General features: G+C 38.3%; 1 pseudogene; it reads right to left on the bottom strand.

Annotated features, from left to right (window-relative positions):
* Positions 1–70165: 70165 nt before the first annotated feature.
* The window catches only part of LOC130887211 (SH2B adapter protein 1-like), a 3039-nt pseudogene continuing 1115 nt past the window's right edge, over positions 70166–72089 (bottom strand).

Below are 72089 nucleotides of genomic sequence, written 5' to 3'. Positions count from 1 at the left end.
TCAGAGTTGAGGAAGGATATAAATGTATATAAAATAGAAAATGGCTATAAATTTGGGGAAGTATTTTGGTAAAGTATAATGTTGACAACCTCTCATAACCTATCACTTACAGTTTTAAAATAATTAAAATAAAACACTATATTCTAAAGCTTTACTTAGCACTAAATGGAGACATTCCATGGATAGGTAAAATACATATCTCAATGACTGGACGTTCTGTCTTTGATTTTAACTTTATGATAACTTCTACAATGAAACAAATGTGGAGATAGAATAAGACAGGAATTGGTGAGATTTGAAACAAGTCTAGGCTTCCATTTTATGCTGGTGATTCAGTACCTGGGGATTCTTCTTGACTTCAGGATGGACATTTAGGTTAGTTAAAGAATGGAAAATGTCATTTAAATGACTCACCTCATATGCTGTGTGCAGAGAGGCACACTCCAAATTGGTAATAACAGAATTCTATCAAAATACACAAATGCCTTTTCTTCTTTGCAGAGTTCTTTTGCAGAGTGCCTGTTGTCATGTGAGACTTTTGCTTATGATCTTTTCAGAACACAATATTCTGCTTTTCTTTTCTCCTCACAAGTTTAATATGAAAGTTATGTGAAGAACTATTTATACTTTCCCTTATTCTCATTGCAATGGTTATTAAATCACTACAAAAATTTCTTGGTTTTGCAATTTTAAAATGTCATGGAATTTTGGAAACTGGGCATGTGATAATAGAAGAAAAGTCCATTAAAGGGAAAAAATTATAGGTAGATAGAAATTTGGGAAGATAAACTGAAAGTACTTGGAGATAATTAACTTTTGGTAGTTTGGAATTATTAACATCAACTATAATACACTTCTGCTTCTCTCTAATGGCTAGAACATCACCAAGCATGTGTTGCTTTAAATAAAGAGAAAAATTGAAATAATTTCTAAGACTTAACTGTTGTCAAACCTGCTGCAATTTATCCTTATAAAAGAAAGCCTCAGACATTTATTGTCCTAAAATAAGTAAAGAAACCAATAGCCCTCTAATTGGTAGAAACTCTTGGGGTGGGCATATAAAGTTCATTAGTGTTCAGACATTTAATAAGCAAATGGCCGCTCGGGAACACCAAATGGCTTCAGTTCCTATTGAACACAGTTCTCTTTTCAAACCATTGATGTGAAATGATTCTATTGACACTAGCTTCTGAACAAAACCTTTAGTTGAAGGGAACTATGTCCAACATTTATCTCTATTGGTGGAATTTTTTCATCTTATTTATTCTTCTTTTATTTTGTATGTGAGAATGAGAAAACAAAGTCAGATCAAACACATCTATGGAACAAAGCGCCGGGACTCGTACGAGTGTGCTTAGAATGGGAAGATTTAGTCCCAGTGTGCTCTGAAAGGATCTGATGGATTTTCCCATACCCTATGCACAGGCAGAACAGTGGATGCTCTGCCACTAAAGCATGATGTCTAAGAAAGGCTTCCCTTACTTCACCTCCAATGTCCATGCTTTTCTGGGCATTCACCTTGAGCTTCCTTTTTTGTCATTTTCTTTCCCTATGAAAACAAAAGGTAAGTTTTGGAATCAATGTCCTTGAGTGTAACTTAGCTCTGAAGGCTGAACTGTAACTTTCCATTTATGAGAGTTTTTTTTTTTTTTTTTAAAAAGTCTACTTCTAAATTGCTTAGACTGACTAATTTTATTTCCAGTTATGTCAGATTGTCAGTTGAGTAAAGACAGTGAGAGATGGCCTTCTGGATGTTATATGGGTCCGTTCCCTTTGAAGTCAACGCTGACTACACATCTACCCTCCTTGGTCCTTTAATCAGTGTCCAGTCTGTCCGATGAGAATAGCCCCAGGATGGGAGCCCAGACCAAGCCATGGGCAGCACCCCTTTGTCCCTCTCACAAGGATGGGACATGATTCCACAGGATTAGCCAACAATTATATGCTCTGAACTGATCAATTCAGTCAATTTACTGTGCAAAGTAAATTGATCCTTCAGAACAAAGGGTTCTGTCAGCAGGGAGCTACCTGAGAAAGCAGCATGCCTGTGTAAACAGTTCTGTCCTTCTCCCAGTGTGGAGTGGCCCCGCGCCATATGGTGCCACTATGAACTTATTAGCTGACGGATTAACTGATCTCTGCATTTGGGATCCCCAGTTTCCAGCTGTGAGAATGATTGATGGGCTAACTACTGCTCCAGTCTTGGAAGTTATTTCCTCCATTTAACAGAGTCAAGAAGACAGAAAATTGCCCCCTTTGTAAATGCTAATCTCACCACTCCTTCGAACACCCAACATAGCAATTTATTCAAGGCAAAGTCTTAAAATTGGTATAGTGCACATCAAATGCATACTAATTAGCAATTTCTTTTGAAGGCTCCATCACTTATTAAGGGTCTCCTTTTCCATATGTTCATCATGCCCCACTTCACCCTTTAATTACAAAACAGCACTTTCAACTAATTGCGAGAAGGTATATTGTGCCTGGAATCTGTATTAAACACTATACCTTCTGATGCCTAATTTAGGGTCATATCGAAGGCAGACAGATAAGCAGGCAGAAATGCTTACAACTGTCATCTGCAATTTTAGGCATATTTGGGCATTGTCAAGATGAACGTTTCATCTACAATGGTGGCTAGGACACTCTTCAGTGGACATTGGGCAAGAAGAAGGCAGTGACTATTAGATTAACAACCGGGATTTTTTCTAGATTACAAAGAATCCATATTTATCCAACAGAAGAATGATAATATTACATTTGTAACTTTGTGATTTCTTCAGTCACAAATGTTAAAAGAAACCATACAATCTTATATGTCTGATTACCAGTCACTTAAGTATATATTAGAATTGTACTACAGAAGGCAAATTTTGCAAAATATACTTGAAGGATGTATAAAGCGAAGTATTTCCTATCTTGTATAACACTGGCTATTTTTCTTTATTAAAACCAGAGTCCTTAAACTATTTAAATAATTCTAATGGTTATCCCATTTTTTTGTCTGCCACATGCAGGCTGAATTTCAGCTTCATTGTAAGACTCACTGATAAAGAATGGTATGATACCTTTCTCAGGCTCTCTTTGCCCACAGAACTTTATAAAAAAAATTTACTAATATGTCTTCCTTCTCAATGCTGCAGGTACTGGTGTAACTTTAGGCTTCATGTATACTCAGGCTTCAAATCATGATAGAATCAAATAAACCTCTTGATTTATGGTAGACAAAGAGCAGGTGAAGTGTGACCCACTCTTCAAGAGAAGTTCATTTTTTATAAGCGCTATGAACTAGATGTCATCAGGCATTCCAGGAAACCAGTCAGACCCATCTATTCTTAGGTTAAGATCATTTTGAGTTAGTTTAAAAAAAAATAGTCCTAAATTTAAACTATAAGATGAGTGACATAAAAAGAATTTAAATGGCAAAATATTCTCATTTCTTATAGAAAGAAATTTTAAGGACTCATGAACAGATTTTGGCTGTTTGCTGCCTCCAGTCATATAACTTTGTCAAATTTAAATTCCATCTCTATATAATACTTACTACTAATAGTTCAGTTTCAAAAGAATCAAGTTCAGAGTCTTAACTTCAAATTATGTTTCTAACTGATGACCCAAGATTCAGTTGTTGACTTTTTGAGGCTGCAATTTGGGGCTGATTTGCTTTTGAATCTCAGCTTCCTCATTTGAGACTCATAACTGATCTGAGAGGTTTGGGTTAAATCTGCTACTATGTGAGTATGTGAGGAGCAGAGCCGAGGCCACCTCCTTTCACTTACAGATTATGTTGGCATAGTTGAGTTTACCAATAATATCAGTATGTAGTACTACTAGTACTACACTCTTCATTTACATTCTTTTTCCTGATAGAACAACAACAACAACAACAAAACTCTGCCCTTAATATTATTTGTAGAAATTTAAAGCATAATTTTAACATTCATATAAAAGGACAAGATAGCACAAATAGCAAAGCAATTATGAGCAGCAACAATGAAGTTGGAAACACACAGTACTGAAATTTAAAACATATTACAAAGCTACAATAATTGAAACAGCTTGTTACTTGTCATAAAATTTGACACAGGCCAATGGAATTAAATCAAGACTCAGAAATAAAACTATGAATTTATAGATAGTACAGATTTTTCAACAAAAGTACAATATATACTGGAGAAAGGATGATGTCTTCAGTGACGGGTCCTTAGAAAATTGAAATCCATGTGCAGACAATTGAAATTTGATCACTATGTTTTACTATGTTTAACAATAAACTAAAAAAGCAGAGAAATAACATCTATAGAAGACCATACTAAAATACTGGGAGAGAACATAGCAGTATCAGTATTCCAGGGTATTAGCAGTTTTATTGACCCCATAAAGTACAAGAAACCAAAGCCTAAATTGACAGAAGTGATGATATCAAACTAAAAACCTTCCTCACTGAAAGAGCAACAACACAGTAGGGGAAATAGCCCACAGGAATGGTGATGTGAGATTTCTCTCTGTATGCTCTTAATATGTTTTATTACCATTAGTTAATAAAGAAGCTGCTTTCAGCCAATGGCTTAACAGAGTAAAGCCAACAAAGAGAGTAAACAGAGTCAGAGAGATGCCATGTGGCTGCTTCAGGAGACAGATGCCAGATGAAACCTTACTGGTAGGCCACAACCACGTGGCAATACACAGATTAATAGAAATTGATGAATTTAAGATGTAAGAGCTAGCTAGAAATATGCTTAAGCTATTATCCAAACAGTATTGTAATTAATACAATTTCGGTGTGATTATTTCAGGCCTGGGCATCCAAAAAACAAAAAAGCAACCTCCATCTACAAACTGGCTCTCATAGTGGGCCACTACTTTCACAGAAAACCTGAGAAAGCATGGGAAGTAATTCTAGACACAAAAGAACAGAGTTTAATGCAGCTTCTTGGTAGCCATATTTTTATTTTTGGATAGGCTGTTTTTGCTGGTGGCAAACAGGGGTGCTGCAGCTCCTTTAAGAGAAGGCTTACTGACTCAGCATAAGAAATGGCAGCTTCTGAGTTATGCTGCCAGCACAAGCTATGGCTCGTTCAGGAGGCTGAGCACTTGAATGGAGTTTGTGAGCAGAGTGCTACAACTTGCTTAATGGCATTTAGACCCATCGTGTGCCTGGAAATTGACTGTGAGCATGGTTCTCAGAGCTGGCACTGAATAGACCTCCTCCATGTTTGAGGCAAAAGGAAAAAGGCAAAGCAACCTTAGTCCTAACCATGCCACTTAGCATTTTAAGAAGTTCTCCTGGAAAGAAGAACTATATTGTATATATTTCAGATGCACCATAGGGTGGATTCAGTCATAAAAGGCCACTAAATGAAACACAGTGTGTTTAAAAAATGAACATACACTTGAGAGAGAGAGAGAGAGAGAGAGAGAGAGAGAGAAGAAAAAGAATGTAGAAAAAATTAAACAAAGTCTTTAAAGCAATGGAGTACAGAGAGTCATAGATTAAAGAGTAAAGATAATAAAATAAATATTAAACTTGTAGAAAAAGTAATAGAGTGAAAAAACTAAGTCATGTAAAGATGTAATATACAAAGAGAGTCTGAATTCTGTATATTATTGTGTTTTCTTTGAATTTTTAAACTTCTGAAAGATATTTGATTCTGGTGTCTGCTAATCTAAACCAACATATATACTTTAAAGGTATCTTGACTTCAAAATTTGGGTCTAAGAATATGTTACTTCAGAAACGAGATTCTGCTTTTGTTTCCACAGAGAAAGAGAACCTATGGATTCCTTCCAGGCTAATGTGGTTTGATGGACCAAGATCACCTGAAAAGTCTCCATGTGCCCCCAAATACTTTACCCAACAAAAAGATGGAAACAGTTTGGAGAGAAATATGCCCAAATTCCAAAATATTGTTTATAAATATTTGTTTTCATTTAAATGGGGTTGGTTATAAATGGTTAAATCAATCTTTCTCTAAAAAGGGAGGGGGAAGAGATATGATATAAAGATGAATACTTTGCATTGGTATGGAGTTTGGTTTATTGATCCAAATTTTAGGTCAATTTTGTTATGTTTCCACTCCTGATTAGGGTATTGTGTTTGTACAGCTTACTTCAAAATGTAATGTATAATTAAGAAATTCAGGTTAATAGTCATCTATAATAGTCAAGCTTGTAGTCATTTTAAATTTTCTAGATGTACAGAAATATATTTCAGAAGGATAGTTATTCTTCAAACCTTTTAAAGACTAACATTATATGGCATTTAAAATGTTTAAGAACTTAGGACTTCCCATGAAAATGAGACTCATCTGTTCCTGGAAGTACCATTCTATTTCAAGAGGATGATGGGCATCAATGAGGTTCCTTATGGAGTTGGTTAGCCATTTGGGCAAGGAACTGCTTTTGCCTGGATTGCTGGATGTTATGCTGTATAAACTGGACATGCAGGACCCACAGAAAAATGACTGCTGAAATTGCCTAAAGAAGGTAACATAGTCCTTTAGTGTTTCTGTTTCACTGAAGAGTCTGCCAGACATTCTGCAGGACACAGAAGAGAATGACTGACAAATTCTCAATGTAGGATTAAATGTCTTTGAAATTTCCTGCTTCATGGAAAAGTCTCTCAGATACTATGGGCCTGTAGGTTAAAGATGGGTGCCCCAGTGTTACAGAGGAACTTTGAGTGACTGTCCAGGCAGTGAGATGTCTCTGTCTATTCTAGAGTTTTAGAAGCTGCTTACAATGTACTTCCTATTAAGTTACATAATATTATATCCTTCTGGGGTCTTTGACAGAGTTGAAGAATAGATAACTATAGTTTTCCTTATTTATTATAAAATATAAAATAGATATAAATATTGTAACTAAATTTTTTCTTGATAACTATTTTCTTATATGTAATTTTATTATGTTAAAGTAAAACCTTCTTTTTTTAATTATACAGAAAAGGGGAGGTGATGTGGGATTCCCCTCTGTATGCTGTTAATATGTTTTATTGCCATTGATTAATTGATTGATTAATTGATTGGCTGCTTTCAGCCAATGGCTTAACAGAGTACAGCCAGGCATTTATTGCCATTGATTAATTAATTGATTAATTGATTGGCTGCTTTCAGCCAATGGCTTAACAGAGTACAGCCAGGCAGAAAATCCAAACCAAGATGTACAGAGAGAGTAAGCAGAGTCAGAGAGATGCCATGTAGTTACCTCAGGAGACACATGCCAGACACCTGATGGAACATTACTAGTAGGCCACAATCACGTGGAAATACACAGGTTAATAGAAATGGGTTAATTTAAGGTGTAAGAAATACACTTTAAGCTAGAAGTATGCTTAAGCTATTGGCCAGACAGAATTGTAATTAAAACAGTTTCTGTATGATTATTTTGGGTCTGGGAAGCCAGGAACTGAATAAACAGCCTCTGTCTGCAGATTGGGGGAAATGTGCAAAGTTTACACCCAACAAAAGTCTATAACAGAGGAGATGGAGAATTCAAAAAATTCAAAAACAAAAATCTAACCCAAATTTAAAAATAGGCAAATGATCTAACAAGATACTTCATACATACACACACACTCACACACACATAGAACAAATGGTCAATAAAATTGTGGGAAAATGTTCAGTATCATTGAATATCCGCAGAAGGTAAACCAAAGCTACGAGGAGATACCACCCATCTCAGTGAAACAAATACCACTGAAAAACAGCAAAAATGGCTTTAAACACACAGAGGGCAACAAGTGCTGATGAGGACAGAGAGGAAAAGCAACTCCCATCCACCATGGCTGAGAACAGTAAGTCTCTACAGCAGTTACAGTGAACAAGTTCCTTTGAAAAATTAGATCTGATCACAAAGCTCAAGAATTTCACTTCCTTGTATATAGCCAAAGGATATAACATCATACCAACAAGTTGCCTGTACAACCATGCTTATTGCAGAATAATTCAGAATAACTAAGATATAGAAATATGCTGAGTGCTAAATAGCAGGTATCTTGACAAATAAAATGCATTGTACACACAATGAGATACCATACAGCCATAAAGAAGAAGTTCTGAAATTTCAGAAGTATAGATATAAGTAGAGAACATAATCTTAACTGAAATAAACCAAACACAAAACTCTCAAGAATCATACGTCCTGTCTTCTTTCTGGACATTAAAGCAAAGCTTGACCTAAATACTGAACGCTAATTAACAGATCAGGTAGGTGTGTGTATGTAGGTGAAAAATATATAAACATAGGCTGGATCTGATCAGTGCCCACTGCATCCATGCTTGGAAATAACAAATGAAGTTGTGTTAATCCCTACTAATCAGGTAAGATACAATATTTTTGGTATTTTTGAAAAAAACCTACTCTTTGATAATTTCACACATGTATAAAATGAATCTTGAGCATATATCCCTACCCTGTCTTACCCCCTGCCCTTCATGCATCTTTCCTTCCTCTGTATGAATCTCATTCCCACTTTCATGATATTTTGCTTTGTTTGCTGTCAAAAGTCATCCACGATGGAGTGGGGGGAGGATGACTCACCAGTAGCCACACCATTGAAGATAATGATTCAGCTTCCTAGGCAGCTATCCATAGCAAAATGTTCCCCCAGGGAGGGGTAGGGCCTTTCCCCAAACGTGGAGGATCTTAGACAGGTCCAGTCTTGCTCAGATCCAGTGTAGGTGAGCAATCACAGCAACTATGACTTCAAGAGTGTAACAGCCACATCTTGTCTCGAAGATAACAGGTCAGTGCCTTATCTCTATCATTTGACCCTTATAGTCTTACCTCATCATTTTCTGAAATGTTCTCCAGACCTTGGAGGAGTGTGTGGTTGTCCCATTTAAGGACATTTCCTCTCAGCATCACGGGCTGTCATGAGCTTCTGCATTTGATGCTGTTCACTTAAGAGGACTTTCTGCAGTCGAGGCTGAGAGCCAAGTGTAGGAGGTGGGTTTGATGACACACCCACTTAGTGAGACAGCTATGCTTAGACTCCATCAGCTCTCCAGCCACAGGCTCCAATCAGGTTTACAGTGGCACCAGGTATAAATGAACAACATTGTCAACAAAACAGAAGGGCAATAAAAATCCCATGTGATTGATATTCTCTCAGTCAGCATCAAATATACTAAATATTACTTCAGTGTGTGTGTGTGTGTAGAGGGTAAAATCAATGATTTTAAGATAACTTTCTAAAATGTGGGTACTTCTTCTTTTAATAAACAATGAGTTCCTATATTTATGTTTTGAAATGCAATGAACAATTTTTGCAAACCTGGTCTTAGAGGATGGCAAACATGTTTATGAGAACTTGCTATCAAAGAGAGTCAGTGATAGACATTTGGCAAGTGTCATGAAGTAAGGACCATGTCATCACTTCCCCTGGGCTTTCATGTATTTAATGTAAACAAGTTTCTGTGCAGTTGAGGTTGAACACATATGTAAACCTTCAAATATCTTAAACTTCATTAAATAATCACTTTATTTTAGTTTTGAGAATCTAACCTTAATAAGTGCCTGTATTATAGAGGGATTTACAATATTTTACAATTAGTTTGGCTATTTTCTCCTGGGACAGTTAAGAGGCAAGCCACACTCATACTTGGAAATTAAATTTAAAATCTTGCTTCTGATAATCCAGGCTAATTGAAGTTCTCTCTCAAAAACAGTGTAGAAGCCACATTCCTGTGATTTCCACACCCAGGTAGCCGAGGCAGGAGGGTCACAAGGAATTTGAAGCCAGCCTGGGCTACAGAGTGATTTACATTTTTCTGAAGAATGAAGTATTAATTTTTAAATATTAGATTTATTTTCTTACTCTACGTTCTCTTCCCTGACTAGCACAATTCTTCTAGACATGCTAAGAAGCCCCGCTTCTTGCTCTGCACCAGATGATTCCAGACTCATCACATGTTTGGCAATGATAAAACAGTGACACCATGTTTTTAAAATTGCTCTTTGGAAAGCCTCTCCTTCATCATGACATGCTGAAGATTTTGGAGACTTGAAGGCAAAAATCCTCTTCCATGTGTCTGTGTTGACTGAAAACAACAGATACTCGATGAATGTGGTGCAGAAATGGAGAATCACAGTCCTTTACAATCCTGCTTTGGACTATCAGGTAAGACCAGGGGCCTGCAGACATACAGCATGCACTAGCCTTGCACTGAGTCTGAGCTGGAGATGGACTAGAGGCCATCTGCCCTTCTCTCACTCCATCTGTACACCTCCATGAAGACGGACTTGCAGAGAGACAATCCGTGATCCTTCCCAAAATGTTTTACTTGATCCTCTGTCATTTTACTCATGAATACAGGTGTGTGCTGGTGACAGGAGATGTAGGGCCACCATTAGATAAGGAATTACTCCCACAAAACACCCAGTGGAATATTCGTTTTGAGAATCTTGATGAGTATACATCAATTTATTTAGTATCTTAGAATGCAACAAAAGCATTGAGGGTAGCTTGCTTTTTATCTTTTATGAGTTCTTAAAAGCTACACCTCACATTTCCTTAAGATTGCATTTGGGATAGGCACTTCTTCCTTTTATGTGAAATTATTCCTGAAGAGAAATGAACAAATGTCTACTGACTCCAAACAGAGCATCGCTGATGCATCAAAGTGAGATTACCACTGAACAAACAATGCTGGAGTTGCTTAGAAGAATACGGGTGGGAGGCTACTTGCAGCAGCCGAAGTGACAGTCATATCACCAAAGTGCAGCCCAGTATGCATGCAGTTGAACAGGTTGGTGGGTATCTCTTTCAGGCAGCTAGACTTCTTTCAGGTATGGTGGCTGCTCTAAACTTCTTCTAGGCAGCACAACTTGTCCAATAATGTCTCTCATCAGTTCTTACTGCTTATATATGTTTGGACAGGGAGGAGCCTGGTGAAACTGGTCAGTTTCAGGGATTTCCTAAGCCTTTGAGTTATTTCCTTCCGAAGCGTAAGGAGCTCCCATGCAGGCTGAGATGTTTCATCTCTCCCTAGAACACTCTGCACCTTCACAACTGTCCCTCCAATGTGGGAGGTTTTATCTCAGAGGAAACTGATATATCTTAGTTTTGCAGAGTTCTTTTCAGTATTTGGACTGTTTAATTTCTAAGCTCCATCAGGCCTTGTCCGTCGTTGTGACACTAATAACATTCCTGTGCCTAATGTAGCATGTGAAGTCGAAAAGTCAGAGAGTTTTCCGGAGTGAAAGCATAAAATTCACATACAGAAACAGAGAATCACTTTCAACGCGTAACATGATATGTCCTAGAAACACTCAGTAATATCTGGAGAAAGACAGATGGAAAGGCAAACAGTAGAAAAATCAAACATACACCTTGTATTGTCAGACTGCAGATAAGGATCTGTGTAGTAACAGCTGTGGCCCTTCCTGGCTGGAGAAAAAAAGAAAAATGCTTTCAAAGCAGTGAGCAGTATGTCTTAAAAGTAAGATAAACAGTCAGAGATTTTACCTCAATTTGTCAGTAACCATATTATCAATTTTATAATATTACAACACTTTAAATTTAGTGGAAACTCTTGAAATATATTCCCCAAATTTTTTTTGTTTTATGGCTTACAGAAATGATGGGCAGACTTTATGCACCCTCGCCTGCTCCTGGAGACATGGATGGCATCCTGAGTTCCAATGGCATATGCCACAGTTATTGTCACCTTTTCTTTTGAGAAAACAATGCTCTTTCTTTCCCCTTTCAAATATCTGCTCTGATACAATCCTAATTCAAACGAACAGAGACACTCCTCATTCCCTTGGATCAAAACCAGCATGAAACAGTTTTAGACTAACTCTCCCGCACATTTCCTTCAGAATAGGCACTCAGAAAAGAAGCATGCACTTTATATTTTATTCAGAACTGTCCTTACACGACTTACGACTTCTTTGACTTCTTCTTCTTCTTCTTCTTCTTCTTCTTCTTCTTCTTCTTCTTCTTCTTCTTCTTCTTCTTCTTCTTCTTCTTCTTCTTCTTCTTCTTCTTCTTCTCCTTCTCCTCCTCCTCCTCCTCCTCCTCCTCCTCCTCCTCCTCCTCCTCCTCCTCCTTCTTCATGGTCCATAAGCTAAGTTAATATTTGGATCAAATTTAGATTGCTGAGAGTTTACAGCTTTAAAATGACTGTTTAAAATGGAAACTTGCAGACCATCTACAAGGGATCTACAGCGAAACTAAAATCAGTCACCAGAACCAGGTGGATAGTGATGCTGTGAAATTAGAAAATACAACTAAGTTGTCTACACAATGAGTAGAGTTGAGGGGGTCATTCATGGGGAGCCTCATCACCATCACTTCAAAATTTAATTCTTTCCTTAATCATCCTCAGGTATTTTATATTCAGCTGTAACTGTGTGATCAAACCCACCTCTAATTTCTCCTAATCTCAAACACTGTGGAGAAGCACCTATTCTCAGCTGTCTTATCAATCTTCAACAACTGGACATTTCTACAGTGCTGAGAACTCTGTCAAATGCTTAGAACAAAGTGCTAATAACAGTTATTCCTCTCTGTGTCTGTCTGTCTCTCTTCTCTGTCTCAGTCTTCGACTCTTTGTCTCTGTCTGTCTGTCTCTTGGTTGTCTCTGTCTACCTCTCAGTCTCTCTGCCTCTGTCTATCTCTGTTGGTCTCTCTCTTTTGTCTCTGTCTCTCCCTGTTGGTCTTTCTATGATTTTCTCCCCCTGCCCTCTATCCAGATCAGAGAGATGACATAGACCTGAGATAGTCAGACTGCTGCCTGAAGGTCAGTTGGATCTACCAACATATGTTGCTGATTTTGTGACATGGAAGCCATCTGGAAAGAACAGACCAGGGAAATGTATGCTTTCTGTTTTCCTAAATGCAGTTCTAGCCAAATGTTTACAGGATTAGCTGAAGAAATTTGCAGTTTTTTGTTGGGTCTTGTTAAAACTTGGCAAACCTTTACTAATGAGCCTATCAACAACCCACCAGGAATTTTATGTCACTCTTGGAACACTTGATTTTTTTTAATGTTTATTGGACAATATTTAATTGGAAGCCCCAGGGCCTTTTCTGATCACTTGCCCACATTGCCATATGAAGGCATGACCCGCATCCTCAGCTTGAAATGAACAGTAGAGGAGAAGTAATACCTGTATATAAGCCTAGAAGAGGCAAGGCAAGCAGGCTCCACTGAGGCCTCAGGAGAAGCGGCTTCAGTGTGGTGCTGAAAAAGAAAGGATCTAAAACTAGGCCAATCAGCGCATTGCCCTTGTGCAGTATTTCCACAACTAAATCCCAAATATTGGCTCAGTGGACCAAAGCCAGTATACCTCATCTACATCAGGATTGTGGGGCGCAGCCATGACTATCAACTAACTACACAGCACATTTGGAAATATACTTCATGGAAAAAAAAAATAAAGTTGCCAGTTTCCTTTCTAGTACCCAGCATAAGAGTGCCAGGTTAGTCGTATGTGTTTTCAATGATCAAAACTCAAAGAATTTCCTGTATATCTGCTGGAACCTGCCAAGTCCCACATTTTTGCTCCAAAGTTCTCTGCACTCCAGCTCTGCCCTGGGCACCCAGTCCTGTGTGATGATTCAGCATCTGAAGCCACCACACACTATGCTTCATATTCCAGTTCCACTCTTTGCCAGCCTACCTTGAGAACTCACTGAGCCTCAGTTCACTTCTGTTTCTTTTCACTGTGGAATAAGAATTGAAACAAGGCTTATCCTATGTGATTACTGTGAAGAACAAATTGCCTGATATGTGAATGCATTAGCACAATGGCTCATGCCTGGTGAGAACCATATAGCGTAGATGCTTAAAAGCACACTGGATACACCCAGCTCACAATGTTTATTGCATTTCTTCCCCTTTCTGTTTGTTGGTTATAGTGTACATTATTTAGCTTACAGAGCACCTGGGCAAGTTATTTGTCCTTTATTTTCTGTGGAGTTGAGCCTGAAGTAAACACTCAGTGAATTCTGTGGGGTAGAACTTTACAAAGTCATATATGTTCTTCTCTTAATCTTCTTTGCAATAATACTTGCAATACCCTTTTAGAGAGAGTTTTAGAAAAGAACAAATCAGAAAAATATGAGTGATAAAAATTAAAAGTGTGACCACCCAACAAAAAGTAGATGTTGAGCCAGTTTCCAATTTCTTCTAGATGTTTAAAATGTATTTCCAAGAGGGAAAGTCATATAGAAACTGAGCTAGAGCTGGAGCCGCCATCCTCCATCACTATTTGAGTTTGGTTCACTTTAGTCCTTTTATTTAAAAGTCTGCCCTTCATTCTCCACTCCATTAAATTCCTATCCCATCTTCCCCATCATCATTCCCTCCCAACTTCATGTGTTACTGTCATTAAACCAGCTAGCTTAGTCCATCAGCATTTTCAGTATGTGTCGTGTGTGTGGTATAGGGCCATCTACGGGAGTGTAGGTAGCTTTTCAAGGGTCACATCCTTGAAGAACCCTCCCTTAGAAGCTATTATTTACCAATAGTTCCTCATCTGGTCATAGGGGTTTGTGTCCACCTACCTTCTCTGTGCTAGTATTTTGTCTAACTTTTGCACAGGTCTTGGGTATGTTATCCCAACTACTGTGGGATATTCAACTGGCAAAACTTTAGTAACTTTAAACTGAGACTGAGCTTTAGTTTCCTCACCAACCAGACCCGAATAATCACACAGAAACTATATTAATTACAAGACTGTTCGGCCAACAGTTTAGAAAGCTCTTATATCTTAAATTAACTCTATTATTCTGTGTATCACCATGAGACTATGCTTTACCAGTAAGGTTCTGGCATCTTTCTCCTTCGGAAGCTGCATGGTGTCTGCCTGACTCTGCCTTCTTTCTCCTGACATTCAGTTTAGTTATCCTGCCTAGTTATATTCTGCCCTGCCATAGGCAAAAGTAGCTTCTTTTATCAAAGATAATAAAACATATTTACAACCTAATGTTCAAAGAAGCTGTTCTACTGAGGTTTTGAGAGATGCACTAATCTATTGTATAATAATAAATCATTGGTTTAACACTATGTCCATTTGAAGGAATAATTATAGATTTGCCTTTAGGGCCTAGGACCTATCTAGCCAAAGTTTTTTGTTCCTGGTAATGGATGAACATGAGTTCTGTTTTGTGGAGTAACCAAGAGCAATTATAATAACCTGTAATATTTAGGGATCTATGAGACCTTATTGACAAATAACTCCAAGACAGGTAACCCATTTCTGGTACCAGCATTTTTTTAATTATAATCTGTGATGACTTGGAGGAGGACTGTCCCTTATAATAGACTAAGGCCATTGAAACTATTTTTATGTATGCATTATTGTGGTATTCTTTGTCTACACTCCTTTTTGTATTTACTAAACTAGATTAGTTTGAGAAAAGAATTGCTCACAGAAATCTGGCCTCCATATTTGCTAAACATAAGTAGACTTAGGAATTAGGTAGACAAGATTGTTTCCTAATTCTATGAGAAATTGTTACTAGAAAACTCTACATTTAAAACTCATAATTTTATTTTACTTTTATTACCTTTAATGTCTTGAAGTTTTTTATTTTACATTGTTTTTTTTATTGTTTTTATTGAGCTATATATTTTTCTCCACTCCCTTCTTTTCCTTCCCCTTTCTCCCTCTACCCTCTCATATGATCCCCACACTTCCATTTACTCAGAAGATCTTGTCTTTTTCTACTTCCCATGTAGATTAGATCCATGTATGTCTCTCTTAGGTCCTCTTTGTTGTCTAGTTTCTCTGGGATGGTGAACTATAAGCTGTTTTTTTTTTATTTTATGTCTACAAACCACTTATGAGTGAGTACATATGATATTTGTCTTTCTGGGTCTGGGTTACTTCACTCAATATGGTATTTTCTGGATTAATCCACTTGTTCACAATTCAAGATGTCATTATTATTTTCTCCTGCTATGTAGTACTCCATTGTGTAAATGACCCACATCTTCTTTATCCATTCTTTATTTGAGAAGCAGTCAGATTGTTTCCAGGTTCTGGCTATGACAAATAATGCTTCTATGAACATAGTTGAGCACCAGTCCTTGTGGTATGCTTGAGCATCCTTTGGGTATATACCCAAAAGTGGTATTGGTTGGTCTTAAGGAAGGTTGTTTCCTAATTTTCTGAGAAATTGTCATACTGATTTCCATGGCAGCTATACCAGTTTTCACTTCCACCAGCAATGGAGGAGTGTTCCCTTTACTCCACGTCTTCTCCAGGATAAGCTGTCATCAGTGGTTTTGCTCTTAGTCATTCTGACAGGTATAAGACTGAATCTCAGTTGTTTTGGTTTGCATCTCTCTAATGGCTAAGAATGTTGTGGATTTCCTTAAGTGTCTTTCAGCCATTTGAGTTTCATCTGTTGAAAGTTCTCTGTTTAGGTCTATACCCCATTTTTATTGGATTATTTGTTCTTTTGATGACCAATTTCTTGAGTTCTTTACGTATTTTGGAGATCAGCCCTCTGTCCAATGATGGGTTGATAAAGATTTTTTCCCATTCTGTTGCGTGCCATTTTGTCTTGTTCACCATGTCTTTGGCTTTAAAGAAGCTTTTAAGTTTCAGTTTTATTGATTGTTTCTCTCAGTGCCTACTAACACAGACACTGGAAAATCATAATTTTAAACATATGGTAGGAGCCGGGCGGTGGTGGTGCACTCCTTTAATCCCAGCACTCGGGAGGCAGAGGCAGGCAGATCTCTGTGAGTTCGAGGCCAGCCTGGTCTACAAGAGCTAGTTCCAGGACAGGCACCAAAGCTACAGAGACACCCTTTCTGGAAAAAAAAAACATGTGGATATGCTATTTAAAAAAGCAGAAATCTTATTAGTTTTTATACCAGACTAGTTTGTATATGTTCTTACTCCATAGATTTTATGCCAATTATGCCAAATTTGTAATAAATCTGTCAACATTTCATTTGTTATACAGTGGTTATACTTAGCTAACTTAACAAAAAAATCAGAGCATTTTTATCAAAGAGCACTGAATTACAGCAGCTACCATTTCAATGTTAATAAAATTATCTAATAAAACAAGCTTTCAGTAACTATACCAGTATATTTTAAGCCAAGTTTAGATCATAGCTGGCTGCTTGACTTCTACATTGTATAAAGTTTGAAGTAAATCAGATTCCTTACAGGGGTACACACAGTGGTCTCTGCAGTTGGGTTTTTGTTAAGTTTTCTCAACATGTGAAAATTTCTGTTCCTTCAATTTTTCTACCTTTGTGTTGTTTAGATACTCCTCTCTTCCATTGGTCCTTTTCTGAACCTTAGTTCATAGTTATTCTATTTTTTATATAATGCTTCTATTAGTTTCAAATTACATCTCTAATAGATGACTCTGGATTATTCATTTCCTTCAAAATTCTAATAAGCTCCTCCAAAAGCCTGTCTTTGTAAGGGTTTCATTGACATGATGAGACATCATGGCCATGGCAACTCTCATAAAGGAAACATTTAATTTGGGATGGCTTATAGTTTCAGAGCTTTAGTCCATTATCTTCATAGTCATGCAGTCAGCCCTGGTGCTGGAGAAGAAGTTGAGAATTATAAATCTTGATCCACAGGCAATAGGAAATAAACTGTCACGGGGCATTTCTTGAGCATAGGAGACCTCAAAGCCCACCCCCACAGTGACATACTTCCTCCAACAAGGCCATTCCTACTATAAAAAGTCACACCTCCTAATAGTGCCATTCTCTATTAGGAACATTTTTTCCCAGTCATCACAGCCTGCTAGACCCCTCTTCTTGGAGGACATCACTATATCCAGAGTTTAATGTATTTTGGAATGAATTCATCATGCCCGAGATCGTCTCTCTAATTTCTTTACTGTTTTTCCTCTTACTCATTAGGAAATCAGCATCTCTATTAACTACTCTACTCTGATTCTATATCCACCCAACCACACATTATTGATCATCATATTTTTACACTCTCCTTATATCTCTTCTGTTATATAAACACCAGAGAAAAGTGCGTAGGATTATACATGATAATGGTTGAACTGATAAGTGAATATTTCCTGCCTTAGTTTCTTTGCTCTTTTATCATATTTCAGAGTAATTACTTCTGTAAAAATTATGTATTCCTCATGTCACTTCCGTTGAAGCCCTTCACTGCTTATTACTCACTCACCTGCAACAATGTTTCCCAGTCCTGACTTCACAAACATTAATAATATTGATACAGATCAATAATATGCTAGAAACTATCACCATTAGAACAGCTTTGCTCATCAGCTGTCATGAACAATATCTGAGAAAACAATAATAGTCCTAAATATCAGATAGTTATCTGTAGGGCCCAATCCATGAGTTTTTTTTCCCATTCAGAATAGTAATTCTCATGAACCGTAGATTATGTGGTAAGAGCTATATTCTGTACTTTGGACATGGAGGTTTTTTTGTAATGTGTTCTAAATTTTCTAAGCATATTATTACGTGTATTCTTTACACAAAAGTTCTTCTCTTGTATTCCCCATTCACAAATATGTCTAACACGGTGCCCTTTCTTTGCTTTTACTTATAGAATCGGTTAACTATAATACAGTGCAACTTTACTTCCTTTTAATGGGAGAACAGAATGAACATAAAAATGGACCTTAATGCACTCAGCTAATCACAAGCCATTTACAGTGCTTGTGAACTTTCTAGAGCATCTGTGTCTGCTTACCAATAATGACTCTGAATTCTGATAAATTATGAGAAGTTGTAACAATGGAACAGATATAATCAGAGATGAGGTGCTCTGGCCTCTCTAGGGAGAGGATTTCTTTTTTGAAGAAAGGAGAGTGACCATATATTTCTATCAAACACCAGATCACTGATCTTTAAAGCATGTGTTTTGTGAAATGTGAAACTTGCCTCTCCTGAAGCTGTGCTTCTCTTTGTTATGTTGTATGAGGACATTCAGACTTCAAATGCCTAAAGTGGAGGGAAAGTCAGAGTCTTCAAAAACAACCAGAGGTTGTTTTTATATTGACTTTTTATTTTTCTTTTCCCACATGCTCTTTCTAGCTGTCTTGGCTGCTTCTCATATCCAGTATGGAAAGTACAAATCCTAAAACTTAAGAGATGTCATTTAGCAGCAAATAAGGTTTTATCGTAGAGTTAAGTCCTTCCTGAAAAAGACCTCTTACTCAGAGGACACAAAGGGCACCCACTTAAGAATGATTGCCTGTACTCATGGCTAGATTACTCACAGATGTGTGTTTAAGTAAGAGGCAGCGTTTAGGTCACTTGATTGTATCACATCTAGTTCAACAGACCTGTTCCACCTGTGCTTAACTCCTGAGTGTTCTGGAAAATCCAGAAGCTTTTTGGAGAGACTAAGATGACTTACTTTGTTTTATGCCAAACTGGAGCTATGCCCATACTAGCCTTGATTTTTTTTCTAATTTAACTTTTATTGATTCTTTGTGGATTTCACATCATTCATCTCTATCACACTCATCTCCCTGTCCCATTGCTCTACCCTTGAAATCACTCCAAGACAAAACAAAATAAAATTTTAAAGAAAAATACACAAAATCTTGTGGTGGAAGATGTTGTCATAGTGAGTCACATAGTTTACTTTTTAGTGTGTACATCTTTTTTTTTCTCCACTCTCCTCCCTTTCTCCTTTCTCCCTTCTACCCTCTCCCATGGTTGGCATGCTCATAATTTATTCAGGATACCTTGTCTTTTTCTCCTTCCTACGTAGATTCATGTATGTCTCTGTTAGGGTCCTCTTTATTGTCTAAGTTCTCTGGTTGTTTTTTTCTTTGCTTTATGTCTAAAAGCCATATGATATTTGTCTTTCTGGATCTGGTTTATCTCTCTCAGTATGTTTTTTTCTATAAATTTGCCTGCAAATTTCAAGATGTCATTATTTTTTTCTGCTGTGTAGTACTCCATTGTGTAAATGTACCATATTTTCCATATTCATTCTTCAATTGAGAGGATCTAGGTTGTTTCCAGGATCTGGCTATTATGAATACTGCTGCTATGAACATAGTTGAGCACATGTCCTCATAGTATAATTGAGCATCCTTTGGGCATATACCCAAAAAGTGGTATTGCTGGGTCTTAAGGTAGGTTGTTTCCTAATTTTCTGACAAATCACCATACTAATTTCCTAAGTGGCTGTACAAGTTTGGACTCTCACCAGCAATGGAGGAGTGTTCCCCTTACTCCAGATTCTCTACAGCATAAGCTGTTATCAGGTGTCATCAAGTGTTTTTGATATTACAGGTGTAATATGGAATCTCAGAGTTGTTTTGGTTTGCATTTCTCTGATGGCTAAAGATGTCAAACATTTCCTTAAGTGTCTTTCATCCATTTTAGATTCATCTGTTGAGAGTTCTCTGTTTAGGTGTGTACCTTACATTTTTATTGGATTATTTGTTCTTTTGATGACCAATTTCTTGAGTTCTTTGTATATTTTGGAGATCAGTCCTCTGTCCAATGTGGGGTTAGCAAAGATCTTTTTCCATTCGGTAGGCTACAGTTTTGTCTTGTTGACCATGTCCTTTGCTTTACAGAAGCTTCTTAGTATCAGGAGGTCCCAGATATTACCATGGCCCCAGGGGGCAAGCAAGAACACCCATCTCAGCCCACTCCTCACTGACTTCACCTCTTCAAATCTGCTTCTCTCCACTGAACATGGACCATTCTGTCTCTCTTCTATACCCCACCATATTTTTGCTCACTGTTAATAGTGCCCAACCACCTGGTGCCATAAGATTGGTTTGTGTTTCCTCTTTCCTGCCCAGGGCTCTCCACCCTGGCAGGCATGTCTGGCCTTTGTTTTTTAATCTGCTAGTCTTCACTTCAAAGTCTTGAGATTGCAGGTGTGTGTCAATATAGTCCTGGTTAAAACTGATTTTTAATTATCGAACAGTTTCAACCTCCTTAGATAAACCACATATACATTAGCAGTCAGCCCTCAATTCCTAACCCTAACCATCAGATACCATTAGTCTAATTACTGTCTCTACAAATTTGCCTACCTGGAATGGTTTGCATAACGAAAATGCTACAATACGCGGCCTTTTTCACTTGACTTCTTTGATTTAACATGTCATTTTGAATATCTATTATTTTTGCAATACATCTTTCTTTATATTTAATACTATTCCGTTTCATGGAATATATTCTTTCTCCTGCTAACAATTAATAAAAGCTCAAGTTGTTTCCACTTTTTATTAATAAACAATCTTCCTATGATGTAAACACTTATGTACAAGTTTTGTGCTATTTTTGTTTATTTTTAAGTGGATACTCAGGAGTTAAATTACTGAGCTTTAGTATATGTGTATGCCAAACTTTTCAAAAGCCATCACATTTTTTTTGCATTTCTGGCAAAATGTATAAGCTTTCCAATTGCTGCACAACCTTAACAAGACATACATTATTTTGTTTTGTTTTTTAACGCACAGCAATCTGAATGACTGGCTGTAAAGCTGTGGTATACTGAGATGTTTTCTTTGCCTACACCTAGTAACTGATGATGGTGAAGGGTTTATTGACTGCTGGTTAAGACCATGTACATGAATGTGCTTCTGCATCATCAATTGTGTTAGAACTGAGTCACCTAGGATTGTTGAGCATGCCTATATTGCACTTGTAAGTCCATTATCATATATATTACTTATAAATACTTTTCTCCGTTTTAGGGGCTAGTCTAGTTTCTTGATGGTATTTTTGTGCCACCAAGATTTTAATGTTGATATAACTTGACATATTTTTTTGCTGTTATTTCTTGTGTTTTGGGTGTTCTCTAAGAAGTTATTAGATAATACATGGTCATGACAATTTATTTTTGTATTTTCTTCTGAAACTTTGTTTATCTGCTGCATTCAGGACTTCTGTCTATTTTTCTTTTTTGGTATCGTAGAGTGAAGGGTTGAACTTGTTCCTCCACTAGCAGATCACATTATTACCTAATTATTCTGACATCACTTACTGAGAAAACAGTATTATCTGACAAAATTAGACATGTTCAATAGTAAAATTTTGGGAATTTTTCTTACATTGTTATGAATGCACAACCTGACCACTCACACACAAAATAAATGTTCCTAGATTCTCAGTTCTATTCCCTGTGCTGCATGTCTATGGCATCTCACTCCCACAGATTACTTTAGCTCTGCTGGAGCTTTAAGTTCTTTACGTCCTTTAAAGGTTTTACTCATGTATTTTAACATTGGGATGATGCTATACACAGAACTGTTTTATTTGTTTAACTCTCATGATGGCTTTATGAGTGTATAAATCTATTTCTGTATATTGGTATTTTTTCTACCCTGTGATGAACTTGAATTTTTAATTTTAATAGTTTTTGTAAGCAACTATATCTTCTCTCAGAGTCTTTATACAGAAGACCATGCCATCTGCACAAAGGTAGTTGTACATCTTTCCAATATAGATTGTTTTATTTCTTTTCTTATTGAATTACTGCTATAATTTCCAAAGTGTATGTCATTTCTGTATTGTTATTAATTTTGAAGGAAATATTCAGACTTATGTCATAAAATACGACACTTAATAGTGGAAGTTTGTAGGTGCTTTTTATTAGAATAGAGAAGCTAGTCTTCATTCTTTCTTTTTTTTATACTAGAAATGTGGTTTGGATTTTGTCAATATTTCTGCATCTTCTAAGGCAATCATGTAATATTACACCATTTGATTTTTGGATGCTAAAGAATGATTCTCTTCTTTGAGTCCTTCTGTACTTTGGAAGAATTTTTGAATGGTTACATAAATTATTCATTGGCTATTTGGTGAAACTCACCAATCAACACGACCTTTTGGGGGATTGGATTTAAATAACTTATTCAGTCACTTTACTTGATATAGGCCTATTTTGGTCTTCTTTTTTACTTTGTATTTCAAAGTAATTTTCATCTTTCTAGGAATTTGCCCACTTCATTTAATCTGTTGACATAAAGTTGCCAATAGACTTCCTCTTTATTCTTTTTGTTTGTTTGTTTATGTAAGTACAATAATGATGTTTCCTTTACACTCTCAACTTTCATAATTTAAGTCTTCTCTTTTTGTGATAAATCTAGTTATGAGTTCATCAGTCTTGTTGGTCTTCATACATAATCAGCTTGGTTTTAGTGATGTTCTTTAAGTTACCTCATTTAGCTTTACTCTGGTGTCTCTATTTTTCTTTTATCTATTTTTAATAATTTGTTTTGTGTTCAATAAACTCTTCCCTTTCAAGTATTTTAAGGGTAAAGCAAAGGTTGGTGATTTAATTCCAGCATTTGGGAGGCAGAGGCAGGCAAATCTTTATAAGAGCTAGTTCCAGGATAGGCTCCAAAGCCACAGGGAAATCCTGTCTCAAATAAATACATAAATAAATCAGTTTTAAGCTGTGATATTGTTACTAATTTTTGAGAAGTTCATACAATCATATTCACCTCCCACTCTTAGTTAGCTCCTCTTAGATCCACCTTTGCCTCCCTAGCACCTATAACTTTATGTCTTCTTTTTACTTAAATAAACTACTGAGTCTAGTATGTGCTACCTCTGTCCTCATCAGTGTGGGACTGTGCACTGGAACATCTACCAGAAGTCCTACTCTTAAAGAAAACTGACCCCTTGTCTCAGATACCCTTAACTGTCAATAGATGCTTGGTAAATGATATGGGGCTTATGAGTCCCCTGTTCCCATGAGGATGTTGACTGCCTTGTTCTTGTGCAGATAACCATAGCTGCTGTGAGTTTATGAGTTGCAAAAATAACATTAAAACCAGTAGTCTTCCTCTGTATTACAGACAAGAAGATTGTAAAAGAAATCATGGAAACAATCCTGTCTTAGTCGGGGTTTCTATTGTTGTGAAGAGATACCAAAACCACAGCAACTATTACAAAGAAAACGTTTAATTTGAATGGCTCACTAACAGTTTAGAGGTTCAGTTCATTATCATCATGGGAGGGAACAGGGAGTCATACAGGTGGACATGGTGCTGGCTATGTCTTGATCAGAAGGCAACAGGAAGTGAATTAAGACACTGGGTGCATCTTGTACACATATGACATCTCAAAGTCCACTTCCACGGTGACACACTTCTTCCAACAAGACCACACCTACAGCAACAAGGCCATACCTTTTAATAGTATCACTCCTTTTGGGGCCATTTTCTTTCAAACCAACACATTCTACTCCCTGGCCCTGAAAACTTGTAACCATACCATAATGAAAAAAGGCATTCAGTCCAACTTTGAAATCCCCAAATGTCCCAAACTTATTTAAAAGTCTAAAATTCGAAGTCTTTTCTGAGATTAACGCAATCTCTTCCAACAAATAATGACCCAGGATATACATTACCATTCCGAAATTTAGGGAAGGGAGCATAGTGAGGAAATACTGGGCCAAAGCAAGATCAAAAACTAACCAGGCAAATTCCAAACACTGATGTCAGAATGCTCTTCAGATCCCTAACCAATTTAGCTTTGTTGACTGAAACACTCTTCTCTCTTTTGGGCTGACTCCACTCCCTGTTCAGCAGCTTTCCTGGGTAGGCATCTCAAGGTTCTAGTCTCTCCAACAGTTTTGCTTCTTCAAGGAAATCCAGACTTCAATTTCACAGCTTTAAGCAATGGCCTCTCTATGCCACTATTTGGGACAACTTTGACACATGCTTGGCTTTAGCTTCTTTCCTTAGTCTCAGGGACAAATTCCATAGCCCCTTTCTTCTGTCCTTTATTCCAGAACCACATGGCCAAATCTGGAGCTTGTTGCTTCTTTCTAGGGCTGAAACATGGCCCATATGTTCAATTACATTTTCCGTAGCTTTTTGTTCTTCATGGCCTGAGCTTGGTTCTCTTGAAACTGGATTTCTAGACTAGGCTCAAGGATCTGCCAGCCTCAGCCTTCCAAATATTGGGATTAAAGTGTATATCACCATATCTCACTCTGATATTTTCTTTAGTTCCTTTTCACTTGGAAAACTAGCTGGCTGGGATCTTGCGTTGGAGTCACAACTCCCTTCATTTCATTTCTTCCCTTTTTTAAAATTTTATTCAGCTCTATATTTTTCTCTACTCTCCCCTTCCTCTCCCTTCCCCTTCAACCCCCTCCCATTATCCCCATGCTCTCAGTTTACTCAGGATATCTTATCCTTTTTTACTTCCCATGCAGATTAGATCCATGTATGTCTCTCCTAAGGTCCTCATTGTTTTTTAGGTTCTCTGGGACCCAGAAATACCACTTTTGGGTATATACCCAAAGGATGCTCAATCGTACCACAAGGACATGTGCTCAACTATGTTCAGAACAGCATTGTTTGTGATAGCCAGAACCTAAAAACAACCTAAATGTTCCTCAATTGAAGAATAGATAAGGCAAATGTGGTACATTTACACAATGAAGTACTATATAGCAGAACAAAATAATGACATCTTGAAATTTGTGGGCAAATGGATGGTGTTAGAAAACATCATTTTGAGTGGGGGAACCCAGACCCAGAAAGACAAATATCATATATATTTACTCATAAGTGGCTTTTAGACATAAAGCAAAAAAAAAAAAAAAACCAGCCTATAAATCATTTTATTTCTTAATTTGTTTATCTTTTTGAACACAGGATTTAGCTCTATTCTACTTCCTAGTGACCTTTTCTTCAGTCTGTACATTTTGTATATTTATTTGTTCAACTTGCTCCTTTTCATTATAAATCTTCATCGGACTTTATACTGGTAACCACATGACAGAGTCTATGCTAAGTTATTTTGAGATTCCTTTCTTCTTTGAGATTAGAATTGAACCAAAACTCTTCACTATAGCTTCTGGTAAACATTTTGGACAAGGATAGTCACATTCTTCACTAAAATATCACAAGAATGATCTCTAGGCAACACACTAAAATTCTTCCTCTCTGAAGTCTCTTGAGTGAGCCCCCTATAGTTCAAGTAACTCCTAGCACCACTGTCTCCCATGTTTCTTATTAGTATGGCTCATTTAAGCAGTGCTTAAAATATTCCACTGATTTTCTCACCCAAAGTTCCAAAGTCTGTGGTGATATTTTGTTTGTGCTGTAACAAATAAAACTCGCCTAAGTATCAGAGTGTGGAGCAAGCTACTAGCTAGCCACAGAGGCCAGGCTTGGTGGCACACACCTTTTATCCTAGCACTCAGGAGGCAGAGGCAGACAGATTTCTGTGAGTTCAAGGCCACCCTGGGCTACAGTAGATTGATATAGTCACAAGGAGAAACAGAACCAGGTGTTGGTGGTTCATACCTTTAATCCCAATACTTGGGAGTCACACACCTTTAATTCCAACACTAGGGAGGTGGAGGAAGAAAGGGATATGGCTGGGTAGAGAGAGGAATATAAGGCTAGGCAGGAGGGGACAAGAGCTCAGGAAATTCAGTATGAAGACTTGTAGAGACAGTATACTTCATTTGGTCTGAGAATTTGGTAGAGGTAGAACAAGTGACTGGCTGCTCGGCTTCTCTGATCTTTCAGTTTTCATTCTCTAATATCTGACTCAAGATTTTTATTAATAAGACCAATTAGAATTCATGTTACAAAAGTCCAAATTTCTCCAAACAAAAACATGGCAAGGCCTATTATAGCCTTACCCAAGTTCCTGGTACCAACTTCTGTCTTAGTTAGAGTCCCTTAATATAGGGTTTTTATACCAAGACCATGGCAACACTTAAAAAAAAAAAACATTTAATTGTGTTGGCTCACTTACAGTTCAGAGGTTCAGCCCATTGCCATTATGGTAGGAGGCATGCGGGCAGGCATGGTGCTAGCTACATCTTGATCAGAATGCAACAGGAAGTGAACTGATACACTGGGTTTTTGTGAGATGTTTTTCTGTACACTGTGAATATGTACTAATCTCATTGTTTGATGAATAAAGCTGATTTGGCTTATGGCAAGGCAGGATAGAGACAGGCAGGAAATCCAAGCAGAGATATAGAAGAAGGTGGAGTCTAAGAGATGCCATCCAACTGTCTAAGGAACAACATGTCAGCAGACCAGTAAAAGCCATGAGCTGCATGGCAATACATACATTAATAGAAATGGGTTAATTTAATAGTAAGAACTAATTAGTAATAAGCCTGAGCCATAGGCCAAACTTCTATGGTTAGTATAGGTCTCTGAGTGTTTATTCAGGAATTGGTGGATGGGAGAGAAACCTCCATTTACAAATGATGCCCCATGTGGGTCATCAAATGGTTTGGGATTTTCTTTTACTCTAGCCCTACGTTGGAATGCCAAAATGTAGTTGATTGTTTTATACTCTTTGGCTGTTTTGGGGGCTCACCACCCAACACCCAAATAAATCACACACATATTCTTACATGTAAACTCCCAGGCTTAGCTTGGCTTGTTCTTGCCAGCTTTTCTTAATTTAAATAATCCTGTCTACCTTTTGATTCTGGGCTTTATCGTATTCTTACTTCTGTAATCTCACTTTCACTCTGACTCCATGGCTGGGTGGCTGGGTGGCTGGGTGGCTGGGTGGTTGGGTAGCTGGCCCCTGAATTCCTTCTCTCCTTGTTCTATCTTGCTCCTTCTCCTCTTCCAGATTTCTCTGCCTATTTATTCTCTCTGCCTGTCAGCCTATCCTTCCTCCTGCCTCACAATTGGCCATTTAGTGCCTTATTAGACCATCAAGTATTTTAGACAAGCAAAATATTACAGAATTAAATTTAGCATAAATAAAAGCAACACACCTTAAAATAATATTCCACAAAACTTGATGGCCTCTTGAGCATACGTGACACCTCAAAGCCTGCCTCCACAGCAAAACACTTCCTCCAAGAAGACCACACCTACTTCAACAGACTACACTGCAAATAGTGCCACTTTGGGGGCAATTTTTTTCAAACCACCACAAATCCCATTCACAAAAGCCTCAATAAAAAAATAAAATAAAACAAAACAAATGGGAAAGTGTTTGAGATATTTTTTCTTCATAGTTATTCACAACTTCCTTCTGGGTACTACTTTATATATATTTTATCTGAATTTCCCTTCTAATTTCTCATTCAATGTAATGTTCACTTAGTGGTATACAGATTAATTTCTATTTATCCATGATTTCCTCCCAAATCTTATTTTAACACCTTTCCAACAGTGTTGCATTGAAGAGATATTTCATTTGTATTTTAATAAATAAAGCTTGCCTGAAGGTTAAAGAGTAAAACAGCTAAACTGGTCAGCCATAGAGCCCAGGCAGTGGTGGCACACACCTTCAATCCCAGTACTAGAGCCGCATATAAAAAGGAGGAGGCAGGTCTCAGTCAGTCTCATTCTCGTGACTGCCATTTTGGCCTGAGGTAGAGGTAAGAACAAGTACCTGGCTACTTTGCTTTTCTGATCTTCAGGTTAAATCTCAGTATCTGTATCTGTGTTTTTATTATTCTTTTTACATTACAGTATTTCATTCCTTTTAAATTTACTGAGAATTTGTTATGATCTAGTTGTCTAGCATGTTTCTTACCATGGAGGGTGGTACATGTGCAGTAAAACAGAATGTGCATTCTGTTAGTGTTAAGTATAATCTGTTATATATAGATGCCGGTTATACACACTAGAGAAAATTTCTACCACTGAGATACATCCCATAGTTATCTAAAAATGAGGCTTATAGGCAATGACAAGAGATAGTGACTGGCCTTCTAATATTCAACCATTTCTTCTCTTATCTTGGCTACCTTGGCTTGAGGGCCTACCTTAGAGAAGGGCAGACCCATATCAACAGAAGTCTGCTGGCAGAGAAATCTCCATGACAGATCAGCTTTCCAATTGTTCCTTTTCTATTTCTAAATTTTCAACTTGTGAAACCCACATTACAATTGCTGCTCTAGTGGTCCAGCTTGTTGAAGATGACAAAGTAGGAAGACAGAAAGAACTTGGAATCATGCTGGGAGTGCAAGTTCAAAGTCAAATAGGCTGACATTTAGACTTTGTTATAGGAATAACAAAATAAATTAATAGATATTTAACTAAGTCATAATGGTCAGATTTTCTATTTTCTTGTGATAATTGTGAATACCTAGACTAAAGCTATTTGTTATTGTTTTAAATTTAAACATGGAAGGCATTTATTGAAATTTTATCTCATTTGTAGGATTAAATAGTAAAAATGGCCTTTTTACCAAAAGCAATCTACAGAATCAGTGTGATCTTCATTTAAATTTCGCAGAATTCCTTACAGAACTCGAAAGAATAAAACTTAACTTGATAAAGAAAAACAAAAAACTCACAATAACTAAACAATCCTGTAAAATAAACAAATTTCTAGAGATATCACTATTCCTGACTTCAAGTTGTACTACAGAGCAGTAGTAATAAAAACCAGATGGTATTGGCATAAAAACAGACAACAGATCAATGGGATTGAATCAAAGGCCCAGACATAAATCCACATACATATGGACACCTGAGTTTTGATAAAGAAACCAGAGATATACAAAGAAAAAAAGAAAGCATCTTCGACAAATTATACTTGTTTAACTGGATGCCAGCTAGTAGAAGAATACAAATAGATCCATATCTATCATCCTGCACAAAACTCAAGTCTAAGTGGATTAAATACGTCAACACAAAATCAGATACACTGAAGCTCACAGATGAATATATTGGCACAGGAGACAACTTTCTGAACAGAACATCAATAATACAGGCATTAAGACTGAAATTAATAAATGGGACCTTATGAAACTGAAAAGCTTCGATAAGGCAAAGGATCCCATCACAGGACAAAACAGCAGCCTACAGAGTGGTAAAATATCTTCACCGTTCCCACATCTGACAGCCAACAGATTTTCAACTGACGTCCAGGATACTAGACATCAAAACTCCAGATAATCCAATTTAAAAATGGGGCATGATCTAAACAGAGATCTTTCAACAGAAGAATCTCAAATGGCCTAGAAACACTTAAAGAAATGCTCAGCATCCTCACCCATGAGGAAAATACACATCCAAATGACCCTGAGATTCCTTCAGTCTTACAACTGTCCAAATGGTTACAATAAGAAAAGAAGTGACAGCTTATGCAGCCGAGGATGTGAAGCAAGGGAAACCCTGTTTCACTGCTGATGGGAGTGCAAACTTGTGCAGATACTTTGGAAATCAATATGGTGCTTTGTCAGAGAACTGGGAATATGCCCAAGGGATGTTCTACCATTCCACAAGGACACTTGCTCAACTATGTTCAAAGGAACTTTATTCTTAATAGCTAGAAACTGGAAACAACCTAGATGTTCATCAACTGAAGAATAGATAGAGAAAATGTGGTACATTTACACAAAGGTGTATTACCCATTATTTAAAAACAATGACATCATGAAATTTGCCCTCCACTAGGTCAACTACAGTTGTGCCGCTTGATCTACTTATGACGCTCCTAACAGCAGAAGCAGGGGCTGTCTCTGACACTGTTACCTGCTTTGGGGACCCTTTCCTTATACTGGGCTGCCTTGTCTAGCCTTAAAGACTAGGAGATGCCTAGTCTTACTGCAACTTGATATGTTGTTGGATGATACCCATGGGAGGCCTACATTTTTCTGAAGAAGTATGAGGGGGAGGAGGTTGGGGCAGAGGGGGGAGGGAAAATGTGGTTGGTCTTGAGGATTAATATTAATAAAAAGCAAAAATAAATTTTTTTTCAAATAGAAAAAAATCTTTATCTCAAATTAAGTTCTTACTAACTGAATGATAAAGATTTCAGAGTTTTTGAAAGGAGCAGGATTTAGTGCTTGACGTACTTAGTGAAGAAGTACATCTTGATTTTAGACCAAATTTCTCATGTACAATGTAGTACAGACAAGGAGAAAAGAAAAATAGGCAGCCAGTGAGATCAAACTTAAAGAAAACTGTTATGTATCTCATTTGGTGAATATGAAACGTAAAGACCCAAACTGATAGATATCTTTGTCTATGAAAGTATTGAACTAGACAGTGGATCTCAGCATCATAAAAAAAATGAAATGTTGTCCTCCCTATTTTGCAGAGGGGAAGATGAAAACTTAGAGAAGTTTCAATAACCAAACTTATAGAGCTAGGAGATTTTACAATGAGATTAATATCTAACAGTTCTTATGTTCAAAAACCACAGTTAAGGCCCAGAAAAGCAAGTTAATTCATAGATTGATGATGTGGGAGTCCCCTCTGTGTGCTATGATTACCATTAATGAATAAAGAAACTGCTTTGGACCTATAGCAAGGCAGAATTTAGGTAGGCAGGGAAAGCGAGGCTGAATGCTGGGAGAAATAAGGGTGGAGTCAGAGAAAAGTCATGGAGCCACTGCCAGAGTCAGGCATGCCAAAACATACCCTGTAAGCCACTGTCATATGGTGAAACACAGAAGTCACATGTGTTCACACAAATAGAAACAAACAGGGGCTTGGTGAATCAATGGAAATTATAATACTAATAATAGCCTTTTGGACAAGATAAAGTTAGGATATAGAACAGTAAATGGCAGTGTCACTCAGTCATAGGAAGTCAGTAAAAGACTTCATTATGGGAGCAGAAAGATAAGATGGTCAGGTATGGGGGAGAAAAACTTCACTTAAGTGGGAAAAAATTATGAGAACAGAGGACAAATGTATTCAGGAAAGATAGTATGTTTATGTTGCATACAGGTTATGGACATGAGAATGGACTTGTGAGAGCTGACAGTGGTAAAGAAGGCTATGAAAGATTTGCTTACATTCAGAGACTTTTGAACTATATTGAAGGAAGCAAAGAGATTTTTTTCAGATACTCAAAGGATGCTTCATCCTACCACGAAGACACTTGTTTGACTATGTTCATAACAGCTTTATTTGAAATAGTCAGAAACTGGAAACAACCTAGATGTTCCTCAACCAAAGAATGGATTTTTTAAAATGTGGCAAATTTACACAATGGAGTATTGCTCAACTGTTAAAAAAGTAATACCATGAAATTTTCAGGCAAATGGATGGAACTAGAAAAAAAAATCATCCAGAGCAAGGTAACTCAGAACCAAGACAAACATGGCATGTACTCACTGGTTAGTGGCTATTACCTATAAAGTAAAGAATAACAATGCTACAATCCAGGCCCAGAGAGGGTAGGTAACAAGAAGACACCAAGGTGGGGGAATTGAAATGATCTTCCTGGGAAGAGAAAACAGAATAGATTTTAAGAGTAAACTGGGCACAGATGGGGATGGGAGCAGGATGGATTGGATAGGGATGATAGAGTAGCAGGAGAGACTACTGGAATTGGGGGGACATTTTGGAGGTGAAGTAGGAAGCTAATACAATGGAAACTCCCAGGAATCCATCAGCATGACCCTAGCAAAGACCCCTACTAATGAGCTATGGAATCTGACCTAGCCACCTTCTATAACCAGGCAGGTTGTCTAGTGGAAGGACTGGAGCACCAACCCAGCCACAAAGCCTTCCACCTGTAATTTGTCCTACTTGCAAGGTATGCAGGGGTAAAGGTGGCACAGAACTTATGGAGGTGGACAACCAGTAACTGGCCCAGATTGAGACTCATGCCATGAAAGAGAAACAGGACCCAGAGTTTGGATAGCTCAGAGACCAAGGATAGAACCAAATAGGATCAGCAAAAAATTCAATGAAACGATTCCTACTGAAACTCGGCTATACTTGTAGACCAGAGTTTAGCATAGTCGTCATCAGAGGCATCCTCCAGACACACCTGAGAGCAGATGCAGACCCACAGACAAACATTAAGCAGAGATTGGGGAATCCTGCAGAAGTGGGCAAGGAAAGATTATAGAAGCAAGAGGGGTCTAGACACCACAACAAAACGGCCCACAGAATCAACTAACTGGGGCTCATAGGGGCTCACAGAGACTCAACCAACAATCAGGAAGCCTGTATGGGTCTGACCTACGTTCTCTGCATAAATGTTATAGTTGTGTAGCTTTGTGTTCCTGTGGGATTCCTAACAGTGGGAGTGGGAGATGTTTGTCTCTGATTCTTTTGTCTTGTTTAGGGACCCTTTTTCTCCTAACGGGTTGCCTCATATAGCCTTAGTATGAGGATACGTTTCTAACTTTATTATAATTTAACATGCTTGTTCATTATTCTTGAGATGTCGGTCCTTTTAAGAAGGGAAAGGAGGAAGAGTGGATCTGGGAGAGAGGATGCTTGTCGGGGAGAGACTTGGGAGGAGAGGAGGAAAGGGGAATCTTGGTCAGGATGCAATATATGAGAGAATACATTTTTAAAAAGAGAGATAAAAGAAAGCTATGATAATATTAGATATGACTATATCACTGTGTATACATACATATGTTTATATATGTGTGCTTATAGAAATCATTGTAGTAGGAGCTGTGGGCCTCTTCCCACAGCCCGGCTCATGGCTGCCTAGCTAGCTTATGCCCCAAAATAACGACACAAACTGTATTCTTTTAAACGCTGCTTGACCCATTTCTGTTCATATGTGTAGCACCCCAAGGTGTGCTTACCGGGAAGATTCTAGCCTACATCCATCCTGGGTCAGAGCTTCATCGCATCTGCTCTGGAGAGGAGAGCATGGCGTCTGTCTCTCAGAGGAGCTGCCCTGCATCTGAGCTCACTTCCTCTTCCTCCCAGCATTCTATTCTGTCTACTCCACCCACCTAAGGGATAGCCTATCAAATGGGCCAAGGCAGTTTGTTTATTGACAAATGACCTTCCTCCATCAAATCATTTACATATTTATGTAAACATACATTTACACACATATATGTTGTTTATATATTTATGTAAATATACATTTGCGTGCACATATATTATTTGCATATATTTAAATAAATATACACATACACACACACATATATGTAAGAAAGAAAGAGAGAAAGGTACTACATAGCCCTGACTGGCCTTGAACTCACAAAAGTCTCCCTGCCTCTCGTAAGTGATGGAATTAAAGGGCTGTGACACCCATACCTTGTCATATGACCATATTCTACCTTCAAAATATTTTCACAGGATATCAGGATGTGTTAGGTAAATTTGAACACAGAAGACCATTTTGGATGCCAATAACAGTAGTTTTGGTAGGGGAGATGAAGCGGTGCATTTATGATGAAGATGGACAGACTAGATTAAAATCTAGAGCTCTAGAAGCATAGAATGAATACAACTTGGAGCTTAATAAAGAAGCAGAATTTGCTGTCATCTTTAATTTGAAAGAGAGGGTTTTTTTTTCTTTTACTATCAGAGAGACTTGAGTCTGTTTCCATTGTCATAGAAAGGGACCAGTCGTAAAGAGAGGTGACAAAAGCCACACTAGGCAACTGTGGAGAGAGAGGAATTGCTGAGATGAGGCAAAGAGAGTAATGTTCATTATTCTCAGATGAGAGACATTTCCTCTCTGACAAGCAAGCACTGAGTTCACATTTGAGAATCAGGAGAAGTCTAGACTCCATATCTACGACCTGAGGGAAGGGATGACAAGCATAGAACAAGATGGATATGTCACTTCTCCTGGAAAACTACTTGAGTGCCTGCCTGCTTAGCAGTGTTCATGCTGCTGAGCTCTTTCATGGAAACACTTCTGTCTTTGTTAAACATGTCATGCTCTAAGATCAACACAGGGAGGCCTAAGGGAAGAAAAAGCCTGAAAAACCACTAAAATGTATATGAAAAGAGAGTAGAATATTGTAAATGTAAATTTAAATGATTACCAATAACTGTTAACGTTACTATTAACTGCTGCAAATGACTACATTTTGGTGACTCAAGTCTTTGCTACTGTAGTGCAATCCCCATGCAGCAGTTCATTGCCCAGATATGAGTGCAGGAAAGAAAATTGATAACCAGACCCAGGGTTAGAGTTTTGCTAACTACAGCAATGCCAGGGCATAGAAATCTGTGGCTAGAGTGGTAAGGGCAGAATTAGAAACCTAACTGACTGCTCTTTTATAAGTATTGGCAAGGGCCAGAGGGGATGATTGCAGGAACAATTGACGAGGTGAGGTGGAGGCAAAGGTGCTTGAGATGGGCCAAGGTCTGTAGTTAGCACTTGTTGATTGCACTGTGTAGATTAATATATTTCCTATAGATTGCATATGTTGAAATTAATAACATACCCATTAAGGTAGTATCTTATTCCAATTTTCAAAGGAAAAAATAAAGTCTTAAAAAGTTTGAGTAACTTGCATAAAATCCTAAACTGATATTAACAGAAACAATGACATGGATCACAGTCATTTCCTATATCGGGCATTAATTTAGAATGTTATATTCTACATTTATTTTGTTTTATTATTTTATTTTGTTACTTCAGTACTAGGGATCAACACGGTGCTTCCCACTTGCTAGCAAAGTGCTCCACCACTGATCTTATAGAAAATTAAAATTACTATTATCACTTTAGAGAGAAAGCACAAACATTTCAGTAGTTATTAAACAGTTCTCTTGCGGTTAAGTAGCAGGAGCTAGGACCTATATTGCATGTCAAAAATTGGTTATCAAAGCTATTTTTATAAAAGACCCTTGTTTTAGCCCACGAGAAACAGCTCTGATTTAAGGAATTTTAGGAGACATTGTATTTGAGGCATTTTGAAAACCTTTCTTCCACGAATTTTAATAAAGATCTTAATCTGTGTAACACTAAATTTAGATAAAATGAAATTGAAGAAATTGGAGTAAAATTCATATTATAGCAATATAAAACAAAACACAGCAGTTGAACCAGATACATGAAAAAGAAGAATGGTAGAAATACAGCAGAAAATAAACAAATGTTAGGTGTCTTTGGAGAGATTCTTGGTTACTTTCTTTTCTGCCCGTGACTGCTCAGTCAAATTTCCCACTGAATTAAATGTGCTGTCTGTGTTCTTCGTGAGAATGGTTACATTTTTCTCATGATAATAGCTCAAATGTAAGCATTTTGCAGGTAAGAATCCACAGCAGAATTTCCTCATTATTATTCCCTTCAATCCCTGAAGAAGAAGCTTGTTTGACCATCTCCCTTTTCCACTCATCAACACAGCCTTGAATAATTCTTCAGGTGATAGAAGCCTCAATATTTCTTTCACCTCAATAGTTCATCTCTCCCACCTTTACCAATATGCGAAAAGGATATAAGGAAACGGCTCATTTGTGTCTTCACTGACTCGTTAATAAGCTTGAAGAAGTTCACAAGAGGATAACAATTATCTCTGACTTTCTGTACAAATCTGGACTTGCTGTAGATAGTGACCACAATTCTGTATTCATAAATAAACTTAGCAAAAAAACCATAAATGCACTATTTCTCCCTTCATCAACAGCTTAAAGAAAGTAAAAATCTGTGTGACTGTTGTGAAATTTAGAACCTTTCCCCTATAAGTCCTCTGATGAGCTTCACTCCCGTCAATGTCACGACATCTGCAAACATCATCACAGCAATGGCAGTAGTGCGCAGGAATGATCTTTTGTGATGCCTCACCGCAAACTAGCTCATGATGCCTCTTCATTTGGAAACCATACATCTTTAGAAGCAGACACTAAGGTTATATTTGCTAGTTCCTTGGTGCTAAGATCAGTGCAAACAGTTAAGTCAATGCAGCCTACTTAGCTTTTGACAAAGATGTTATTGGATACCTGATTCCCAGTGGACTGAATGAATATTACATTGGCTTCAGCATGAAGTCAGAAAAGTTTCTCACCAATCTCAGCAGAAAGATGCTGCAAGTATATGTAGCATGTATTCTGCTTTCTTCTGGGAAGGTCATTTATAAATCAAACTGACTAATGCATAGGAGGAAAATACGATTTAACCAGAGTTCTTGCAGAGGTTGCAAATAAATGAAGAGGATGATTGTTCAAGTTTTGTCTTTGGTAACAAAATATTTGGTCATTTTTATAGGTGATTACTGTATGCTTTTATGAGATGCAGAAAGAATAGATTATTTTTTGATTGATTGGCCTTGTGTACTCCATGCTTATGTGGAACTCAACAGACTAGCCTTAAACTCATAATACTCTTCCTGATTCAGTTTTTTGAGGTTAGGATTACAGGTATGAATCAATATGCCAGACTCAAGGGAGGTCTTTATTTCCTTTAGTATATACATGACATAATATTTTAATCCATTCTGATTGGTATATTATCAGTTCTCATATGTTCTTGTGATTAATTTTAATGTATCACAATAGAAATTCCAAACCTAACATGTGGGCAGAATCAGCCTGTAGATATGTTTTATTTGGGTAGCACTGAACTTTGAAGGTCAGAAGATGGATGTAACCTCTAGAAGAAGGTTCATGGCCCACTATCCCAAGGGCCCACTTCTGCATACTCTGTCTTAGCTTATTGCCATCTGGCCTTATTCAGTACTGGGTAGGCACTGGAATTTAAAGTTTCTGATTAAAGGGAATAAACAAATAACCTGGTTATTTATTTTTGCAAGACCAACCCATACAGAACATAGAAAGCACTCCTTTTTATTATAAGTAAATGCCAGGGATGCCAGTACTGCACTCTGGGATTTCAGAGCGCTCTGTCAGTAGCATGATCTAAAGGGGCTGATTTTCACAACAATCCCCTCAAATGCTTAAACACCAGCAAAAAAAAAAAAAAAAAAAAAAAGAGGGAGAACAGAGTAAAGGACCACAGGATATTTAATTAGGCAGAAAGGGGTCCTGTCACCCTGACTGAAGGAGGGAAAAAGGCCACCCCAGCAGTGGAAGGCTTTCTGCTCACTGCCCATGTGATTGCCCAGAAAGCTGTTGTGATCTGGTGCTGGCAACAGCACATCTCCCTATTTGCACATGCATGGGAACACTTTTTGTTGAAGCGACTTGACAACACTTAGTGTTTGTTTACCTGTCATTCTGAGAAGCCACACACCGACTGTTTAGGTTACACCTAATGACAGTTTCTCATTCATTTTATCACTTAACATTTCTTTTTATTTAGCTCTTGTTGTGGTTTAACAACCCCTTTCATTTATTGGAATTGCAGACAAGTTTGAAATGTGAGTGTACTGGAAAGACAAACACGCGTCATTACCTTTCCTCTCCTGATGCGCAGTCCTTTGTGAAATCCGCCAGGGAACAGCAGTTGCCGACGCTCGGGAAGCAGGGGAGCGGGAGAGATGGTTTCAGAACGCCATAGCCTGCACTGGTATTTCTTTGAGAAACATCTCCTAGTGACATCGGGACCTTCAGATGGAGGCCTCGGGGTGGTCTGTCACGTTACATAGTGATAATGGGATCTTCAGTAAGAGTATTTTTCAGAGTCTACTCCCCAGGGAAGATCAGGTTCAATCTGCTTGCCTCTCTGGTGGTTTGTCTGGCTCTTCAATTTTAATCTGGGGGACTCTAAGAGAGGAAGCTGTGTTTTATCCTAATTTCAATTAATTAAAACAAGAAGCTAGAGGAATGGCCTTCCTATAGGATATCACTTTAAGGAACATAAAGGAGTATTTTTTTGTGTGCCTGCCTCAAGGAAAGTTGGACATTCTTGATCCCGTGTTATAATATTATTATGCCAGATGACTAAAATGAATGACAGAAAAAGGTGCCACATGTTTGGTGTCCAGAAAGAAGTCATGGTACTCACAGAAGAGATGTCAATATACTTTAGGGACAATCTGACACTCATGTAGACTCCAGGAAATATTGAGATTGATAATGGAAAACTGTAGCTGTCAAGTTGGAATAGAAGGAATATTTTGCTGTGTTAGCTCCAAATAGTAGAAGGACCGTGAACATTAACTATGACTGCCATAAATTCCCTCCAAGTGACAACATAAAGGAAACCGGTATCTAAGAAGATATCAGATCCACAGGTAGAGGTCCAGGAGGGGCAAGATGAGCTCAGGAGCACTTAAGAGGGAAGTTTGAGGACCACACAGCCAAGCTCAGGTAAAAATGAAATGATACCTTTCATTCAAAGCCAGCCAGCTGAAACTACAGTCTAGTTGAAAATAAAGATGACAGGTGAGTGAGCCATGGGATTAGCTCGGCCCAATTTCATAAGGCTTTAGGTAGTTTGACACATATAATACATTAAAGTTTTAGTTATTTCTTTATCTTTTTTCAGTGAGTGTGTGTGCGTGTGTATGTGTGCGTGTGTGTATGTAGTTGTGTATGTCTGTGTGTGACTCAACGTGTCTGCATTTAGTGTGTACCTGTGTCTGTGCATGCATGTCAACTTCAGGTATAATTCTTCCAGCACCATTCGAATTTTAAAGATTTGGTTCCCAATAAAAGTTCTCTAATATGGGCTTATGTCTGTACAAGATTACATACATGAGGGTGATTGTAGAAAACAGACAGTATGTCTGATAAATCCAACAGTTACCATTACAGGATGAAGGAATTCCAACAGTGAACTAACTACTCTGCTGGGGTAAGATGACCAGTAAAAAGATGCAGAAGAAGGACACAGAAGTGTATACCAAGTAAAATCCCCCCTTTTAGGTCAGAGAAGCTGTGGCAAAAAGAAGTTAAGCTTCTAAAGAGTCCTCTGATGAATCCACAAGTGAGCCAATCTGAATGTTAAGCCCTCAAACCAGGAATTCAGAATATAAAACAACTAGGTATCAGCCAAACAAAAGCCACTCTACTCAACATTTTGACTTTTCGTCTTCAGTTGCCAGTGTCCCGAAAGAGGCAGAGTAATGGTTGAGGGTGAAGTGAGTACAAATGGTGAGTGGCTTGCTAATTGCAGGCTGAACAGAAGTCTTCCTTTAGAATGAAAGCTCAATGATTGCTTATTGTCTTCAACTTTTGAGGCTATGTGATTTTAAAATATGACCAAGCTTCGTAACTTAAAATAAATATGAGATGGTTTTGATCTAGAGTGACTGTCACACAGTGCCCTTGATAAGTTTTTCAATGTTATCTAGTATGTAAAAAATTATAAGCAACATAAAATTATATTTAATTACCTAACATAGATGTTTAGCATATTAGTTACTGAAGGAACTAAAAGAAAATTGTCTATTCATTGGCTTAAACAAAGACATCTGAAGAGTAGGTGATATATGAGATGATGAATTGACATCACATGCTCTGATGAATTAAGCACTGTACAAAAGGACTCCATTTATACATCTTCTGTTTCTTTGTCTTAGTACATTCACCAGGAACCCCAGGATTGAGTATTCTGCAGTCCACCTGTGAAACTATGTATGGACAGGAATATATACTAACTACTGAGCTCTGCTCAGATGCCCAAGAATAAAATTATGTTTCATGGCACACAGGCCCTAAATGGAAATCATTACATTGCCAAAAAAATGGTTAATGAATTCCAGACATATAGCCAATAATGCCTGAACAAACCTTCAATCCTCATAGAAGTGTTGGGAATGAAAAAGTAGTATCCTATTTTTTCTTTTACATGGGAAAATTTTCCCTGGGACATTTTGTACATAAAGATTTGAAGTTCAAATCCAAAGCCATTATAACCGCATGTGACCTCACTGCATCACCTATGGTGTTCAAAATAAACACAAGGCCGTCTGATCTACTCCAGGGACAGATTTCAGGGTTTCTTGTTCATGTAATTTGGGTTGTAAAAGATCCTAGTGAGATACTTACGGCCTTCAAAAGATGAATAACTAACTTCCTCCTCTAGGAACTGGAGCTCTTATCAGACACAGAAGGGAGGAGTTATCTGAAAAGTGGAAGCTTTAACAAGGTTCACTCATTTGGTTTGTGACAAATTCAGAAGAAAAACATGACCACCCGGAGCAAAACTCCTGTTGGTTTTAGTTAAAATTTTCTAATAATCCCAAAGGCCACTGTAACTGTTAGACTTTCTTATTTAATTCTGTTTGGACTGCATGAGGCAAGGTATACAGCTTGAGATGTCAAAGAAGAGAGAGTTTTCTAACTGACAAATCGACTGGAGAGTTCAGGAGTTCTTAGTATCATGAATGGAAGCTAATACTTGACAAAAATATTGCTGCAGGAAGTTTAGACTAGAACATTAAAACAGATCATTGTCTTGGGCATTGGAGTTAAATAATAGTGCATGCTGATGAAGTTCTGCTATTTAGAATAGATATTTCAGGACTATGAGCTCACGAGCACTCCCTGCTGTAGGACTGTATCTGGATGATTCTCCTTTGGGAAAAAGTAACTGAACAAATTAAGCTCATAGTATATTGGCATATCTTCTAACCCACTTCTTATTTTAGAAATGCTTAAAATTATTAATTTGCCTAAATGCCATGGGAGACAGATGCTCAAAGTTTTGCTAATTGCCCAAAGAGTTGTATTCTAAAACTGGAAACCCCAAGTGGTCCCACCTCAATTCTGAATGGCAAGAGAAGTCCTTTGGCTATTCCCCTCCATACCCAGCAGAGCCTAGAAACGGAGAAGTGCTTGGTCACTTTTTTATCTAGCCAACTCTCTCTCTCTCTCTCTGCTTCTTCAGGAAGCATGTCAGACAAGATTTAAAGTGACTGAAAGAACAATGTCAGCAGGGGTTTTAGAAAAAAATCAAAATTGATTCTTTTATATTAACAAAAGTGAAGATGTGGGAGCCTATAAAATAAAGAGAATTTCAAGGCTTATTTTATTCAAATCTCTCTCAAGTGAAGTCCCATTTTTTACTTTTTAAGTTCCTCTTCTCTTCCTAATAAGAAAGAATAGGAAGTTAGAGGCAGGGCTGTAGTGTTATAATACCTATACAAACTTTATTATGAATAGTATCCATTTAAATTTGGAAAACTGGAAAATAGTAGAGTTTATACACTGCAGAAAATGTAGATTTTTGATCTGTATCTTCATGCAAGCAGCAACCACCTTGAAATGTTAAAGTCTTCAGGAACTCCAAGTCTTTGGGACCTCTAAAACTAATATCCTTTTAGGGACACTGACATATTTACTGAAAAAATATAACACAGAAAATAAAGTTCTTTGCCTTGCTTTACACCCTGGAGTGTGATAAATTCTGTGGGCTGTGGAATAAGCCAGTCCCGGGTTCCTGAGAGGATTTGGCTCAGCAGCAAATGTCACTGTAGTTTTAGTACTCCATCTTTTGGCCTTTGGAGAGACCATTTGTTTTGTAGAATACATGCTGTAAACTCCTCTAAACTGTTATTAAAACTTTTAACCATTTCCTATAATTATTTCAGTCATTTGAAGCAACACTGCTGTTTTAAATGATTGCCGTTCTGGAAAAGGACAATTTATAGCCAATGTGTAAATCAGCAGTAAGTCAAGAGAGCAAGCACCACAAGGAACGAGATAGGCAGGCATCTCTCAACTAACACATAAAGCAATTTCTTGTGAGCTAAACTCAGCACAAAAGAGCATAGGATTAGTCATACTGGATTGCATGCCTCAGCCTCACGATGTCACTTCAAGGGAAATGCCTAATATTCTACCGGAAAATATGAAGCCTTTGGGGTTTATTTGGGGATACATTCCACCGGTTTCCCCCTTCCTCATAAAAGGAGAGGATTGTTTGTGACATTTCTGTGTGTGGAAAAATGGAAAACCATATTACTGAATCCAGAAGTTCTCAAAATTAGTCAACATTTAGGTCCTATAGGTGTGAATAGTAGAACAAAGAATGATCAAGTCATTGATTACTTTTAGATATAACAATCATTTTTTTGTTCTGTAATCCTGGAATATCTCAACAGAGTATATCTTCTCATTTTCATCATTTATCGTAAACTATCAAGTGTGATGATTTGTTTCATAGTCTTAGCTTGGGCAGAAAGGGCTAGCCTTGCTTCCATCTTCTTCCCAATTTACAAGGCTCCGTGGTACCCACTGGATTCCATAGAGGCCCTCAGAGGTGTCTCACAGGAAGGAGCAGGAAAGGGGATATATACATTGCATTTATATAGCGAGTTTAAAATAATGTTTGATCAGTTACTACCCAAAGCTTTTTTGAAAATGGTAGAGTCAGATATCAGTTTATTTACTAATCCCAGAAGAGGTCATCACCATTATTGACTATCTGGTATTGTAAATTAATAGGCACATGCAAATCAAGGCCAATTCCACTGTGCTGTTGCGGCTGGAGTAGTGCAGTAACACCTTCATGGGCATTCCGAAATGCCATTTAAGACAGTGAAACAAGATCCCAATAAACACGTGTGGACTGATAGACTGGGGATGAATGGTGTCTTCATTGTCCCTAGAGGTTTAGTTCTCTTCAAGTTATAGAGTCTTAAACACTGACTAAATTTTAGAAACAGCCCAAAGTTCTCATTCAATATGTGAATAAACTAAGGAGGAGACTAATTTTTTCCAAGGTCACAGCAACTTAGCTCAGGCTAGAAATGCAGCCTCTCCTCTAACAGTAAACCATTATAATGAAATCTAAATCAAAATAAACTTATTTTAAGGATATTGAATATCTTAGCCTATGAACATTCAAAATCAGACTGACATAAAGGTTTTCAGAGTTTATTTAATAAGATGATGCCAGAGAATAATTATGCAGGGCAGGAAAGTGTATCAAGAAAGGAGAAAAATCCAATGGAAGGCAGTCATAATATTACACATTCTAGTTTGTACCAGGAGACCAGATGGCTTAAGTCTAAACTCTCTGAGATCATTGAATTTTTATGTAATATACCTGAGTACAAACTGCTATGGGACAATGCTTTTGTATACTGTAAATGCTGATTGGCCAGTAGTCAGGCAAGAAGTGAGGGCAGGGCAACCAGACTAAGAGAATTCTGGGAAGAGGAAAGGCAGATGTGTAGTCACCAGCCAGATGCAAAGGAAACAAGATGAGAATGCCTCACTGAGAAAATGTACCAAGCCACATGGCTAAACATAGACAAGAATCATGGGTTAATTTAAGTTTTAAGAGCTACTTAATAATAAGCCTGAGCTAATAGGTCAAACGATTTATAATTAATATAAGCCTCTATGTGTTTTTTTGGACTGAATCAATGCAGAACCTGGTGTGACAGAAAGTTCTGTCTACAACAAACCTGGAAAGCCTTTAGCCATTGACTCTCATTTGTGCTCATTAGCATTAATTGCTTAGATTCCATATTGTGAATGACAGAGAATGGAATAGATTCACACCCTGTGCTAGTCAAGAAATCCATGCAAATGGAATGAGAAGTTTGGGCTTTAGGTAAGGTCCCATCTGGATGTACCTTTGGGAAGTTCATATAAAGCCAGTTTAAAACAGTGGCCACAGAATATCTGCTCCAAATGCTTGTTCAGAAGGAAGTTGAAAACAGTTCTCACTAGGGGGTTGGGGAAGCTTCATGAAGTGAGAAAAGAGAGAAATTTGTTTGTGATGCACGCCTCCACCCCTGGCCCTGGCCCACTCCCAGAAAAGCCAATGTTTCTGTGGCATCAGTGTCTCTAACACTTCCCAGAGCCTTTCTCCACTCTATCAGTGCCACTCTTCCACAGAGCAAGTTGGCACCAGGAAGTAAACATGACCACTAACCCTTCTCCCGGTCTTCGTCTCGGTTTCATCTCAGGATCAAAGGGGCATGGGATACATGATTGGAGTAGAGAAGACCTTACCAGCAGGAGAAACGTAGAACATGATTTAAGTGAGCAAAGTAGGAGCCTGTCCTTAAGCTAACTCTGCTTTTTAACTTTTGAGTATTTTCTATTAACATGAGGCTACTTGGAAAGATGTAACCCCAAATTAACACTTTAGTGGGCATCCACAAGTTTAAGTGAACTCTAAGACAATGGAATGAGACCTCTAAAGACAGGTATTATGACACTACCGGTATAGGACACACTAAGACTATTTTTTCCATTTTACAATTAATCCAAAAGGTTACCATTATTTGATTTTTTAAAAAAAAAAACTATGAAGGTATTGACAATATAAAGTAATATTAAGTACAAATATTTTTAACTCTTTTTTTTTTTAGTTTTACTAAAACAAATAATGATGGCTTTTTTTGTCTTCTGGTAACATTTTATTTACTGAAGTTATTTGTTTCATAAAACACAACTCACCTAGAGATAACAAGAGAGAATTAAGTCTTCAGACATGAAGAACATGTTGATGTACATTCTCTAATCAGGAAATTGACCAAGAGAATTCAGCACTTTATGTATCTGTGTGCATTATTTACTGTCTTCTGGGCCTTGTGCTCCAAGTTCATTTCTACATCCTCAGAATCACCCTGTGGGACTGGTGCTATTCTCCTCTTTGTGCGAATACAGAAATGGAAGCACATGTACTCTGGTTTTAACAGCTCTCTAAACTGTGTACTATACTGCCTTCGTGATGGCTTCTGAAATTAGCTGTAATGAAACTGCTCTGGCCCACATGTTGGAAGGGGAAGCTCTTTCCCAAATGAATCTTTAATTGCCGATTTATCTTTGCTTTACCTGAGTAAAACTGACCTCTGCATTTGATATTTATAAAATTGACATCTGTTAAGAATGTCATATTGGAGCCGGGCAGTGGTGGTGGACGCCTTTAATCCCAGCACTCATGAGGCAGAGGCAGGTGGATCTCTGTGAGTTCGAGGCCAGTCTGGTCTACAAGAGCTAGTTCCAGGACAGGCTCCAAAGCTACAGAGAACCCCTGTCTTGAAAAAAAACCAATAAAAAAAAAAAGAATGACATGTTAAGACATGCCCTTTCCAGAGTTGGAGAGCTATTGTGGTATTATCATTCCCTGGTCTCACAGTGTTGAACAATACAAGGTAGACTTTTGACAAAGTAAACAAGAGTAGTAGACCTGATCATTAGTAATAATAAAAAATGTAAGAGATTTAACATATTCTCTACCTGAACATAAAGTAGAAATAAGAACCTTATTCATATTTCCTATTCTCCTAACACTTTCTCTATAAATTGTTGGACTTGAAGTGCCTTTTGATCTCAAATTCTCTAGATTAAATTCAAATATTATCTATTAAATTGAGGACTATGATTCAAAAATGTCCCAAGGAAACCAACATAAATTTAAATAGCGGTCTACCAGAAAAATATTATCCTGTGTCTTCTGTACTCTGTAAAATATCACCATAGGAAGATACAGATATGTACTTAAGAGTAGTGTTGTGTTTAGTGTGTTCTCTTTACATTTTTATCTGTACTCTGTTTCCTGGATACACTGAGTCCATATGAGATGAAACATGTCACATATGAGTCATCCATAGTGCAGTATTCTTGAGCACACGGCATCCATGCAGTGCAGCGATCTGGCCAGGAATTGGGCTACATCTAATTGTAAGCTGACTACTGTCTGACAGTTTTAATGGGAAGTGTATCTATATTCTAGAGAATTAGTCACATAGTTGCAAGCAGGGAAAAGTCGTGAATAAGCCAATGACCGCAAGTGAGAAAGTGGAGTTGGGTGTAGGAGTATGGTGGATGCTGCAGAACCTGGCAGCTGGGCTGTGTCCCTAACGGCAAGGACCTTCTTAACTATGTGATTATTTTCCTTGGAAGAATGTTTCCTAAGTTTTAACTATCCTCTGAAATTCAATGGTTGGGGGTTTGGGAGATGAAATTCAAACTGTCATAATTTTGCACCAAATTTGGCATTATCACAGTTTCAAGTACTTGATTTTAAAAAGATTTTATTTTTGGTTGTGAAGTGGGAACAACTTATTACAGGTTGTTCTTTGCAACACAGTTCAGAAGGAACAAAAGGAAAAAAACTGTATCTAATGAAGTAAAAATATCCTTTACTGGTTAGTGTCTTAAGAACTAAATGACAAACTATAGCTCACTCTTCATAGCTAGGGCAAGAGACTGAGAATCAAAAATTTGGGAAATGTAGCTTTCCTCTGGAAACTGAGAGGCGAAACAGAATTCAGTGGTGCTGCTAGTTAGATATGTTGGATAGTAATGTGTCATCTACCGGCTTAACACTGATCACATGCTGACTCTTGACCCTTGCTTGTTTGATTGCTTGGGTCTCAGACAGCTAGAAGATTCAGTCTTCCAAACAACTGCCCAAGTACAGTAAGGAATTTGCAGGTTTATTATTATAAAGAACACAAAATGAAAGTCTACATGTTTGTGGAGTACATCACTAACATTTATCAAGGAACACTGTGTATTAATACAACAAAAGGTACTACACAATTTTAAATAAATAATTTTGTTCTAATGTAACTAGACATTTAGAATGCAAAAAGGGAGAATTAGTGTTCCACCAACGTCTCTGGATTTATGTTCTATCCATCCTTCAGCCTAATTATCATTTGCAAAGTTGAAGTTTGAGTCATCTGATATACCATTTTGCTTACAGCTGTACAAGTCAAAGTCCAAGAGAAGCAAATTCTTTATGTTTGAGAATACTCAGAGTTTACACAATCATTTCTACTCACATCCCATCAGCTCTTGCTTGGTAACATGGCACATCTATGTGTATACCAAAATGTATTTTCTAACTAGGAATTTACAGAAGAGATCCAGAAATTATCCAAATTATTTGCCATTGTTACCACTATTATGAATATTTTAATTTCAGTTTATATTTCTCAGGAAATTGACCTTACAAGAATTATGGTATCATTCAAGCCTGGACAACTGGCCTTTCCCTTTTTATTTGTTACTACTGTCTTCTATTTGTTTTTATATCTATTTAATTTGAAACTTTGTGGTCATCTCTGATTCCCATTTCTTATACTATAACTCCAAAACACCAGGGAATATCATCTATCTTTAAGTAAATTTGAACCCTTTCCACTAGTATTATAACATCTTACCACTGCTGTCTAGTTAAAAGCCACCAACATCTCTTGCCTCATCCTCAGCTCTCATTTATCTCTGAACAATTTTCACCTATACAAAAGATCGGGAGTATGTTTCTTTAAATATTTAAATGCCTATCTGTCTGACTTTTGTCTATCTATCTCTCTATCTTCTATCTTCTATTTATTTTTATGTGTGTATCCATGTTCATATCTGAGATTGTATGTATTATGTGTGTGGTGGTGTCTGGAGAGGCCAGAAGTGGGTGTGGGTTCATTTGGAACTATCACTTTGGGCATTGTGTTACACGGTGTGGAATAACCGTACTCAGCTATGGTGCAAGATCAGTGAGTCATATCTCTAGACTTGAATATATGTTTCATTAAATATAAACGAGGTAGAACTGCAAATTTTCCATGGCTATTGTGTGTTGTTTGCTCTTTGGGCTTTCTGAGGTGGGTCTGTCACCCAGCTCCTAAATAAACCACACAGAGAGGCTTATTATTACTTATGAATGCCCAGCTTTAGCTTGGCTTGTTTCTTGCCAACTTTTCTTAACTTGTGTTATCCTGACTACCTTTCACCTCTGTTTTTATCTTTCTCTATGTTTGTATACCTTTCTTTACTTTTTCCTCTGTGGCTTGCTGGGTAGCTGGGTGGCCGGGTGGCCGGGTGGCAGGGTGGCTGGCTACTGATGTCCTCATCTCCTTGTTCTCAATCTGTTCTTCTTTTCATATCCTCTGCCTGCTAGCCCTGCCTATCTTTGCTTGCTCCTGCCTCACTATCAGCTATTCATCACTCTATTAGGAGTATTAAATATTTCAGACAGGCACAGTAACACACCATCACAGAATTAAACAAACGTAGCTCAAACAAAAGTCACACACCTGAAAACAGTATTTCCCAACACATGGCTTCACATAACATAACTATTGCTAGTCTTGGTGATGGAACACACTGAGATAAGGTACCATCAGAGGCCTGGGGCTCAGAAGAACTGGTCATGATGATTTTAGAATTTGAGATCAGAACAATTGGACAGTAAGTGATCATCTGCCATAGGAGTATGTCTCATTGACCTGCCAATATAGACTAGGCCTTCTCAGACCAACCGCCTTTCAACCAAAGTCTTCTAAAACTCAGATGAAAGAACAAGACACTAGGATATTCTTCCTCCTTTTTCAATCTGCACAAAATATCATAATCTCCCTCTCTGTACAGCCTAGTGTTATTTGGGGATACTTTAAGATAAAAGCTTAACTCTAAATGGCATTGTGTACCTGATGCAGACCACTTTGAAATAAAAGGTAATATTAAACTTGATGATAATAAGAGATATTGTTTCTTTCAAGATATCTATCATATAAAGTAGGTCTTTAAGAAGTATGATTAATGTACTGAAAATGACTGTCAATTTGAGCTAACAGGCACCTCATTTAGTTTTTGTGCATTCTAGTACTGTAATTTAGTGAACTAACTACAGGGTAAATGGCTCTGATCTAGGATAGGGACAGATAAGTCAGCTTGCCTGGGCAGCATTAAGTCAGCCACTAAGCCTGCATAGTGCTGCCCTTCCTAGTTCCTTTCTGTTCTGCTAATAACAAAAAGCATAAGTGCAGTTTTTTTGAAAGTGATATGATTTTACCCTTATTCCTAGTGTGTTTTATATTAGCGTTTGAGTAAAACTAAAACAGAAGTTTAGATACTTTAACTTGGGATTTCAACTACAAATCAAAGCCAAGAAGTTTGAAGAAATAGTTAGGTTATCAATTTGCCACAAAAAGTAGGATGAGGAGGAAATTCTGTAGATGTCTGCTTTCTGATCAATAGATCTGCTTTGTGGCAATCCATTAAATATGATCTATTTATGGAGAATCACAGCTCCTCAGGGAACACATGTGATTGGGAGGGTCATCAAGACATGCTGAGGGCTGCATGGAGTTGTCCATGGAGTCATCAGTGGCCTACAAGACCCACTTGTCAATAAGAGGCTTTAAAGAAGAGGAAGTAGACCAAAGCAATCATACTCTGCTCTGTGGATTTCAGATCACCCTCTGCATCTGCATCTTGGGGCCACAGGACACTTACTTTTGTAGCTGTAAATATGAGCTAGACAAGGGGCTATGAAAGTTTCTCTACAGTTTGAAGCCATGGACATAAATAAACCCTTTCCATTTTAAGTGATCTTTAATGAAATTTAAGTCATTTTCCTTAATGCCTACATCACCAATGACACAACATTGTTGGTTATTCTCCCCAAAGGCATCCTGGATGAGCAAAGGAACATAGATGGAGAGAAGCTTGTTGTTAAAATATGAGGAGGAATTTGCAGAAGACTTTGGAGCAGCCCTGGAGGTCCTGTAGGAAACTAGAGCTGCACAACAGTGGTTGAAACAGCAGGTCTTCAGCAGTTTGTGTGAATCTCTAGGCAGCCAGTGGTAAGATCTGCACTCCCTTTACTGGACTTTTGTGTTTAAGGTAACTCCCCTAATTTGTTAAAAACTGAAAAACAAAACAAAAAGCACTGTTTTTTAGGTTTTTCCTAAATAGGAGCAAGAGATTCCATTGATTATTCATCTGTTTTTACGTTTCATTGAAACACTTTTCTTGAAATTATATTGCTTTCTCAACCAATCAACTTGTTGTTCAGTCTAATTTAGATAGTTTCCTTCTAAGCATGATATTAAGATACACAGGTAGAGTTCTGACTTGCGTTTGACATTTTTACTATCTTTCACTGATATGTCTTTATTGTATGCTAGGAAATGTCAAAGCTTACTTTGAAATGGTGATGGAGAGAGAGAGAGAGAGAGAGAGAGAGAGAGAGAGAGAGAGAGAGAGAGAGAAAATGTACATGTGTGTGAGTAGTATATGTGTGTGTGAGAGAGAGTGTGTGTGTCTGTGTCCCTGTGTGACTGTTCTTTTAAAAAAAGATAGAGACAAGCTTTAAAAGAAAATAGAGACAAGCCCCGATGAAATGTCCTATGACCCATCATCTTGTATTTATTTACTTTACTCCCAAAGATACAGGGGACCTAAAAATCCTGGAAATCTCTGCTTAAGACTCATCCTTGACCTGCTGTTTACCTTCTTATATGCGGCACTTTTCTGTTTCAGAAACAAATCATTTTCCATTATAATTCAGAAATAGTCAGGTCCCTAAACGAACCTGAGATTTCAGCAATTCAGCAAAAATTTTCTTTGCAAAGCACATGCCTGCTAGCCTGTGAGATTGCAGTTGCTACTCCTATGAATGCTGGCAACATTTCATTGTGGGGGTCAATTATGGTCATTTACCATGATGGCATAATAACAACTACAAAAAATGAGAAAGCTAAAGCAGGGTTATTATTACCGTTTGTAAAGTCTGTGTCCCTGATGTTCCTGCCAGGAGACAGAAAAGGTGGGGTACAGAGATAACTGACAACGTGGCTAACCATTCAAATCGCCACCGGGTTGATCAGTTTGCAAAGCAGGGATGTAAGAAGCTGAAGCCAGCGTTTCCATCATTCACTGCTTCCTTCACCTTGAACTGTAAGCCTTTTTCTTCTTGGCATGTCACAGAGAAACATCCCTGCACCCTATCCCCGAGATGGAAGAACAAGAAATACAGACAGCACATTTGCCCAGAGGGATGGGCCAACAGCCTGTGTCATTCTCTGATATATAGCCGAGGAGGAATTTATTTCCAAATAGTAGAGGGTTGGGGGTCCCATAAAACTGAACAGCTTCAACCCAGTGGAATAAGGTTAGGAAAATACATAAACTCTGGAGGGGCAATGTGAAGTATGCCTCCAGCCACCTGCAGTCCACCAATGGCTTAGTGATAGATATCCTAGCACCTGACTGTGTTTGTCAGCTGTGGCCTGTGTGTGCCTTTCAGCGATGTTTGCCCTCCCCCCAACCCTGCTTTTTTCCCACCCGGGCTGAGATCTTGTGCTAGGGCAGCAGCGAATTGCTGACTGGGGAGGTGCTAAGGTAGATCTCCTGAGTGGCAGCAGTCTGGTAGCCAACATCAGCAAGAGACAAAAGCGTGGGGCTCGTCAAATAAAAAATACAGCAGCAGCTGAATAGAGCAAAAGGTAATATAGAAACTCCAGCTTAAAGAAATCAGCCCTGATGATGCCTATTTTTCTGTAAATGGAGAGAAAAATCACAGTAGGCAGAAACTCCATTTTCCTAAACACGGCCCAGTCCTGTCACTGTGATGTGGAACAAGTGCCATTAATCAAGAGCGCTGCTATTCATTAGTTACAGGGATGCACTTGAGTTGTTACTTCAGTATCATTGTCCAAAGCCTCTGGAACAGCTTTGAGAAAGAAGGAAAATTTTGCAGCTATAGTTTACAGCTAGGATTGTGAAAGATCTTTCCTACTATTAGCCAGATGTTAAACATGGTGATAATAGTAATAATACCTTGTATAATCTGTATAAATATACAGTGACTGTCTCAGAAAAACCCGGAGTACTCAACAAACACTGGTGTTTTCACTGTCAACAGCATCCTCCTGTAGAAAGCTGGAGGGGGTATTATTATCCCCGCCTTGCCATCAGGCCAATAATATGTTCCTTGTGTTTACAGTTATCATTGAAGTATGCTGCAGGGGAGGGGACAGACAATTGGGGTTGGAGAAGTAGTGAGGGGGGGTGAAGAATTCTGTGTATCCTCTGAAGAACTGAGCTAACATGAACCCTTTGATCTAAACTGAGTGGGTCTGAGAGATTTGGGAAAATTACAAATCAAAAACTAGTTTCTCTGAGCATCAGAAATAAATCACAGCATAGTGTTATCAGATATATATCCAATTACTTGGCATAGTGATACGTTGTCTGCTGACGGAGAGGAAGGACCTCCAGGCTCTTGTAGACGTTTGGACATCTCAAGGCTAGACTGCTGCTAGTTTGCGTGGTTTGTTCCTCATCCTGCCCACCTTCTTACAGCCGATTGGGCCAAGACCAAACCTGGCAGATGTTTTCTCCTGGACCTTTAGAAATGGCTTGTGGATGGTCTAGTGACGATGATTCTCTGAAGAAGGTATGTTTATGATAACTCTGTTTGGACTATCTGAAAATGGAACATGAAAATGAAAAGGGGAAGGGGGAGAGAGAAAGAGATTTTGCTGTCAGCGGTGAAAGCAATTTCAGGGTCTGTGGCCTCTGCTGGAATTTGTCTCATGAATATCTACAAAGTCAATGTTGGCTCCTCATCCATGACTAACCAAAATAGGGGATGTTTCAAGGTAACCACTCCCAAAATACTTTGCCAGGTAAGTGCTCAGTCCTGCTGCTTGGTCAAATCCCTGAGGGCTCTTTGGGTATATTTTTTAGAGAACCTTGGATCTTGCATAGCTATTAGCTCTGATAGGTTGTTCTCTCCAAGAGTGGACCTTTAGTTAAAATTGTAACTTAACTTTGAAAAGAATGATATTTTGTCTTTTATTTGTCCATTCCCCCACATTTGCCTTTTCTCCTTTAAATCTCAACCTATTTTGTAATTGTATACTCTCTGCAAAGTTAGTACTGTTGATATTTTAGCAACTAGAAAAGGCTTGGAGAAAGTTATCTTGTGTGTGAATCTAGGAAGATAGATCAAGCAAAAGCCTTACCACTTGAAGGCTTGAGCCACGCTTTCTTGATGGACATCAACATGAAAACAAAAAACAAAAACAAAACTGTAGTTTAAAAAGCATCATTCAAGTTCAATATTACACCTCCAAGTTCTGGCTCTGCCTTGACAAGAAAAGCAGCTGTGTTTGAATTCTATTCCTCTGCTCATCTCTTATTATAGAAACTGCCCATGTTTAGATCTGTAGAACAAAAGGCAAAAACACATGGCACAGATTCCCCCAGCAGAAAACAGTAGTATTTAGAACAACAAAGAAGTGATGAAGAGCAGACCTGGCCAAGCAGTGACCTTGCAGCTTGGTTAATGGGCTGCGCTAGGGAGGCCAAGAACTTTGATGTCAGATAGACGCTATAAACTTTCTCAGAAAAGGTTACACATGCTTTCTCAATTTTACCCTGGGGATTAAAGACATAATCTAGAAGTAACATGAGCTACTATGGAGGCTGCTGCAACAGAGACAGGGAGGGCATGCCAGTTAGTTGTCCAGTGCTAAAGGTCAGCCCTTGAAGATATAGATACAAGTATCATTATATGAAGTGAACAAGTTATATTTAGGAATATACATGTATGTACACACACGTGTATTCATGCAATAATAATTAATGGATTAAAGGTCATAAATTTGAAAGAAAGCAGGAAAGAATATATGGGAAGACTTGGAGGGAGGAAAGAAAAGAAAGAATTGCTTTAAGTGTATTATAATCCCAAAGAGTCAAGCATTGGGGTACAGAAAAGAGAAGTGTTTTATATACTCCAATGCTATGACTATCTAATCTTCAACACCACCGAAGGCCTGAGAAGGGAGATAATATTACTTGAGCAGGCAGGAAGTACAATCAAGCAGCTTCCAAAGCAAGCAATATATGACGGAGACAATTAGCTACCTGAGCAATCACCTAAAGTCTCCTTCACAACATTAAAGCAACGAACTTCGGCTAAGCCCTAGAGTAACTGACAGACTATTTTCAGAGGCAGGAAAATTTTCAGAACCATCTTACCCTGTCTTGGCAAGATTTGATAGTCTTTTTCCTTGTGTCCTGCTTATCCATTTCCGGATACCATGTATTTTGTCAGTGGTTGAGGTATGAGCAGTTCCTTGACCAAAGGCCAATGGTGCCAAAAAGAAAACAAACTCCAAGTGGAGTGTCTTTGATGCTCAACATTCTCTTGGGAGTAGATTGATGCTGTCAAGAGCAATCATGTCTCATGTCAACAGAACCCTAAGTTATTTAAAACCCATGTTTTAAATCCTTGAAGTGGTTGAAGATTACGTATCTAGACAGAGTACAATCTCTATGTATCTAAAGAACCTAATTGATCTGACTATAAATACAACAAACATGAACAATATCGACTTATAATATTTAATACCTGTATAGTTAAAGACTAAAACTTCTTGTGAGCATACCAAATAATCTGTAAATAAATGTGCAACAACTGAGGACAATGACCTCAAAATGTAAACAATGTATAGGTACATTGATCAGAGGTAGGAGTAATATATATGAAAATATATCTTTTTTTTGTTTGTTTGTTTTGTTTATTTTTTTCGAGAGAGGTTACTCTGTGATTTTGGAGCCTGTCCTGGAACTAGCTCTTGTAGACCAGGCTGGTCTCGAACTCACAGAGATCCACCTGCCTCTGCCTCCCAAGTGCTGGGATTAAAGGCGTGCGCCACCACCGCCCAGCTGAAAATATATTTTAAGAGTTGTATCAATATACAAAATGTCCTAAACAGAGGTAGAAACATACATATATACAATCTGACAGAATAACTTTGCATACGGTATACAAATAATATAAAGAAAAAAACAAATAGAATTTGAACTTGTATCAGTATACAAAAACTATAGCAATGTAAATTATCCATCAATAATAGCTCACAAGTATTCACTCTCTTACCCACTATTATTATCCTTTTTTGAATAATCATAGTTTTCACCCCAACCCTTTATCTAATACAAGTAATAATCAACAACCCCTAAACAATGTTCCCAATTCTATGGACAAACTTTTTTGGAATAGGGGGCATCATCCTCTAGAATTGCTTCCCACTGTCAACTGCTGGGAGAAGGAAGACAGAAGGAGAAGCAATGGAGCTGCTGCCAGCATCAGACATGCCAAAACTTTGCTGGTAAGCCACTGCCAAATGGTGATACACAAATTAATAGAAAATGGGTTAAATTAATAGGCAAGAGTTAGCCAATAAGAAATTAGAACTAATGGGCCAATCAGTGTTTTAATTAATACAGTTTCTGTGTGGTTATTTTGGATCTAAGCTAGCTGGGTAGCCAGGACAAACAAGCAAACTCCTCCCAACAATTGGCATACCAATGTGGGTGATTGCATCCACATAGAAACCTGAGATGGCTTGGGGGGGGGGGTATGTTCCTAGACACAAAAGAACAAAGTAAAACATGGTTTGCTAGTGGCATTTTCTTGGGTGGGCTCTGTTTGCTACAAGTAAGCAGAATCATGACTTCTGTAAGAGAGGTTTTCCTGACTTAACTGTAGCAGGAAAAAAGCCATGCGGTTTTAAAATGTGGCTTCCTAGGGCATGCCGCCAGTGTGAACTCTGGCTATAGAGCATTTCAAAAGCATTTGTGGTCCTGCGTGTTTATGTGCCCACTCAGGGTCAGGAGGAAAGTAGCTGAGATCATGTCCACAGCTCAATGCTCTCTGCCTGGGTAGTCGGTGGGATCGGGTCTACTAGACTTGCACAGGCAGGAGAGCATGGCAGATTTCCACTACCATACACAGATATATTTCCAGGCTGTGCAATGTTCTGCATGGCAGATATAGCTATCACTCAGATAAAAAGGGTTTATGTGCTGCATGCTCATTCTCAGAGTTAAAGTGCTGAGCATGGTTCCTACCTGGAGGCCCCAGAGCCTCCACCATTTTAAAAATGGAAAGAGGCAGAGCCAGCATCCAGAGCAGCTGCAACCAAGCAGCTTACCATTTTAAAATCTCTTCAAGATAGTAAAGAATTATAGATATGCAATAAAGACAAATTCAAATTTAAAAACAGGACCTCTAAATGGGTCACAGTGTTGGATAAATGTACGTAGCCTTGAAAGAGGGAAAAAAAGAAATATAACGAGTCATAAAATAAAGTTAATGCTTTTTTTAAAGAAAAAGGATAAAGTCTTTAAAGAGACAGAGTACAGATAGTCTGTAGATTAAAAGAAGTAAAGAAAAATAGATTAAAAGAAGTAAAGAAAAATAAGCCATATAAAAATGGAAAATTCACAGAGAATCTGAATTATGTATCTTATTGTGTTTTCTTTTAATTTTTTTGCTGTGAAAGAGCTAAGTACAGAGAGACATTTCATTGTATGGGCTGCTAAGCTAAACCAACATATATATTTCAAAAGTATTTTGAATTCAAAATTTGAGTGTAAAAATATGTTGCTTTGGAAAAGAGCTTCTTCTTTTGTTCCCACAGAAGATGAGAACCTATGGATTGTTTCCAGACTAATATGGTTTGATAGAGCATGACTCCTTGAAAGGTTGCTGTGAACACCCTCAAAAAATTACTTTGCCCATCTACTGACTGAGATGAACCTAGCACACAGGATACACCATGAAAGACCTGATTAACCATGACCCCAAACAGCAGGAAGCAGAATGGACAAAACTATGCCCATATTCCCAAATATTGTTTATAATTGTTTGTTTTGTAATGTTACTGCTAAATATCATAATTTGGATACCTACGAGTAAATGATGATATTGAATGTTAACATGATTTTTTACCACATTTTTCAATGCTTAAATTTCAATGATTAAGTCCAAAAATAAACCTAATTTAGATCAGATGCCTGTGTGCATTATGTTACTAAAATAATAAAAATGTCTCAGAGTGTTCCAGACTGAAATCCCCCAGCATGACTCTGAAGATGCCTTAGGTGACAGTAGCAGGGCTTCTTAGTACATCCTCATTCTAGAAAGCTCTACTTTCACTACGTACAATTCATATTTCAGGATGAATGTGGCTGGTGCCATCGCTGAGCAAGGCAGTATCAGCCTGTAGTGACGTAAGCACATTACATGTGTCAACAGGCAATAGGTAACCCCAGGGGTTTCTTAACAAAGCCACCCACCCTTTGAACTACAGCTGCCCAAGCCTGACCTAAGAGCCTGCAACACAAAATGAGATATTTCTGCACTAGACACATATAACTCTTTAACACAGGTATAAATCTATTCATATTTCTCACATTTTACTATGTTCATAAATTTAGAGCTCAAGTCCTTAATAAAATCTCTTCAGATACTTGAGTAAAATTTTATTATTTCTATCACTTGTTCATTTACTCATTCACTCATTGACTCATTCAATTGAAATGAACCCTGGAGAGTTGGAGCACCTCCATGTGTCCTGATGAGGGAGAGCACCTCCCTCTGTCCTGCTAAGGTAGAGCACTTCCTTGTGTCATGCTGAGGTGGAGCACCTCCCTCTGTCCTGATGAGGGGGAGCACCCCCCTCTCTCTTGATGAGGGGAGCACCTCCTTCTATCCTGCTAAGGCAGAGCACTTCCTTGTGTCATACTGAGGTGTCCTGTTGAGGAGGAGCACCTCCCTGTGTCCTGGTGAGACAAAACATCTTCCTCTTCAGCCTCTATAATTTCTATTAGTAATTTATAGTTGTGATGCCTGAACTTTGCCTTTCCCTCTGTGATAGGAAATGTCATTTCTTTTTAAGGAATGATGGTATTTAGGACTAATTTCAACCTTATTAATAAAGCATAGAATGATCCCAACTCAAGTCACACATCATGTTTAGCTTATTGTATTTATCTTTAAATTTACCCCTTACTTTACAATTTCATTGACATTTATAAAATATTTTGATCATATTTCTCCTCGTTATACTCTAATCTACTTCCCTTCCCACCAAATTCCATTTCATTAATGTCCCTCTTTTTTGTGGCACACTTTATTTAATTAGTATTGCTTGCTTAAGGAAAGGCAGCTTACCAGCATCTATACCACTGAAGCAAAGATACACCCCTTCCTATATCCTTTCCCAACACCCATTAAATGCTGAGTTGGGCTTTGTCCATAAATAAATGTCAATGATCCACTTTTGTGAATGTAACCACTGCTGTTGTGAGCTGTAACCACGTGCACCAGCCATGCTGTGAGCAGAGGACAGTTACACAATATTCTCCTGCATCCTCCATTTCTGACATTCTTCCAGTCCCTCTTCATTTATATCTCCTGAGCTTTGGGGGAGGTGATATAGATGTCCTATATTCCGACTGTTACAATTATAATTGTACTGGTCTGTCCTGTCACCTGAGTACCCTGTCTCTTTAAGAGACAAGCTCTGCCCGCCCCAATTTCCTCTCTTCCTGCTAAGGCAAGCTGATCTGGTACTCCTCTCCTCTTTCTCTCTCTGTCTGTCCTTTCTCTGAAGAGGCAGCCTCTTGTCTCTCCCTTCTGCCTCTTCCTCTTTCCTCTCTTTTTCTGTCCCTCTCTGTTTCTCCTTTATAATGTGCTTACCTTTATACCCTATACCCTTCCTAATACCCACTAAATAAATCCCAATCTCTCTGTGCATGGTGTATCTGTTTGTCTCCCACCCACCACTGTCTCACACCTGGACCTGCCAGGGTTACCCGTACCATAAACTATAACATTGGTGTGCGACTCGATCAGGCTCTCTCCATGTTTCCTCCCACCCATTGGGGAACAGACTGAGGCATGTGTCCTGAGCTCCAGATATTTAGAGTTTGTCCAGACTATAATATGCATCAAGGTCTATTAGCTTTGATTTAGTCTGTAGTACTCTGTAGCATTGTTTTCATTCCTTCTTATATCCCCACAAACAGGCAAAGACCACACTTTACCTTTTATATCCCTCAGACTCTGACAATGTCCTAAACAGAATAAGTGCTCAGTAATGGCATGTCATATTAAATTAACAGCATTGCTATATGAACTTTGGCTGTCCATATTGAGGAGTTTGCTTGAAAGTGAGATGACAGTAAGCACTGTTGTCAGACTGTCAGAAACGTCAAGAGGATATGGACTCCTAGCCTATGAGAAGCTCAGTAGCAAGGATTAGCTTCAAGAACAAAGTAGGTTTGCAGCATGAGGGAAAGACACAGTTGGAGAGATAGAGATAAGAATATGACCATATTCTCAAGATACAGCAGCCATGTGTTAGAACTGTGGATACAATTTCTTGGCCCAAGAAAAGAATTGTCAATGGGAAAAGGCAGGGCACATTTAATGAAAGCATTTCAAACAGTTAAAGAACAAAGTAATGAAATGTGGATGGTTATAAGGAAATAGCAGGTAGCTTCTCTTTTACCTGCTAAGGAAGTGCTTTGTACACAGTAGGTTCTAAAAAAAATTGAAACTTTACTCATATATGTCTTAATTACCTTTCTATTTCTATGAAGGGACAACATGACCAAGGAAACTTACAGAAGAAATAGTTTAATGGGTACTTAGCATTTGAGAGTTTTATTGTCCATGACCATTATGATAGAGAGCATGACAGCATACTTGGCATACCAGGCATGGTGCTGGAACATTAACTGAGAGCTTGTATCCTAAAATGCAAATAGCAGGCATAGAGAACTAATTGTCAATGCTGTGGACTTTTGAAACCTCAAAGCCTAATACATGTTCTCTAACAATGCCACACCTCCTAATCCTTCCCAAACAGTTTCACTCACTGGGAACAAACATTCAAATATATGATTCTATACCATTCTCATTTGAATCACCATAATATATGAAGTTAGTATAAAAACTTAACTTCACTGAAGTAAAATATAAATAAAATATATTAAGAGATTCATTGAGTTGATTATATAACCATGCACTAATAAAAACAAATGAGATACCTTAAAAGTACATTATATGTAAAAATAGTATGTGGTGTAAAAGGTATAGATGATTCTCTGTGAAATATCTATTACTTGTCACTGAAGTGCTAACTGCATCACAACTTAATACATAATGCTAGAAACTGTCAGTGGTTTTATTGAATAGCTGTTAAACTTCAGCATGTACAGACTGCAAGAGATAACATCAAGAAAGACATTGTTCTTTCTTGTGTGGTTCAAAACATAACTTTCCCTCTTTGACTTAACATATGTCTGTTGTTCGTTAAGGATTTTAATATCCTATAGTGATGGGAGCAGCGGGCTTCATTCCTGCCGCCCATCTCCTGGCCACCTGGCTAGCTTATGCCCTGAAATAACAACACACAAATTATATTCTTTTAAACACTGCTTGGCCCATTAGTTCCAGCCTCTTAATGGCTAATTCTCATATCTTGCTTAACCCATTTCTAATAATCTGTGTAGCACCATGATGGTGGCTTACCGGGAAAGATTCTAGACTACATCTGTCTTTGGTAGGAGAATCATGGCGTCTGCCTCACTGCCTTCTTTCGCCCAGCATTCTGTTCTGTCTTACTCTGCCTACCTAATTTTCTGTCCTATCAAAGGGCCAAGGCAGTTTCTTTATTAACCAATGAAAGTAATACATAGACAGATAACCCTTCTCCATCAATATCCCAAAGGCCAAAGCTGAATAGCACATTGCTATGCCACTTCTGATATTTATATATTGGAATGTGCTGGAATCCATATTACTTTCTGTAACATCACCTAGTTAGAAAGGGCAAAGAACACATAATTGAAAATAAGTTCATCTCTTTTTTCCTACTTTTCTCCTGAAGGAAGGAGTGAAATAATATTAATATTCTTGAGAATTTTAGAGTATAGGGTAGTGAGCTGCTCTCTCATTCATTGTTGCTGACACTAACTACTTGATATTAAGGACTCTTATTTTCAATATTTCAATAATTATTTCTTAATTTGAAATGAATCCTTCTTTATTCTAATCAGCAACAGCTGTGATAATTAAGGACTGATTAGAAGTGGCCTAGAATACTTTTTCATTTCTTTCACAAATTCACAGGTCTTGAGAATCACAAAGAATACTAAGGATTGTTTATTCCAATAATTCTCAATGACTATCCTCAGACATGTCAACACAAAAACATCAAAACCACACAGAATACTAAAAATATGTATTTCAAGACTGCCCTTCCTTAGTATCATTAAACCAGATCACAAAGAGTGAGGACTGGGGACCTGAGACAAAGCAGGTTTCAAGGCAGAGCCAGACTGTAAAACCCATAGGTATAAGGCACGAACTTACCATATGGGCCACTGGCTGTCAGGTAGGCAGGCAGAATCTCTCAGGTCTATATTGATAGGTGCTGTTTGGAGATGTAGCACACTATCTCAAAAGAGAAGGAATGTACCATAAGATTACCAACAGCAGCACTAACTCTAATGTACCTTCAGTACTTTTTGTTTTATTTGTTTTGACTTATTCTGGTTTGTTGGTTTCAATTTTATCTATCATCATCATCATCATCGTTGTTGTTATTGTTATCATTATTATTATAATAGATGCCTGTTCATATCCTGAGAAAGAGAAGTTTAAGATATGGAATTGAGTACTTGGGATCTGGGGAAGGTCTGGGAGAAGATGTGAGGGAGGAACCATAATCAGAATACATTGTATTTAAAACTCTATTTTCAATAAAAAAGAAAATAAAGAAAAATTATTAAAAAATTAAAAGAAGGAACTGTCTATTGTGGGGAAATTTCCTACGCAATCTATGGTAACACCAATTCAAAACTGTTAAAATTTAAATAGGATTATCTCCTAAAGAAGTTTGTAAAGTGTGTGGTAAAAGCACACTTTCAGTGCACATGTTTCAGTTACCCAACCCACTCATTCTTCTTCACCAATTTGACCCCAAGTGATATTTGGTTTTATCCCAATCCATCATTAAAATATATCATAACTGTTTTCATTAGAGATTATTCATGAGTGTGTTCTACAGATTCTGAAGTGACAAAATATTTTCAATAATCATAAATCTATGCTACTAATATCTAACATCTGCATATTACTATTTTGGCTTTTTATCTGATTCTGAAATATGTAATGAAATCCAAAGAATTTTGATTATTCAAAAAGGTATAGAAACATAATCTATACTAATTTTAAGCCTTACTGTCAAGCTTTAATAACTAAAACAGTGTGGTATTGATTTAAAAATAAGAGTATAAAGCAAAGCAAAAAATTAAATTCAACCTAGAAATAAACTCATGTCTACAGCTGGGCAAGGGTAAACCAGATAAAACTTGTGTAATTTTTTTATTTAATTTTATTTATTTTTTATTAATTTTTTTAATTAAAAATTTCCACCTCCTCCCCGCCTCCCTTTTCCCTCCCCCTTCCCCCACGCCCCACGTCCCACTCCTCTCCCCCCTCCCTCTCCAGTCCAAAAGCAGTCAGGGTTCCCTGCCCTGTGGGCAGTCCAAGGTCCTCCCCTCTCCATCCAGGTCTAGGAAGGTGAGCACCCAAACCGGCTAGGCTCCCACAAAGCCAGTACATGCAGTAGGATCAAAAACCCAGTGCCATTGTCCTTGGCTTCTCAGCAGCCCTCATTGTCCACCATGTTCAGAGAGTCCGGTTTTATCCAACGCATTTTCAGTCCCAATCCAGCTGGCCTTGGTGATCTCCTAATAGATCAGCCCCACCATCTCAGTGCGTGGGTGCCCCCCTTGCGGTCTTGACTTCCTTACACATGTTCTCCCTCCTTCTGTTCCTCATTTGGACCTTGGGAGCTCAGTCCATTGCTCCAATGTGGGTCTCTGTCTCTATCTCCATAGATTGCCAGATGAAGGTTCTATGGTGATATGCAAGATATTCGTTAATATGGCTATAGGATCGGGACATTTCAGGCTCTCTCTCCTCAGCTGCCCAAGGACCTAGTTGGGTACATCTCTCTGAACCCCTGGGAACCACTCTAGAGTAAAGGCTCTTGCCAACCCTAAAATGGCTCCCTTAATTAAGATATATACTTCCCTGCTCCCATATCCAACCTTCCATTATCCCAACCATCCAATTCCCCCAAGTTCTCCCTATACTCCCCTTCATACTTTTCTCTCCCCATCTTCCCTTTCCCCTATCCCACCCCACCCCCCAGTTCCCAAATTTTTGCCCAGCAATCTTGACTACTTCCAATATCCAGTGGGATAACTATATGGTTTTTTTTTTTTTTTTTGGTTCACCTTCTTATTTAGCTTCTCTAGGATCGCGAATTATAGGCTCACTGTCCTATATTTATGGCTAAAAACCAATTATGAGTGAATACATCCCATGTTCATCTTTTTGGGTCTGGGTTACCTCACTCAGGATAATGTTTTCTATTTCCATCCATTTGCATGTAAAATTCAAGAACTCATTGTTTTTTTACCGCTGAGTAGTACTCTAATGTATATATATTCCACACTTTCTTCATCCATTCTTCCGTGGAAGGGCATCTCGGTTGTTTTCAGGTGCTGGCTATTACAAATAATGCTGATATGGACATAGGTAAACAAATACTTTTGTAGTATGATAGGGCATCTCTTGGGTATATTCCCAAGAGTGGTATTGCTGGGTCCTGGGGTAGGTTGATCCCAAATTTTTTGAGAAACCGTCACACTGCTTTCCTAAGTGGTTGCACAAATTTGCATTCCCACCAGCAATGGATGAATGTACCCCTTACTCCACATCCTCTCCAGCAAAGGCTATCGTTGATGTTTTTGATTTTAGCCATTCTGACAGGTGTAAGATGGTATTTCAAAGTTGTTTTGATTTGCATTTCCCTGATCACTAAGGAGGTTGAGCATGACTTTTGGCCATTTGAACTTCTTCAGTTCAGAGCCCCATTTTATAATTGAGTTAAATAGCATTTTAAAGTCTAGTTTCTTGAGTTCTTTATATATTTTGGAGATCAGATCTTTGTCTGTTGCGGGGTTGGTGAAGATCTTCTCCCAGTCAGTAGGTTGCCTTTTTGTCTTAGTGACAGTGTCCTTTGCTTTACAGAAGCTTCTCAGTTTCAGGAGGTCCCATTTATTCAATGTTGCCCTTAATATCTGTGCTGCTGGGGTTATATGTAGGAAGTGGTCTCCTGTGCCCATATGTTGTAGGGTACTTCCCACTTTCTTTTCTATCAGCTTCAGTGTGTTCAGACTGATATTGAGGTCTTTGATCCATTTGGACTTGAGTTTTGTGCATGGTGATAGATATGGATCTATTTTCATTCTTCTACAGATTGACAACCAGTGCTGCCAGCACCATTTGTTGAAGATACTCTCTTTCTTCCATTGTATACTTTTAGCTCCTTTATCAAAAATAACGTGTTCATAGGTTTGTGGGTTAAAATCTGGGTCTTCTACTCAATTCCATTGGTTGACTTCTCTGTTTGTATGCCAGTACCAAGCTGTTTTCAATACTGAAGCTCTGTAATAGAGTTTGAAGTCAGGGATGGTAATGCCTCCAGACGATCCTTTATTGTATAAGATTGTTTTGGCTATCCTAGGTTTTTTTTCCATATAAAGTTGATTATTTTCCTCTCAAGGTCTGTGAAGAATTTTGATGGGATATTCATGGGGATTGCATTGAATCTATAGATTGCTTTTGGGAGAATTGCATTTTTACTATGTTGATCCTCCCAATCCAAGAGCAAGGGAGATCCTTCCATTTTCTGGTATCCTCTTCAATTTCTTTCTTCAAAGACTTAAAGTTCTTGTCAAATAGATCTTTCACTTCCTTGGTCAGAGTTACCACAAGATATTTTATGCTATTTGTGGCTATCGTGAAAGGTGATGCTTCTCTGAATTCCCTCTCTGCTTCCTTATCCTTAGTGTATAGGAGGGCAACTGATTTTTTGGAATTGATCTTGTATCTTGTCACATCACTAAAGGAGTTTATCAGCTGTAGGAGTTCTTTGGTAGAGTTTTTGGGGTCGCTTATGTATACTATCATATCGTCGCAAATAATGACAGTTTAACTACTTCCTTTCCAATTTGAATCCCCTTGATTCCCTTATGTTGTCTTATTGCTATTGCTAGAACTTCAAGCACTATATTGAAGAGGTATGGAGAGAGTGGACAGCCTTGTCGTTTTCCTGATTTTAGTGAGATGGCTTTGAGTATCTCTCCATTTAATTTGATGTTAGCTGTCGGCTTGCTTTTATTATATTTAGATATGACCCTTGTATCCCTACTCTTTCAAAGACCTTTATCATAAAGGGATGTTGAATTTTCTCAAATGCTTTTTCAGCATATAATGAAATGATCATATGGTTTTTTCTTTCAGTTTATTTATATGATGGATTACATTGATAGATTTGTGTATGTTGAACCAGTCCTGCATCTCTGGGATGAAGCCTACTTGATCATAATGGATAATTTTTTTAATGTGTTCTTGGATTCGGTTTGCCAGTATTTTATTGAGAATTTTTGCGTCGATGTTCATGAGTGAGATAGACCTGTAATTCTCTTTCTTGGTTGGGTCTTTGTGTGGTTTTGGTATCAGAGTAACTGTAGCTTCATAAAAGGAATTTGGCAATGACTCTTCTGTTTCTATATTGTGAAATACATTAAGGAGTATAGGTATTAGGTCTTCTTGGAAGTTCTGGTAGAATTCTGCATTGAAACCATCTGGTCCTGGGCTTTTTGTGGAAGGGAGGATTTTGATAACAGTTTCTAATTCTTCATGACTAACAGGTCTATTTAGATAGTTCAGCTGGTCTTGGTTTAACATTGGTTTATGGTACTTATCTAAAAAGATGTCCATTTCTTTTTCATTTTCCAGTTTTGTGGCATACAGGTTTTTGTAGTAGGATCTAAAAATTCTCTAAATTTTCTCTGTGTCTGTAGTTATGTCCCCCTTTTCATTTCTGATCTTATTAATTTGCGTGTTCTCTCTCTGCCATTTGATTAGTTTGGATAGGGGTTTGTCGATCTTGTTGATTTTCTCCAAGAAAGAGCTTTTTGTTTCATTGATTCTTTGGATTGTTTTCTGTGTTTCTATTTTGTTGATTTCAGCCCTCAGTTTGATTATCTCCAGTCTTCTACTCCTCCTAGGTGAGTCTGCTTGTTTTTTTTCTAGAGCTCTCAGGTGTGCTGTTAAGTCTCCAATGTGTGTTTTCTCCATTTTCTTTAAGTGGGCACTTAGTGCTATGAACTTTTCTCTTAGCACTGCTTTCATAGTGTCCCATAGGTTTGAGTATGTTGAGTCTTTATTTTCATTGAATTCAAGAAAGACTTTAATTTCTTTTTTCTTCCTTGATCCAGGTGTGGTTCAGTAGTTGACTGTCCAGTTTCCATGAGTTTGTAGGCTTTCTGGGGGTAGCATTGTTGTTGAATTCTAACTTTAATCCATGGTGATCTGATAAGACACAGGTGGTTACTAATATTTTTTTGTACCTATGGAAGTTTGCTTTGTTACTGAGTATGTTATCAATTTTCGAGACAGTTCCATGAGCTGCAGAGAAGAAGGTATATTCTTTCCTATTTGGGTGGAATGTTCTATAGATGTCTGTTAAGTCCATTTGATTCATTACCTCCCTTAATCCTCTTATTTCTCTGTTAGGTTTCTGTCTGATTGACCTGTCCATTGGTGAGCAAGGTGTGTTGAAGTCTCCTAATATTAGTGTGTGAGGTTTGATGTCTGCCTTGAGTTCTAGTAATGTTTCTTTTACATAAGTGTGTGCCTTTATATTAGGGGCATAGGATTGAGACTTCATCTTGATGAATTATTCCTGTTATGAGTATAAAATGACCATCTCTATCTCTTCTGATTGATTTTAGTTTGAAGTCAGATTTGTTAGAAATTAGTATGGCCACACCTGCTTGTTTCTTAGGTCCATTTCCTTGAAACACCTTTTCCCAATACTTTACTCTGAATAGATGTCTATCTTTGTGGTTGAGGTGTGTTCCTTGTAAACAGCAGAATGTTGGATCCTGTTTTTGTACCCAATCTCTTAGCCTGTGCCTCTTTATAGGTGAATTGAGTCCATTGATATTAAGGGATATTAATGACCAGTGGTTGTTGACTCCGGTTATTATTTTTTTGGTAATAGAGTTTGTGTGTTTCCCTTCTTTGAGTTGTGCTAGTGAAGGGTTGCTAGTTGTTTGAGTTATTAGAGGCAGTGTTGGCAATGTTGAATTCCTTGGGTTGTGATTTTCCTTCTGTTACTTTCTGTAAGGCTGGGTTTGTTCTTATCTTGGAATATTTTGTTTTCTCCATTGATAGTGAATGATAGCTTGGCTGGGTATAGTAGTCTGGGCTTGCATCTATGGTCTCTTAGTTTCTGCAGTTCCTCTATCCAGGACCTTCTAGCTTTCATGGTTTCCATAGAGAAGTCCGGTGTAAGTCTGATAGGTTTACCTTTATAAGTAACTTGACCTTTTTCCTTTGCAGCACTTAATATTCTTTCCTTAATCTGTATGTTTTGTGTTTTGATTATTATATGGTGAGGGGATTTTTTTTGATCCAGTCTATTTGGTGTTCTGTATGCTTCTTGAATATTCATAGGAATATCCTTCTTTATATTGGGAAAGTTTTCTTCCATAATTTTGTTAAATAAATTTTCTGGGCCTTTGAGCTGTAATTCATCTCCTTCTTCTATCCCTATTAGTCTTAGGTTTGGTCTTTTTATGGTGTCCCATATTTCCTGAATGTTTTGTGATGAGAATTTGTTGGATTTGCTGTTGTTTTGATCAGTGAGTTTATTTTCTCAATAGTGTCTTCAGAGTCTGACATTCTTTCTTCTATATCTTGTATTCTATTAGTTATGCTAGTTTCTATAGTCTCTGTTCGTTGCCCTAGATTTTCCATATCCAGTCGGCCCTCAGTTTGTGTTTTCTTCCTTGCCTCCATTTCAGTTTTCAATTGTTGAACTGTTTCCATTACCTGTTTGATTGTCTTTTCTTGGTTTCCCAGGGTATCCTTTACGTATTTATTCATTTCTTCAAACTTTTTGTTATACTTCTCATCCATTTCTATAAGGGCGTTTTTTTACATGCTGTTTAAGGGACTCTATTGCTTTCATAATGTCAATTTTTTCCCATTCTTCTGGATTAGGGTGTTCAAGACCTTCTGTTGTCCGATCACTGGGTTCTGATGTTTTCATTTGTTTTTCAGCTTGGTGGAGGAATTCTTGCCTTGGCGTCTGCCCATCTCTTCCTTCAAATGCTATCCAATGGTTCTTATGGAATAGGATCAGGTTCCCTTGGTGGCCAGGAACCTCGTTAACGAAAGGCCTACCTTGCTGCTGACAGGCTATTGAAGCAAAACAATTCCTGCCTGCCCCTTTGCCCTCAGCACCCCGTCCCAGCACCCAAATAGGCTAAGCTGGCGGATCCCATGGCCCCGCAAAAGAGAGGAAGAAGGGAGGAGGTTCCTGGGTGCAAACTGGGATGGGTTAGGGAGAGAGAGTCCCCAGCAGAGGGGAGCAGCCCCTGCTGAATGACCAGGGAGTGAAGGGGGTCAGGGAGTGTCCCTGCTCTGTTCCAGGGCTCTTGCAGTCGGTCAAGAGCACACTTACCAACCACTCTGATGGGTCCCCCAGCACAGGATCCTTTCCTTTGGTGGCCAGAAACCTTGCTAAGATAGGGCCTACCTTGCTGCAGACAGGCTATTGAAGCAAAGCAATTCCCGCTGGCCCCTTTGCCCTCAGCACCCTGTCCCAGCACCCAAACAGGCTGAGCTTTTTCAGCGTGGCAGGTTACATCCTGCTTCTTTGGTGATCTGGGCAGGAGTGGGAAGAATGGGTTTCCTTCTTCCCAGAATCCTCCTCTTTGATGAAATGGAAGAGGAGAGCCTGCATTCCTGGAGTAATTCTGGGAGTGCGTAGATTTCTGTTTTAGTAGTCTATCTGCTTAGATAACTATGGCGGTTTCTCCTAACTTTTTTCAATGGGGCAGATCATGTCCTCCTGATTTGGTGATCTGGGCAGGAGACAACTTGTGTAAAATTTTAAGAAACAAATGAAATTGCTGATGGAAGAGCCTAGCCCGTTCCTGCAAAGTCAAGGACACTAAGTGTCATAGTCATAATTAGGTGGTCTACTCTGTGATTGCCTGTTGCTAGCATTTCTGGCAGCTCTGTATGAGACCTGGCGTAGGATATATGCCAGGAGTATCCTATGGACTGTAATAAGTCATGAACAGTTTGCTTCATTTTAGAGATGGAATCCTTTTGGTACTTTAATTTTGCAAAAGATAGTATTTTGTATGCTTGTGTGACATAACAGCTATCTGAAAAAATATTTACAGGTTCTGATTGTGTCATTTTCAATACCTTAAGGACCACCAATACCTCCCCTAGTTGTACTGATCCAGGATTTGGTTGGGTATAGGCCCTTTCCTGATGATTAGCTCCCATTATTATTAACCCAAAATTAGTTTTATTGCCACCTGTAAAAGCTATAGTTGCCTGGAGGATGGCATTTTTTTTTTGATGGTATGACTTAATTTTAAAAGGAGGTGGGCAGAAAGTCATCTCTCCTGGGGGAAATGATTATCCAGTGTGCCCATATTGGACCTAGCAATCCCTTTAAACCAGACTTCCTCTCTAGGTGGTTTGTTGTTCTTCCTGGATTTGCTTACTACAATGTCTCTGCATTCTATATCTTTAACTGTAACTCCTGGGTCAGGGAGTGCACCAAGTACCATGAATGGCTACTGACTGGCGTGAAGGGCTGCAAATGGCTTGTTTTCATAGACTGTCCTGGGAAACTGGCTGAGCACATAAAGCATGATCAACAGAAAGTTCATGTTGCCACCTTGGCCCTGGAAGAGCACCCAAAGGTGTTCCACAACATTCTCCAGCTAGCTCACAGAGATGCCAAATTATCTATTAAGGTTGGTTCTACTGTGTTCAAGTAACCTCATCAGAGAGAACAAAACTACTGGAGCAATCCGTCATTTTAAATGACATGTACTGTGCTTCTGAAATCAAAGAGATCTGCCTAGTGGATGAGAACACGTTCACCTTAACCATTGCAAACCAATGCACACCACTTACCTTCATGCACCAGGATTGTGAAGCCATTGTCTAGTCTATCATTCAAATCAGGACCCACTGGGTGCTTCTCCAGCCTCCTGCTGAATGACAGCCCTTTTGGCATTTAGAGCATTAGGTCTTCGGACGAGCACTGGGACAATCCCTATGTAAGTGGCCAGACTGTCCACATCCCCAGCAAGTATGACCTGATGGGGAAGAATTATCACCCTTGTCAAGTTTGTCAATGACCAAGGCATCGATAGAAGCCATAAGTGCAGAAATGGAACCACTTTGTGAGACAATATCATGGGTAACCAAGACCGACTTATGAAAATACTCATTTCTAACAGGTGCAATGACATTACAGGTAATGGTGTTGATCACCAACCAGGTTAGCTGTGTAATAAGGATATCCTTGGTAGAGACAGATGGGATGCACTTTTTAACATTGATGACATGGGTCAAAAATTTAAGAATTGGTTCCACAGCCTGCTAGACAAGACTGCAAAAATAGCCTGTACTGTCCTGGTGCATACAAAGGTTGAGAGCCTTGAAGGCTAGGTTAGATATTTGTTGAAAACAGGCATATAGGCCAATCATGGATTATGAGACAGTATTTGTGTATTACCCATAGCCAGTAAGCATAATTGAGGGTAATAGTAACTCCAAATTGCAAGTTTGTACAGGCTTGGGTCTCTGCTGAATCCTCATAAGCAAAATGCCATTGGAGGAAAACTGAGGGGTCAAGAACTGCCTTCAACATGGAGTACCAATTGTAATGGATTTGAAGCTGCATGGTCCATTGATGTGGGAGGATCTTCTGTCTATGTGTTACTTTAATTGGTTAATAAAGAAATTGCCTTGGCCTTTTGATAGGACAGCAACTTAGATAGGTGGAGAAGACTGAACAGAATGCTGGGAGAAATCAGTCAGGCAGACGCCATGAAGCTCCGGCCAGAGATGGAAGTAGGTTAAAATCTTCCTGGTAAGCCATGACCTCGTGGTGACTACAGATTATTAGAAATGGGTTAATTAAAATGTGAGAGTTAGCCAATATGAGGCTAGAAATAATGGGCCAGGCAGTGTTTACATGAATACAGTTTCTGTGTTATTATTTCCAGGGAGATGTACCAGGAAGATACCATGGGAGCCAATGTCTCCTTCCAGCACTAACTGGGCAGCCTTGATTCAAGAGAACATGCCATGTAACCAAGGCTATCCTGAGAGGGGCTGATGTCCCACAGCACCCTCTGACTCTCCCTGGAACTTGAACGACACTGTGGTTGCTTCTGGAGTGTCCAGGAGAGGGGAGGGAGCTGAGATGAACTGTCCCTGCTAGGGGCCCCTCCTCAGTGGGAATGCAAGGGAGCAATTCCGGAGAAAGAAGTTCCAGTGAGTCAAAGTGGGAGGCAGCAATGGAGGCAGAACTAGAAGAGAAGGATGGTTGTTGGGGGAAGGGTCGCTTGTTGGTTCCCAGCTGCCCAGCTAGCTTAGACCCAAAATAATAACACAGAAACTATATTAATTAAAACACTGCTTAACCCCTTAGCTCAAGCTTCTTATTGGCTAACTGTTACATATTAATTTAACCCATTTCTAGTAATCTGTGCATTACCACGAGGTCGTTTCAGGATGTCTGTCTCTGGCAGCTCCATGGCTTCTCTCTAACTCCGCCTTCTACCTCCTATGCTATAGGCCAAGCCAGTTTTCTTTATTCATTAACCAATAAATCAACACACAGACAGAAGGACCTCCCATACTAGATGCTGATGGCAGGTTGGAAAAGCTCCCGTAAGCCCCTTGTAACAGGCATTCATTACTCTCTCTGGGTCCCAAAGCAGATCCTGGCTGGGCAGACTTTCTGAATGATTCAGGCAGGTGGCCCCTGGCTGTCTGTGTTATCCTTTGTGAGGAAGGAAGTCCCAAGTGCCAGGAGAAGGTTCATGGAATGGAAGCAGATAGCAGGGCAGAGTCCCGGACTTAGGCGCTCCT

The sequence above is a fragment of the Chionomys nivalis genome, chromosome 15 (assembly GCF_950005125.1).
Source record: "Chionomys nivalis chromosome 15, mChiNiv1.1, whole genome shotgun sequence".
Lineage (NCBI taxonomy): Eukaryota > Metazoa > Chordata > Mammalia > Rodentia > Cricetidae > Chionomys > Chionomys nivalis.
This window is presented reverse-complemented; position numbering and strand designations above follow the sequence as displayed.